The sequence below is a fragment of the Lepisosteus platostomus genome, chromosome 14 (genome assembly GCF_059453375.1).
Source record: "Lepisosteus platostomus isolate fLepPlt1 chromosome 14, fLepPlt1.hap1, whole genome shotgun sequence".
Taxonomy (NCBI): domain Eukaryota; kingdom Metazoa; phylum Chordata; class Actinopteri; order Semionotiformes; family Lepisosteidae; genus Lepisosteus; species Lepisosteus platostomus.
The window spans coordinates 40958172-41030260 of NC_142624.1; the positions used below are offsets into that span (position 1 = coordinate 40958172).

A 72089-nucleotide genomic window follows, 5' to 3' on the forward strand; every position below is an offset into this window, starting at 1 on the left:
CAATATAGCAGCTCAACAATATCACTTTGATTTACAATGTAGCTATGTGTTACAATGTAGCAGTTCTCTCATGATGATACACAATTCCTTGATTTGTCATGGATTGTGTGCCTTACCTAAACTAGAATGGTGAAATATTTTAACGTGGAATGACAAAAAAATACAAATAACTAGAATCTACTGATCAATATGAAAAAACAATGATATTCAATTACTTCCCAGTAAAACACCTTCCTTACCATCACAGTTGAAAATAGTCCATACAGAATTTTAAACACCTTTGGGAATATATCACCTTTGTTGCTCATTCATGCCCCAGAATATATATCTTTACAGTCCTGCTAAGATCATGCTAATATATCCATATTGTACAGATTGTGAGCTGTTTGCATACATTTAATGATTGTGCAGTTTGCACCATGAACATAAGAACCACTTTAAAATGTTTTATAAAAAATGACGGTTTAAATGGGAATTAGTGCCACCTTGTGGCTCGAATAATAAAGTTCTACAGTACAAAACTTTTATCTGAAGTACATAAACACCCAGGTATAGGTTGTCGTTTCACATAATAGCAACGGCTCAAATGTGTAATTATGGGAAACCTAAATAGAGTGATGTTTTAATATAATGTCCCAGAATTTCTATGGAATTCTCTTTCTATAGTTTAAAAAGCAAATATTTTATAAGAATTTTATAAATTGTGTATATGTTTAAAACATAAAACATATATCGGTTGAAAATAATATTAACACATTATGTAGTACTTATTGAAAGAAACTGCTTAGAGGCATGCATGACCTCAGAATATTCTATATACAGCTGATTCAGCCTGACAAATATACTGTATATACAAAAATTTAACATCTTCAAAATATGTGCTGTATTTTTGCCCAGAAGTCAGTACATTAGGAATAATATAGAAAACTGAGTTCTTGAATTAGCTGTGTTTTCAAATTTTCTGACCAAAATAGGAAGCTGTAGATCACTACACATGAATATTTCAATTTCTGAGGAAACGTTAAACGGTGTTTGATGTTACAGAAAATGTCTCAATTGGTGAAGGGGACAAAGACCTTGACTGAGCTGTGCTGACCTTTCAGAAGGCCAATGAGATGGTTAGTGATTAGTACAGTATGTGGTGGTGCTATCTGCCAGGGAAAAACCTTATAGACAATGCTAAAACTGCAGGGCACCAAATACATGTCACTGTTTTTTAACATTTGCCCCTTTTTAAAAAATTCCTAAGACTGCAAAATAGGCAGTATCTATGAGCAGTATATAGGGCAACAACTCTGTACAATATACAGTATATATTGTATAAGATGGCATATAAATATTTAAATATACAATAGCAGTATTAGTTTATGAAAATGATATGTAAAGTCACCTGTTATTAGGACTATTGTTTTTTTATTGTTTAATTAAGACAAGACAATTTGCACATTCAGTCTGCAGAATTTTCACTTTTGAAAAACAAATACAAATTTTCCCATTTGCAGGACTCTAAAACGTAGCTGTAATCTAAGTTTAAAGAAGTAACACTATATAAGTGTCATGTATATTCACAGATATTTTTATCAGCTCTAAAGATGGCACAGTCCTGGTAAGCAGCCGTTACCATGGGGACAGTTAGAGGACAAGTTGCACACCTGTACTGCTCACTCATCACGAGAGGAACCGGCTCGCTGTGGGAGGTGACAAGGCTCGAGGAATAAAAATCTCTGTAGAACTATTGCAACTATTGCATTTCTTTTGTTCCTGTAGCAGACTTTACATGACACGTATCATAGCGTTAACCTCAGTGACTTCATCATTCTAAATCAAAATATTAAGATTGCATTTGTGAACAGCTGAAATAGCAGTGAGAACATCTATCAAATCTCCAAAGTAATTAATCCCGAGAACCAAAGTTTCTCCCTCTTCACTTCCCTGCTGCTGTAACTATGTAACATTGAAGACAATGTCAGCAAAATGAAAGCAAAATGCCAGATTTAGGGTTCCTGAAGATATTGTTTGTATTTGTAATATTGCTGCACAGACAGAATGAGAAAAATAACTGTCTGAATAGGTCAGAGAATTTTGCTCTGTCATGCCATAGACTTTAATGGATTTTTTATTTATACTCTTTAAAAGTTTTGCTTTTGGATTTGAAAAATATTTTTACATCTTTTCCTCACTTTCATTCTCGATTTTCTTTTCTTCATGATGTACTGACCAGTAGAGGCCTGAACTCAAGTAAACTTTTGATCCTTCAAGCTGTTGCTTTCCAGTCGGAAGCTATAAGCATTCTATCTTCCAGGGGACTGCTCGCCGTCTTCCTGTGTCCCAGCCCAGTAGGCGTTTCCCTGCTCCCATGAGCCTAGTCCAGCACCTGCAGGAATAAGCCTGTCTACAAGTGCACTTGTAAACATCAGTCATTTTGACTAACAGAAATCGAAAGGGCACTTTTTTTCTTGTACCGTGAACCACATTAGTGCCGTTTAACCCATAGCAGACCATTTCATATGGAAATATTTATTTCATAGGTCATTGTAATTAAATCTGACAGAACATTCATGTTATAGGCTAGGTAATATTTCAGTGAATCTAGAGTATACACAAACCTTTATGACTTCAAAGATGTCAAACCAATGTGACGGTGATTTTAGTTTGAAAAAGATGAGGGAGATATATAGAAGCAATGTAAAATAAAGTAGGATTAGATTACCTTGGGAAAAAGCTCCAAAATGAGTAGTCAAAAAATATTTCACTGGAAAACTAAAATTATCCATATCAGACGCCTAATGGAAAGTAATTATACAGAACTAAAAGACTTAAGTGCTTTTTTCCACAAAAGATGGAAACTAAGGCTTAGTCTTTGAGATATCTGTTAAGATGCAAAGTAATATATAATTATTGCATTTACACAAAAAAATGCACTTATCTTATTTTAAGTAACACACAATATTGTTACTTTATTGATAAATGGGAGAGAAGCAAATATTTAACATTCAGCTTTAAAGAGCAGAAACATTCCTGTGTCATAATGGTCTTACACAAAAAAGATTATCTAACACCTCTAATGTGACTTTTTGGATTCAGGATTTGAGAGAAACAAGTTCTGAGACCAGCATCCCTAAAGAAAGAAGAACAAACTGCCACAGAGGGGAAGGGAAGAGGAGAAACTGCAGCTGGCAGAGCTGTAATTACCTGTCTTTCAGGCAGAGGGCAGAAGGTTTTGTATCTTTCACCCAGCTTCTGCAGAGACCATACTGCACTGAGATATATATAAACCTTGACTCCAAAGACTAGAACAGGTGCTCCACGGCTCCACCTGTCTTTCCTTTTTGAGAGACCACATGGCGGATCCTAAAAGGATCAGTCATTCAAAAAATGGAGCGCTGAACTGCCAAGAGATGGAGTGCACACTGGTCACCGGATCAGTGGCAGCTGGTCCCAGGTGCTATTTTCACTCCACATAAAGTGATGGGAACCCACTGCCTGCCATGGATCACACTCAGTCCCAGCCCAGCCCAGGTACGGAATGAAGTCCACAGGGAGCGAGAGGGCAGGACACCCCGACTGCGGGGCCTCGGACCTGGACGAGCTGGACAGCGGCAGCGAGAGCTCAGACAAGTCCACCAGCGGCTGCAGCCAGCACAACGGCAAGGGCGCCCGGAGGAGGCGGACGAGGCTGGCGGGCGTGAGCAAGCAGCGCCAGGCAGCCAACGCACGCGAGAGAGACAGAACCCACAGCGTTAACACCGCCTTTACAGCACTCCGGACTCTTATACCAACAGAGCCTGCCGACCGCAAGCTATCCAAGATAGAGACCCTGCGGTTGGCTTCAAGTTACATTTCTCATCTGGCAAATATCCTGCTCTTAGGAGAAGACTGCCTAGATGGACAGCCCTGTTTGAAATATCAAACTATCCTTCAAAGCAGCACTCGCTCCAGTAACCCAGCACCTAGGCCAATATGCACTTTCTGTCTCGGCAACCAAAGAAAAATGGTAAGCCTTAAAACCTGTCAGATTAATGCCGTTAATGCTGTGCTTATTAAATGCACAATTTAGCAAAGGCATTACATTGATCTATTCATTGTGTTTATGCACAGGAGCACTTAAGATGCACTAGCTTTAAACAACAGAAAGGGTTGATGTGTATCTCTTTAAATGACTGAGCAGTCAGCTGGGACTGTTTCTACGATTAATAAGAAGGTGGCTTGCAAGAAAAGCACCATGCATTCACCCACAGCATTTTTTAAATACCTGAAGTAGTGCACAGCCTGTGCATTGCCGTATGAAATGCACATGTAATGAACACTATAGTTTAAGACTTTTTAAGTTTCCTTTTGTGTGCTTCGTTAGACCCTAATGGCACTACATTATGACAGAGACCATCTGTTTTATTTGAAACTTTGCAGTATTTTTGTTTTTTTATGTAGAGTACAATGACCCTTGGTAAATGTTTTTTACATATGCATTCTATGTTCCACTTTCAAGCACTACTGATTGTAGATGTGTTGTATGTGTACAGAAAGCCTACATTACTAACAAACACTAACCTGAGCCATGTCCGTGTTGAAGACATACTGTATGGTCTGTAGTAACGTGCAATTTTCTATTCACAGCTCAGAGAAGGGGAAAAGCACTCATCTGTTTGACACAGAAACAGTCAAATGTGAGGGGGAAAGCAGACAGAACTGTACTGAGCATGGAGAAACTGTGTCTGAGATACTTTTGTGCACTGATGTTTACATTTAAGCAATATGTATTCTTGTACAAAAAGACAATGTTTATTTTTTTAATGACAGAGATATGAAACTGCACTTTCCGTTTACAATGTCAGTGTTTTAATGACTGTGTTTTGTAAATGAAACGTGACACTGAATGGGTAACGCAGTGCCTGGCACAGTAACTATTTTAGTACCAGAAATGCTAAACCTCAGCATCCCAGAGTCCTAAAAGAAAGTCCGGTCTCCCCTGCTTGTCACATGATGTAATCAGAGCTGAGGCTCCCAGTGGTTCCTGTCAATAGGATCTGTACAGGCTGCCCTCTCGCCTCGTTCTAAGCCTGTGCCAGCTAGAGACAGGAATCATGGCACCTTGTGGCTTCGAAGCAATATCTTCAGGCTTCCTTTCTGGGTTATATGTTCTCATACCAGGCAGATTCTGAACCAAAGTGAATCAGCAAGCATCAGGGGAAAAAAATCAAAGTGCATGGCTCTAGAAAAACAGGTCAGAATCAGCACCTCAATCTTCAGACATTCTCGCTGAAAAGAAGCCTTTACCATTTCAGATCAATACAAAATGAGGGTAGGGAGAGCACTTAGAACAAACCTAAAGATAAATTTCATATGAACCTTTCTTATTACAACATTTTCTAAATCCCTCACTACTGCGTATGGCAATGAAACAGCATTTTTGTCTTTCCACCTTCACACCCAGGAGTCTGTCACAGAAATACTTGAAAGTAAAAATGACCTGTTGGTTCCTCCTACCTTATAGACTAAAGTTACTCCAGCACTTTAAGAATCTCGACAGTCACTACTGTCACTGAGTGACTGGAAGAACAAAATGTAATGACTGTAAAATGCAGATTTAGATACTGTAAATTGTAGATGGGCAATTTTCTACATTTTTAAATTATGAATTATGAATCAGTAGCCTTCTACAAAACAAAACAAAAATGTATTTTACCAAGATAAAAAAAATGTTTCGGGGGGGTATTTTTAAAAGGGTTTTCTTTAGAGCAAAATGTTATCCCAGGCTTCTATAAGTAGCTTAATAATAAGTTTATTGCAAATATAGTGAGATGCTTTGGGTAAAGCAAAGAGAAACAAATGTGTTTTTATTGCATAATTTGTAATTTGAGTTTGCATTGGAGTAGAAAGCATTGAATGTTGTCCTTATTTAAAAAAAAAAGGAAGTTGCATCATTGGTTATGTGATATTTGTAACTGTGTCTGAGAAATCTTCAAAAACTTACTATCCCTAATAATATCATATAATATCACTTGCTCAAAATGAAAGCATCACTTGTAAATTTGCTTTCATTTTCTGATCAAACAGTTTGTGAAGGAAGTTATTGTTCAATGATAGATCTAAGAAGAAAATTATTTACACACAGAGTACAGGGTTCATTAATGTGGCCTGTACAATTAACTTCATATCGTTCTAAGTTTTGTTTGATTTCATTGTTTAGGAAAAATATTTTCTGATATTTTATGTGAATCAAGATAAACTTTTTTCTCCTTAGATGTACATGTACATGTCTGCATCATTATATACACTATAACTACAGGTACAGTACATGTTATACATTTTATTACTGTTTCATTGGTTGAATAACTCACAAATTTACCTCAGTAAAAAATTCTGAATACATTTAAAATATTCTATTAAAGCACTAATGCAATTTTTACCTCTAACCATTTTTAACTGTTTAGTTTTTGAAAGCATACTTGAATTTCTCCTTCACTCCATAATAGAATACTTTGCACTTAGTAAATAATTGTGCTGCTATAACATGATTATGTGTATTTTTGTACAAAATCTAAGAATTGTATAAGATAATTTTAGTAATAAATTTTGAAACAACAAAAATATGACTTGTTTTTTGTGTGAGACACCCTTATGGCTTCTACACCCAGAGTAACAAAGACACTTCCAAGACTAAATACTGAGGGAGTCTTTCTCTCCTGGTGACACAGCTAGCTCTGAGCAACATGGGTGGGATTAGCACTGTAGATGGCTTTGACGGTCCTGGTATGTGGAGCAAAATGTACTACGAGCAGAGAATAACATTTACAGTCCCTGTAAGCTCTGGGCGTGAGTTTCGTGGGACTCCATAGTAGGAATAGGCTAAAGATAGCCTACATGCCCTCAGAGGGATTCATGTCCAGTGTTTGGCCAGAGCTGGAGAGCTTCTCCACACAAAGCGCAAACAAGCAGCTCACTTGCGTGCAAAAAAAGGTTAAAATAGTGTTAAAGCTTACCGCTAAAACCCTATAATTGCCATTCTTCATAGAGCACTAAATGTTAAATCAACATTAGAAGATAAGTTTTGGGGCCACAAAAACAGGCCCTGGTGAATCCAAAGCTTGAGGTTGTCTGCAATTAATGGCTAAAAACATGGTGACTCCTGTGACCTGGGACATATTACTGCCTACGCAGGAAATCCACACATAAATATAACAATTTTCAGGATTATGTTACCTCATAAAACAAGGCATTTCATTTAATAGAAAATTGTCATTATCAAAGCCCTCATCATATAAATATAAAAAACTAGATAAATACCTTATTAATCCCATGCAGGAAATTGCAAAACTATCACTGATCTGCTAATCTAGTCGCTACCACAGTGGTTTGCAGGAGGAAACAGAGTCATCAGGGTTTTGCACCAGATGAGTTTTAATCACAGGCCATGTGATTTCTGTTTTCTATCTGGGGCATAATTTTCAATTTTAAAATTCCTTTAATCTCTTAGAAGGTAAAATGGGAGTGTAATTGTTATGAATCCTGTACCAGTGTCTGCGTTTCAGAAATGCCCTCATTTAGGTGTTTCCTGAAATGTAACATACTGGACCTCAGCAGGAGAAAAAAAAACTTCAATGGGAGTCTCCGATAAAGTGTCATTCCCAAATGTCTGCTCAGCATAGGTAAATTGATCAACTCTGAAGAGCAGTTTGGTGAGAAATAATGGCAAGCAATTTGAGGAGAGGCAGAGTAGTTTTGTGTTCTGAAGTTGTTTGGAATAGTACCGTTGAAGTCAGGTATTTGACAGGCGACTGAGAAAAGAAACAAGTTTTTAAAAAGATTCTACACAAGCAAGATGGCCCATTAAGTCATCAATTAGCTGTGGAGAGTCAGAGGTCCGAGGGAATGAAACCCAGCAGGGACAGTGAGCAGAACCACTGTGCTGTGGTTCTTCTGCTGGCCTCTAGAGGGGGTCCTGCACCACAACATAATAGAAACGTCAACAACAAGAAAGGAGAACACAGGGAACAAGTACTGTACAAAGGAAATCGTTTCATTAAAGTCTTATATAACTTCAAACTTCTTTAAACTCCACCATATGTACACTGAAACTTTCTAAAGACCAGAAAAAAATAAGAAAACACTGAAAAATAAGGAATAGTACTTTCACAAAATTCACACAAATCACAAAAATACATTTTATTTGTTACTGCAAACTCAAATCGCTCTGAGGTCGCGCGTATGTTGAGTAATATAAGCAATACTGTGGGGGAAAGCCTGAAACCAACAGCAAAACCTGAATTACGCAGGATTACGAACCGGAATTCAAGATTGAAGAAGTCTTCTGTCAGAGAGGTTAATGGATTGGGTCAGTGATCTCCACAGATAGCGCATCACACGAGAAGGCTCTGTCCCCAATTAAAACAATCTGGAGCTGAACCCCTTATAGATGAGCAGGAGACTGACAGTCCACTCTCAATCTCAGTAGGTGTCAGTGCAATTCACACAGGACGAGATTAATGTGTTTTTCATTAGTGCACGGTTCGCCGTGGATTAATATTGTAACCAATATGGAACTGTGGACAAACTGATGTTTATTTAGTACTTCAGAAGATAATCCATTAAGTAAGGTGTTACAATAGAGCAATCAAAATAATGAGGGCACTATTGTAAAATAAAAAAACTAATATAAAGTATTACACGCTTCTCTGACCTATTCTGACATTAGTTTTAGTTTAGTTAAATTTTAGTATTCGTTTATCGTCTTTACTATTGCATTCCAAAGTACCCTTTATGGTCACAAGAGGACGCCAATAAAACGTTCTGTAGTCTGTTTTTTTGTAGTCCTGGTAGAATTTTAATCGTTTATTTATATTCAGTTAAAAAATAATTTACAAAAAATAAGAACACCTTTAAAAAAGTCATGACATATGTTATTTTACATTTAAGAGAGTCAGCTTAAACATCAGATCTGCTTAAACGTCGGTCACAAAACTTTGTGCAGTTCACGAAATTAATCGCTTCGTATTATTAATTTTTAATTTTAATGGATCATATATATATACACTTAAAAGTAAGATTTTTAAAGTACTGAATTTCAAACGCACGTCTTTACACAATATTTGAATCGTTATATTTTATAAATGAATTATCTACAAAAGTATTAAATTATATTCAGTTCTATAATTTATTATTAAAATAAACACTGCCGAGGGTCCTGCAATTAAATTGCTTGTTTGGATTCAGTTGTTTACTCTTATCACTAACAGGAATGTCAGATCCTGAGGGAAATTGCCTGGTGGGAAAGATGTCACTGCTGGGATGTGTATTAAAGTTTTAACTGTTTATTTAGCTAATTATAGACTATACTTTCTAATTTAGAGTATTAAATACGCTTGGGTATAAACGTATTAATTGATCTATTAAGCTAATAATATAGTTTCATCATTTTAAATCTTAAAGGGGAACTGCAACGCTATGTTTATATTTCGAGGTTAGAATTAATCAGCATTGATGAGTGTATTTCAAAACACAATAAAAGTGAAATGTACACAGCAACTTGTTAAACCCCTAATTTACATCACAAAATATATTAAATTTCCAAGTATGTGCAGCACCATGTTCTGTGATTCAGAATAAGGCAACATAACTTCCGGTGACGTGAAGCGGTGTTATTGGATTGTAAACAAGCAGGTTTGTGAATACATCTCTTTTAATCCAATAGAAATAGTGCTCTCGACTTCGACTTTCGGTTTTGCAGAAAAATACTTGTTAACTCTGTATGTAGATCACTGCATGTTGGAAACTTTCTGTAGTTAAATATGTGCTCCAATACCGGTACTCATTCGCTCATAGATCACATTAGTCATTACAGTGACTAGTGAGCAGGAAGGGCCACTTCACGTCGCAATTTGCACGGACTCTCACTCTCAGTGGGTGAGGCCAGCGGTTTGCACCAGTGCTGTACTTTCACAAAATTCACGATTTTGTGCTTAATTCGAAATGTGTAAAATCTTGCAATACAGTCAATTGAGTTACCAAGATTTAATAACAGAGAAATTGGGACTGCAGTTCCTCTTTGAATTTATCACCTTACCCCCAGTTCTTCACAGCTTTAAGGAAAAACAAGTATTCATGGAATGAAATTTGTATAATTCTTTAAGTGATAAAGCTATTATTTATAAGGTCTCAGAATTAAAAAATAAATTACATGGAGAAAACTACAAGAAGACTTGACAAAGTATTCAAAATCCTCCAAGACACAAAATCAACCCTTAGGACTTGTGGGAGTCTTGAACATGGTAAGCAGCCATGTTGTGAATGCTGATACACTGGCATCTGTCAAGACATGACTGGGTGGGCTATTCAGATCTATTAATTGCTAACGACAGTACCAAATGTCCTGGATTGTCTGGTAGCCCTTGTGTTACGTTCTTGTTTCTTTCATGTAACTCTTTGAGCATACTGTTAGTTTTTTCAGTCTCATTTTCATGGGTCTGTTCTGTCCTGACCCTTCTCGGAGTATTATTTGCGCAAGAAAAAGAAAACTGTTTGCAACTGCTCTTTTGTGTCTCTGTGAATCTGGTGATTTCACTCTTTACCAGAGTTGAGGCTGATATAGTTTAGGAACTGCAGGTATACTTCAACTGGTACCTGTTGTACCCCACCAGTGAGCTCATTTCCGCCTGATGTTACCCCCTTTATGCGGGAGTCTGGAACACAATTCCCAACCATGTTTGACGTAGATACATTGCTTCATTCAAGAAATGGCTGGATGAGATACTTTGATGAAATTGGCTACCACCTACAAGACGGACCAAATGGCCTTATCTCGTTGGTAAACTTTCTTAAATTATGAATGCGTCTTGGCTTCTGATTACCTGTTTAGCCACTGATTCAGTTTGACGATTAAAACTGAAATTTGAGGATTGTTCCGTGAGATTTAGCAGGTTTGTGAAACTCCAAAGCAATCATACCGTATGCCCTGAAATTATAATATTTTTATAAATAAAATAATAATGATTATATTTGCATTCTGATTTTTCTTTTCCAATAACTGTCTTCCCGAATCTAAGGGGTTAAATCACAGGTTAAGTTGACGCGTTGTTAAAACCTGAAAATCACGGAACCCGGCATTTCATAGGCGCATAAATCTTTGGTCCAACTTGAAAAGGAGATCTAATTCGTTCTCTAAACTCGCATCAGAGTCCTGTATCAGTCTGCAAATGGCTCAACCAGTTCAGATGCAGGGGGTTTAATGCGCAGCCTTTCGTGGACACATTGCTGAACCAAGGGAAGACGAGGCGAGCTCCAGGCAAGCTTTCCACACTGACAGCTGGTTTTCAACTGAGAACATTTCTTACTACCGGCAAGACAATTTCACTTAAGACAAATTTGTCCGGTAATCTCTTTATACCGCAAGAGGGACAAGTCGCAAGCGCATAAGCATGCCAAGGGTTTTATAAGATTTGAAGCTGGACTTGAACTATCCTTGTGCCAAGAAAGCGATTAAATTTAATCTTAATCAGGGCAGATCTATCAAATTTAATCACAGAAACTTTTGTTTGGACTACGTGTTTTTCATATTCAGGTTAATTTCGCGGCGGGGAGTTCTGCGCCTGTATAAATTGTACATTTCGGAAGTCGGATCTGTTGCACTGAACAGTTCTAAGCCGCTGTCGCTCTCCCTAATGACTAAATGAAAGTGTACAGTGCTTGCATTACGCCTGTAATTTGAAGATATTCTTGCAACCACCAGAGCTACGAAAAAACATCGTTTGGATGATAGGGTAAGATGAAATTCTACTTTTAGGATGAGTTATGTCTTCATTTAACATAGCTGAAAAAAATGTCAACTTTGAATTATGAAAGAAATATTTAATACAAATGCCAATTTAGTAAACTGCCAAAGAAAAGTGAATCTACAGAAGGGATTTAAGAATAGCGCGCAGTTTCCAGAAACGGAATCTGAAGTCCCGCTGTCGGAGAGACGAGGTATGGGTTTGGTTATCACGTATGAGGTCTACTGCTGGATTCTGTGGTGTGAACTCATGTTTTCTTTTTTCACTCAGTTAATAACAGCGATGGTGCATCTCTTAACGCAAATCTACCCTTTACAAGTGGATATATTTACACCATTCAAGACAAAGAAGTGATATAACTGCCAGCTATCAAAAATGAAGTACCTGCAGTCACACTCTGTAATTCACCTGTTTTTCTTTCTTTACCTGGTGAGTTAACTTGTTTTAATTCTGTTTTATATTCATAATTGAATTTATACACCTGTAATTATTTACCTGTATGTCATTCATTATACCAAACCATGTTGGTATACTGCTTATATATTCGTTATCTCTAAATTGTAGCCGCAATCTGAACAGCGTTAATTGATTCTACATCTGTCGTACAGGAAAATTGTTATACCCAGCAACACTCAAATGTTTCTCAGCTGTGATTTTGCTACATTCAATGTACCATCCAGCTACAAAAATGTAATCAAGCAACAGTGATACCCGTATCTCTCTGAGATGTGACTTCAGAAGTAATGAAATAGTTAAGTGATCAGTTATTCAAGGTTAATGTAAAATGTCTAAAATTCCATCAAAGCAAAAACTGTACAGGGTATATCGATGCAAACTTTTCAGTTTTAGACTAAATGTATTTTCTTGAAATGTAGTGACTGGGGAATTAATTCCCAAATTCCAGCATATTGTAAAAGACAAATTCAGTAACGAAAAAAATATAACTTACACTGAAATAAGAGAATTTGATAGAACAAATTTAAAAGCCAATTTAAGGCGATACAGTTTTTTGAAACACTAAAGATTATACACTACCAGGCTTCAAGTAATTTTCATCAAATTAATATTTAGAGAAATATTTTGTCTATACAGTATTAATTAATTCAAAAACAACTGTATACTCTATAAAAGGATTTTTTTTCAAGACAGATGCTGATTAGTTTAACTGGATAAAAGATAATCAAACAAATGATGCTGTCGCACAGCAAAATGAAGGCAGTGTTTTTAATGAAACCACACTTTTTTTAGTATGTATGTACATTTGTCTGCCTTAACAGATTTTTTTAATGAAATGACTGTAGTACAGTCAGAGGCATAAGTTTCTCTCGATACTGGAGACACATTTCCTCAAAGTCCTTTCCTGGACAGTAGCCTATGCACTGCATGTGGACCAGCAGTGTACCAGGTCCTGACAGTTGCTGCTCACAGGATACATACTGGACTTCTCCAAACTGTGCAATAAAAATTAATTTCAGGGACTAGAATATCTTACCACATAGCGTAGAATGGACGGACGTGCTCTTTGTGAAAGTGATTAGACTAATGTTTTCAAGGAATCTTATTTAGTGGGCCATCAAATCGAAGTACATTATTACGTAAGTTACTGTATACTCCATTACAGCGTTGTGATTATTTTAACATCCTTACATCTCTCATGTGTAATGACCAACTCTTTAATAGGACAATTTTGTTCTATATTTCAATTAAAATACTGTACAGTATATATTTTACATATGCAGTATTAAGTGTTTCTTCATTCATTTGTCATTATTCTTATGTGTTCACTCCACACAAAGTTCTCCAGACAACAAGGCAATAGGAATAATGAAACAATACTTCATATCACTTCATGCTTGGAATAAAATCACATGCATTCTGAATAAAGAAAGTATTATAGACTATACACAGACCTGAGTGTTTTGTTTACACTGTAAATGTCCCGCACATTTTGTTAGCTGCGATTTAATCTTACGTTTGTAACTTCAGTTTAATGAGATTAAGAGTAATTCTATACATGCATTTAGAGAAAAGGTCCTGTATTGAAAAACATTTATAATCTACTATAATTGCTCAATCCTGTACTATTGATCTAAGGTTTTATAATGTCAGTTATTAATCACATCATGTAACTCATCAATATTGATGATCCACTAATGATCATCCACGTGGCTCCTGGTAAATTGATTTAAGAAAATTATTCTTAAATCTATTTAATATCCACTTTTATCAATCTCTTGTATCTTTTAAGGAATACTGAATTACTTAACTTCCAGGCAACTTATTACAAAAACACAAACTCTCGCTCTGTCTCTATAGATACAGTATGTATAGCATGTTGAACACACAGTATTCAGTTCTGTAAGAAGACGCATAATAACTGGAACTGCGTTTACAGTAGCTGAATTACACTTGTGATCCTGTAGCACCTCTATCTATGCCACAGAATGTGTGCTGAACACTTTGGTGAATATCTGGAACGCTCTGCTGTGAGGTTGTGAATATGCATGGACTCCTAATTTATCATGTTCTCACATTTCTTCCCAGATTGACACACTTCAGTACTTCTGGTGGCGGTAGAGTGTAACAATATCCCCTCTTATTCCGAAGAGCTTGTCTTAAAGATTTATCCTTTTAAAAATAGTGGCAACCAAAGATTACTGCAATACTAAACTACCTTTTAATTAAAATGATGTTGTTGAAGAAAACACAGAAATGACACTACAATGAGTGGACAGTGTCTTGTCAATGGACTCTTATCTTACCCAAGTTATGGTTCTAGTACTGTAACAATTCCTAGTGGCTATAAAATTATTGGTATATCTCTTACCTTCACATGTAGCAGACGGAAGTGACAAAATGATGGTGTGTGTATATAGAAGAGAGTATGTTTCCTACACCAAAGGAAACCGAGAAAGAACTAACTTTAACCACAGAACCAAGATTCTGTAATGAATGTAATTTTAGCAGGTGAGTTAGATGGTCTGAAAAGCTTCCTCTCGTTTGTAACCTGCCTTACGTTCTTAAGTGACATATAGTGTTCATGTTTCCGACAATTGGGATCTCTGCATCTCCGTCTTGTTTTCCACAGTAAAAATGACTGGAGCAAAATCGGCACTGTTTCACTGTTAACCCCCCACTCCGCTCTGTTCCATCAGGCCACGTCTGTCGGCCAACAGCTTCTGACACTGATCCTGTTTTGGGGCCACACCCATGGGCAGTGCAATTCTGAACATACACCTCCGAGCTCCAGTCTGACTGTCGGGCTGTAAAATACAACTTGAAATGATATTTTTTCTAATGTTGGTTTTGCAGAAAGCATACAGTGTGGCATAGAATTCTTTATGGACCCATCATTTTTTGTTATTTTTGTCATTTCAGTCAGAAAGTGGGGGCAACTGTTCTGAAGCTGTGGACATTATTATAATATTTTTCTTATTTAAGAAAAATCATTTTTGTTATGATGTTTCTGTTAATCAGTTATTAACTCTTAGTCACTGATTCTACACTCCTGTGCAATTTGTCATTAAACAAGAGATCTAAACAATATCGTATGTGATTCACAGGTAAAAGCCTATTGATATTTCTGCATTTGAGTGTAAAGTTAAACCAGACCCAGTATGATTTGGACGAAATGCCTCAACCAGCTAACAATATCAAAGCATCTTCCCTGCCATGTATCTTTACTGCCGTGACAACCTAACTTTTCTGTATAGACCAGTAAACTACCTCCTTTAACAGTTATGTTATACTTTATCTTTAGCATTGGGGAAGTAAGCTCTTCTACAGTGGTGTGATCTTTCTAATAAAAATCATAACAGAGCGTAAATACCTGTGATCTTGAAAGAGGCTTTTCTGAACTGGCAATGAAATTGCGAAGCTATATTTGTCGGTACTAAAATATCAGTTATTTAACAAATGCTTTAAGTATGTAACTGTTTCTTTAAAACATTTACTGTGATCAATGAAAAGTAGCAAGAATTATAAGCAAACCTTATATCAATGTAATGTATATATAATTATTTTTGGATGATCTGTCACATAGGTAATAGTAGCAAATTGTAAAATATAAATACAAAACCTTGCAGCCAAATATTATTTCAAAGTAAGCCAATACAACAATGCAAAAAGACATTTCACCCCCCTGAAGCAAGATACTGGTAATACATTGTATAATATGATGACGAGGTGTGCCTAAGTATTCTACTTTTTATTTATACTTTTACACAGAAGATTTAAATTGGAGAATGTTAAAAATGGAACCTATTTTGCCATTAAATAAAATAAAACTTCAGTGAAATATACTATTTTGTTTAAAAAGCACTGCAGATGTTATAAGGTGGGACACAATAATTTTTTCAGGCTTCCACCTGACAAATCTCTCTCCTATTCTGATTTCAGGAAAGTTTAATCTGTGTATTTAATCCTTTATCCATCAGTTCATTCAAAGCAATGTCTTCAAGAAAAAAGCAATAATTTAAGAAAAGCTTCAGTATCACAAATAGATTACTTCAGTTTTGAGATGACAGTTCTAAGTAAAAACTTAAATTAAGTTTAGGGCTAGTTAGGGTTAGTAAGGGCGACAGCGTGAGTCAGGGGACAATCCTCATAATAAAATGTACAGAAATTAGTTCTCTGGGGGCTTTTTCCAAGTTCAATTATGTTTGATTGCGTTATTTATTTAATATTTAAAGACACACTCGCTAGAGAAAGTGTCGTAAAACATGCCGGGGGATTAAGCACATCCCTTAATCTCAGGATTCCGATAATACAGCATGGACTGATTGATTAGTTTTTCAGGAAGCTTATGTCAAAAAAACTAATCCGTCTTTGGATTGTGCCAGCCTTGTAACGTTTTCCGCTCTGGCACTTTATCATCGCAACGAATTACAGAGCTGCTGGCCTGAGATAAGGCACTCGTTTCTTTCATAGGCCTGTCCCTCTGGACAATAAAATGCTGTTTATATTCTTCTGACTGCTACAGCAGAGTCTTCAGTTGAACTCCTCATAGGATTTGCCTTGTGAAAAAGAAACTTACATGGATCTCAAAAATTGCTGAGAAACCGAGAAAGAAATGTACTGTTAAGCTTGTAACCTACAAATTCTTTAGGGACTGATTAGAGTGGGATTTTAGATAGTTTGTCTATAAAAACGGGGCTGCTTTGCACTGCAGGAATCATTTTTGGACTTATTCCCAATAGATATACATCTCAATTCACATTGGGGTCACACTTTGTGCAAGAAGGCCAACAGTAATAATCTATCCTAAACAATGATGTCAGTGACATTTTGAGCATGTGCCACTAACCTGAGGTTTAAAACTCTCCTCAGTGATACTGGACCCTGTTATAAGTATCTGAAAAAGCCAGAAAAGCACACTGTAACGTTGATACAGTAAGTACAGGTAGAATACACCTAGTGCTGTTAAATTTTCTTTATATACAATGCTAAAACAAACTGGAAAAAAAGGTGATTATGCAATATTGCAATACTATTTATGGAAAATAACAATTTTAAAAAGCAAGCCTGTTTGGTTTTTAGGCATTGAACAGTATCACAACACACACAATCCAGCTGTATGTTATCAAATTATTTTAAAAGTTGAAGCATTTTTTTAATTCAGCAAAGTTGAGACAGCCCTGGTACACCATAATTTAGCTATACGAAAATGTGTCAGAGGTACATTAAAACCTAATTTTTAATGCCCAGGAGATGACAAAATCATTAACATACAGTATGTAAGAGGATACTTGCAACAGAGCTGAAAAAAAGAAGAAGCAAGAACATTTTGAGTTGTATTTTGTTTTAGGAAGAATCATACCTTGCATGTTTTATATTAACGCACATAAAATCTGTAACACATTATTCTAAAAATGAAGTTCTTTAGGTTTAAACAAAGAAAATACGTGTGCTGTAAGGAAAGTGAATCTGAGCTGAGGTAAATACTGTATTTAAAGCTAGAATCTTTAATCAGAGGTCAATTTTATCCTGTATGGGTGATTGGAAGTTGCACTGAAAAACTTGCATTGTTTTGTTTTCCAGTGTTATCCATACAATTTGTTTCCCAGCATCTGTACTATTTCCAGATGCACATTTCACTATTTCCACCATTTTCTAGTGCTGCACCCGGATCCATGACGTGACGGATTCCAGGTCCATGACACACTTATCCATGCCGATAGTGTTGAGAACTTGAATGGCTAAATGAGAAGATGCAACCCAATGAAGCCATGTGTATAAATTAATCTGAGCTTGTTATTACACTAAAAGCAGAGCTCAGCAAATTTACAGCAAATTACAGTCATTGTTCTACAGAACCTGGAAACCAGGAAGAGGTGTTTTGCTGAAGCTGGCCTGTACACCAAGGAGTCTCTCGCCAATACAGTGGTTATTATAAAAAAGTTAAATAAAAATATTAGATTTTAAAATTTTACTATACACTTTTCCTATTGAATTAATAGATCTACAATTAGGATAATTAATTATCTTTATTATAAAAATCTTTAGTTCTTTATTTCCATTAAACAATTTCCCTGAAAGTTAATTTTCAAAAAATATTTTCGAAACCTGGTTAATTTTGACTTTGTCACAGAGTTACTTTTACTGTCCGTGTTTAACAGAGCTTATACAATACTAAAAATCTGAGCTGATGTAGAATTTTAATTAGGGCACACGTTGTTCCTCTGAGGAATTAAGGTTTCTAATTAAGACAGGCAGTGCAGGCTAACCTGGGGCATGGCTCAATGGGAGATAACAGGGCACACAAATGTTGTACCACTGATGCTCATGTCAGATGCACAGTAGGAATCTAGGTTTAATCCTTTCTCATATGAACATAAAAACATTTATGGCAGAAAGGAGGTGATGTGTTGAAACATCAAAGAGGAACGTGTGTCATTAAACGACTGTACCCTCAGATGACAATTTTCACCAGTTTATGGATATAATTTATATTATCTAAGGATCAGCTTTTAGGCACTATCACTGAAATAAAAACCCTCAGCCAGCTACTTCATCAACAAATAATTCCACAGACCTCTTTAAAATCTGAAAACTGAAGATACTAGTATTTCTATCATGAGCGTGTCTAATCTCTCACCATTTCTTAAGGTACAGTAAAATATTAAGTAGCTGTACTACTATTAGCCTGTTTAAAAAATCTGACATTAAAATGCTTTGAAAAGGTAGAGAAACGTTGCTGTACCTGGTTGTAAATAACATGACTGCTGTGTCCCATCATTTTATATAAACTTCCCTGTGCAGCTACTATACTGACCAAGGCTCAACATCACTGATTCAGTCTGTCAAAGAAGCTCAGAAAAGAAGGAAAGGTAGCACCCAGTCTTTGAGAATGATTTACTGTAAGTAAGTTATCTCAGTGAGTTGTGCTAGATTAGAGCATTCGGGAAGCAGCCCCTCTCCTCAGTGTCACGGGTACGAGCACCTTGCTGCAGGAGTTTACATCCAAGGTGTGAGCAGGCAGTTTCATCAAGTACAGTCCGTCGAGAACTTCACGGAAAAAATGCACTTTTGTGAGTAAGGTGGTGAAAAGAACATATGCAGTGGTCTACTGAGTGGTGGAAAAAAGTCTGATGAGTCATCATTCACCTTGATCTCAAGGGGAAAAGTTCATGCATGGGGTATGCCAGAAGAAACCTACAGACCTGAGTACTTGTTTCCCCACAGGGAAGGGTTCTGGCAGCTATGTTGTGAGGTGGGGGGTATTTTCCTGGCATGGTTTACATCCACTCAACCCCTTAGAGGGCAAGGTCAATGTCAAGGAAAACAAAGACATTCTGAGTGATCAGGTTCATCCTGTAGTGAAGCACTTCTATCCTGATGGGAGTGGGATCTTACAGGATGAGAATGCCCCCATCCACAGGCCATGAGTGGTCCTTGAATGGTTTGATGCGCATGGCTGTCCCAGTCACCAGATCTCAACTCAGTTGAACACTCATGGAAGATTCTGGAGCAGTGGCTGAGGCAGCGTTTTCCACCACCATCAATAAAACCCAAAAGATGGAATTTCTCGTGCAAGAATGGTGTTACCTCCCTCCAACAGTGTTCCAGTTACTTGTAAAATCCATGCCAGGGCTTAATATTGCTTAAGACACTTTGTATTTTTTAAAAAAAGATTAATCTGTTATTTAACAAAATAAGTCAATTTAGAACATTTTCAGATATAGCCTTATATAGCCGGGTTTGTACTGAAGCAGTTTTGAGTGAAGATACATTAGAAAAGGGTGATTGTACTGCATGCTTTATATTGCACTAACAATCTCCCACATTAAGACTGCATTGCTGTCCTCCATAAGGAAGGCTTTGACAGGATAAGAATATGAATTCTTGATCTTCCCAGAGTATCCTTTCTCTTCATTTTCGGTCTCTTTCAGCTTGTCACTTTCAGTTTAAGAAAGAGCCATGAGCTACCCACATTGCTTGTGAAGTATCGCTTAAAAATGGCAGCATTGCCTCTTTCTTACTCACTCTTTCCTTTAAGAAGTAGCCATCCAAGGATTTCCAAAAAACTTAGTATCACTAAAAGCTGTTCAAAGAATGGAAGCATTTGTTCTGTCAAATTAGACAGAGCAGAGACTGGCGAGCTTGTGTGAAAAAAAACACAGCACTCCTGCTCATTATGAATCATACGATCTGCTTGCGTGAGGTTTTGCTTCATTGGAAAATTAAATTGAAAAATTAAATCACTGGAAAATGAATACAAGGAGAGAGAAAAAGAAATAGATACAATGATAGGTAGATTAAAAATATTGTTTTTGTCAAATGCCTGATTTTGTGAACTCCATAGTCATGCTGTAGATGGAAATGAAATCTGTTAAACATGGAGTTTAGAAAAAGTAAAGCGATTCCAAAGAGACAGTTGTAGAGAGATTAAATAGCAGTATCAGGGAAATATTCTGCAGAAATGAATGATTAATACAAATATTTTACTGTTCCATATCTGTTATTTATAATAAGTTTATTTTAGTTCAACTGAGTTTATTTTATTTAATTTCTATTGCACTATTCTGTATTATGTAATCTTTTTTAGTAACTTTAATTTTGTGATTTTTATCCCCCAAGTGAGCTAGCAGAAAATACATTTCATTACCAGCAACTACTGCTGCACACTGTATTGTTGTGCATTTGATCAACTTTGATAAGTGTCAGAAATAAAGACCATGACAGGCCAGCTAAGGTCAGGAGTGAAAGTGAAAGGATGCACTGGTTCAAGCCACTGGCTGTTTCACTGAGGGCTTTGAGCCACTGAAGTAGGTGTTAAACTGAAACAAATCATAAGAGGACATCACACTAGGATCTCTCCTGATTACTATATCAGAAAACACTCCCACTTCAGAGGTTATGCTACAGGATGCTATAATTACAAATTCCTCAGCACATGCACTTATTATATATCTTTATGTGGAAAATCCCCCCTCTTCCACATGAACCGTATCTTCCCCGGATAGCAGTGGCAATAACCTCTCTCGGTCGATTCCGGTTGGTCAGGTGTACTCATTAACCATCTTCTTATTTACCAGCGTCCCGACCCAGAAAACAACCAAGGCTACTACCAGTTTTATCTCATTATAAGCACTTAACAAAACCATTCTCTGAATTGTCTTTTTAAATACTCACTGTCTTACTAACCCTTGAGGGTTCCTGAAAAAACAACCTCTTTCTTCCCCCACGAACTGCTTTTATAGGGAGCTAGAGTCTCCAGGTGTTGCCAGTTCAGTGATTTCCCTGTGAGAATCCAAAGAATGTGGTTGTCCTGAATGAGATGACCTCACACCTGGGGAACTCATCTGTGTTTCCAGTGGCTGTTTTGCCACACTTCAGTTGTCTAGAACTGTTTTCATTCACCTAAGAACCTCACATTGGGCAGGAATTCACTTCTCTCAGACTGTAATCAAAACTATTAAACAGAAGAAAGGCCTAAAAATCTCTAAAACAATATAAAAATCAGTCCTGGATACAGTATGCATTTCACAGTTTTTTATTTTCTACTGCTCTGTGAGTTCAAATTGTTATATTTCATTGCAGAACCTTTGATAAATGGAAAAGCAGATTTTACACTTAGATTTAAAGATTGTATATATACTTAAAGTGCATTAAACTGTAGCAATATCAAACATAATTAATATGCAGTGTTGTTAATATTTAGCCTGTGCTTTAACACTTTATTTCCTCAATTTCAGCCTGGTTTGATGTCCCGTCAAACATTTTGTAATATCTCTGGAAGTTTATACAATAGAAGCCTGATTAATGGCTTAAATTAAAGCAAATTTGACTCTGAAATGATGTTTCATGCCTTTGATATATAAAAGACATTCTTGTTCAAATTACATCCAGCACACTCATAGCCATATAGTTATCATTCTGTGACCTGTCGACTCGTCCCTTTTGACACATGCAGTAACAGAACAATATTAGAACTTACTTATTGTGCTCATGTATATATTCATAGTTACATGCTTGCTTGGGTTGTATTTTTGCAGATGATGTTATGATTTATTAGACAGAGAATAAAGTTAGGTTATACGTGGTAAATGTGAATTTTGAAGTTACCGACAAGAAGGGGAATGGTGCTGTATGCTCAATATCCTATACCTCAAGAAACATTCACATATAACCCATAGAGTTACCAGCTGACAGGCAGGATTGTATGCATTTTCTTTGTTCACGGTTTCCTCTTGGTGTGTTATCTCGCAGTATTAGGTGTGATGGACCATTATGGGTTTATGATTTGGACGTGGACACCAATCCTAATCCATCCTTAAAAGTACCTGTTAGGGTACTAAGTGCTGTAGGGTGAAAAAGCAGTGCAGTGAATAATACGTGCTGCTCTTGTATTAGTTCCACCGAGGATAGATTTCAAGCATATCTCATTACCTTTCTTCATGAATCCCTATTTTAGTGTTTGTCACTGAAGAATAAAGTCTATGCAGATGTGTATACTGTATACACATATATACACAGTATATGTATATGCATACATATACTGTATGCATTTGAGTAATTGTTGTTTTGTGTAACATAAACATAAAATCAAACAGCACCTGTAATGTAAGGAGTTAGGTTCTAAGTGTGTAAAGTTAGAATAATAGAATAATAACCCATTTGTAAGATCATATAATCAAATTATTAGTCTTTAATCTTATTTATGTTAGGTTTAGGAAAAAAACAGTCACTTATTTCTATTTTGCTATATTACACACAAGACATCAGCTCACAACCACGTGCACTATATATTATGTGATTAGTACCACATCTGTGCGTGGACTTGCTGTCTCTTGTGTTGTCCTTACTCCAGTGATTAAGAGTGATAGCTTCTGTGATGAACTGTTCAAACCATCAGAACTGCAATCTATTCTTTAAAAAGGTGTGGGCTTCGAGCAAGCCTGAGGGGATGCTCCAAGCCAAGGCTGTGAAGACAGTCTCCAGAGGCTGGTTCTTTCGTGTGAATCATTAAAAATTTAATGCTCTGTAAAGTTCGATCTTAAGATGGTGAAAGAGGGCGGTTTAATCTGCTGAAGCAGCTTGTCATGTTAGATTTAAATACAGGAGACAGTGGGCAAGGCAGAATCAGTGAATCAATCCCATTATGTGTGCTCTAAACCAAGGTAACACTGGCTGTTTTCCATTAGTGTGGAGAACTTACAGCTCTATGGACTATTCGCTGTGCTGTACAGCAGTGAAATTGGAAAATAATTTGTAGCAAGATAACAGAAAATGCAGTATTTAAGAATGTATACTATATATAAAATATATATATAAATATATACACGTACAGTAGTTAAAGTGTAAAAAATACACTTACTACTTATGAGTGCAGCAGATTCACAAAGATTATCAGTTTTTGTAGCAGAGTAAAAAAGATATTATAAATGTATTATTCTAATTAACAGATGTCATCCATATGATTGATGAACAGGAAGTCTTGACCGTGAAAGTCAAAGGCTTGTATATTTCACAAAACAGAAATTTATCAATTGTTACACGAGCACCGTGAGAATATGTTGTCCTGCTGGAATGTCGTCATGTCATGATGAGTCTGCAGAAAGGACAGAAAGATTCCAGGACTCAGTCAGTGTAGTGCTGTGCAGTCCAGATGCCATCAATCACCAAAACTTGGAGTTCTGCAGTGCCTGGACACCCTGGTCCAGAACTTCAACCCTCGACCTTCCAGTAGACGTTGGACAGACATCAGGACTCATGGTCTCCAAGGGATTATGTGTAGTCTAACATTAACAGACGTGGCTATAATGTCTTGCCAGATTACAAATTGAGTGACAGTGTGCTTTACTTAGTCCAGCCTCCAACATACCAGGGTGCTGTTTTCTTGATAAGCAAGGTATTGGTACCTTTCTGTGTTTTTGTGTCTATATTTTTACAAAGATCACCATTCTACATTTGAAATCACCTCCTCACCTGGACTGTGGAGATTTATGTGGCGATTTAACAAACCTACTCCAGTGGGTGACTGTCAGTCAGTCATAAAGAGTCAATAAGTTAAATGACACCAAAAACATCCAATCAACATTTAAAATGTATACATTTAATTTTTGTAAAAATATACAAGCAAATATATATTGAAAGTATGTAAATTGAAAGTTTATAAGAGCTTGTTATGAGATGAAAACAGTGATTACACAACCAACTTTTATAATATCCATGCATATTGTGATTGTGATTGTGAGTGATTTGATGCTCAGTACCTTAAACTATTTTTCTGTTCGTTGCAGGATTATCTTCAGTTTAAGCTTTAAATGCTTATGCTATAAGTTCTGATATTACTTTTTTTTTCTCTGAATAACATTCACCCCTTTATGAATTATAGTTACAGTGTGTTAATATAAAGCCTGTGCTGGATAAGGGTGGGCTAGTAGTTAGAAAGAAATGGAAACTGCCAAGTCCCTTCAGCCTGGACATATTTAATCGTAGCTCACTAACAGGGGTCAGAGGCAGAGAACCTGACCTTCTCACAGGTTAATCCAGTCCATCTTCCCACAGTGGTTATACTGTACATCACAGGTCAGACAGAGCATGGCCTCATGACTATTATTAACCTTCTTGTTGTTTTTGTAATAGTTGACACACTTTTCTAAAGTGACTGACACCTGTACCAATTCATACATTTGATTATCCCAGTGACGCACCTTGCTTAGGGAACAGTTCACCACACTGCTGCTGTATTCATCCGAGGGAAGACCCAAAATGGCCTCTTCCTTTTCAGATCTTGTTTGTAGCTATTCCGTCAGCCAATTGTTTCCAAACAGCTGACTGTGTGTGCTTTTACCTCGGCAGGCGTAAACAATGCAACATTAGTAGATACACGGTGCTCTGGAGAGACTGAAAAGATGGAAGATGTAGAAGTGTAGCAGTATGTATCTGTGAAGAGCAGTCAGGCCTGGGACCATAACCAAAATAAATCAAGGGTCTCATAATCTGTAAGGGTCACTGTATGATAGATACAGTATCTATAGTAAGGGTCATATTTATAAAAAAATAAGATTGTAATCTAAAGATCACTAAATTCCTATGTTAATCATAAATATACATTTTATAATGAAATTAGGAAAATACCTGTATGCCTAAGGTGGACTCATGAGAAACCTGAATATTCTTCACTGACTGGAATAAAAACTAATAGAAATGTCAGCAGCAGAAAGAGAAATAGTAGAAATAGTGACTGCAACCTTACTCAGTTTGTTAGAGCACCTACAAGAGGAAATGCCTGTATCAATCTAGTTTTTTTCAAACAATTATTACAGATTGACGTAAACAGAAAACTGTGATCATCATGATCATCATGTTGTGTGCCTTAAATTATACTTTAAACTGAACAGGCAGCATCCAAAACAGAGGTTTGCAATTTCAGGAAAGCAGAATACGAAGAAATGAGACAGAGCTTAAGAGAAGCAGAATGGGACAGGATGACTATAGAATCAGCAGAGAGTGGATGAAAGCAGTTTAAAGACATTATGCTTGAATCAGATTTAGTCCAAGAGTAAGTAAATCAAAGGTCAGGAAAAAGTGACCCACGTGATTTGATAAATCAATATAGAAAATATAAGGAGAAAGTGCTTTATAAATTAGGTAAAAAACAGGATGCTTTTAAAGAAAAGGAATATGATAAAATAACCACAGGTAAGAAAGATATAAGAGAGGTGAAGAGAGATGCATTAGAAAGAAATAAGGCAAGGAAGACCAAAAAAGAACAAAGCATAAAAAAATTAGAAGAGTGAAGTAAAATATATCTGGATAAAAATGGCAAATCTTAGATCAGGATAGGGAAGTGTTTGAAGTGTCAGATAAACATTTCGCTCAGGTCTTTACAGAAAGAAAATCAAGAACATGCTTCAGGTTAAGGAAAGAACAGTTATATCACATAGTTTCAACACAGAAGAGGAAGAAGTGTTACAAGCACTAGAAGCGCTTAAGATAAATCTCTAAGGCCTGAATGCATTTCACAAATTGTACTTAAAGAAAAAGAAATGTTCTTCACAGGCCATTTACAAAACCCTTCCCACAGTCGTTCAAGCCTGATAACAGTGGTTGGAGAATTGCTTGTCCAGGCTGTATAAGAAGAATGGGACAGAATCCCGCAAGACAGAAAATGTGCAACCTGGCTCAAATCATGAGTCACAAATGTACAGCTTGTACTGATCTAATGGCGGCCACATACCAATACACTGTCATTCTCACAGCAGCCCCCTGTTGCTCCACTGTGTTGATGATAAATGTCAATCAGCATAATTAATTTATTTCTGTAATGTCTGATCTGCAAATGTTGGTGCACCAGCTTCAGAAAAATGTCATTTTTTGATAACTTTGTGAATTAGCCGCAGTTGTAAGGCATACATTGCTTTTGATGCTCAATATATGTTAACTTTTATACAATTGAATTTCCAACTTGATAATGGTAAGGTACGTGCAACATTAACTTGAATTTTGAACACTCTGGAAAACAATACAGTGCATCTTACAGACATTCCCTATGAAAAGTATAAGATAGTTCAAAATACAGTAAAGTACTTCAAATAACATATAATAAAATAGAGAGGTAAGGATTTAAAAACATTATTGCAAAATTACCAATTAACCTACAAGCACTTTACACTTGAGCATGCAGTATAATAAAGTACAACACATTGTAGAAACAGGTGAAGTGTTCACTAGGCATGAATTTTATCAGTATCTTCCCAGGTGATGCAAGGAACAGATGCCTCTGACTTCTTAATAACTTTCTACAGGCTAGCACTGGTCACCATGGTAATTACGTTTATGTCAAACTGTAAAAGATATGTCTACCCAAGGGGCATACAGCCAGTCAGCTCCAAAATACTCATTATAGACCTGTATGTCTGGGCTGATTCATCCATCTTGCTCTGTGAAACTGCCCGTCTTCACAGAAAAAGAAATACCAAATGTAACCAGTTTTGGACATTTGATTGTTATAGTGTCATATTAAATTACCATTTCAACATTCGGATTGTTAAATTGTTTATAAGTAAACACTGTTGTCCATGTTTTTGCTGGTTGTTCTAAAATGTACGCTGAATAAGAGGCATGCAATAAGTACATCCACCAAGCAGGATACCGAATGACAGAGGGAGTGAAACACGTCCAGTGAATGAAGATAATTGACTAGACATCCTGTACACAACACAAAAATACATGCAGACTCGAACAAGAGCTTTACACACATGATACCAGAGTCCTGCATTAGGGTAACGAGGAGTATCTCCAGGTACAAAGGGAGCACAAATTCTACTAAAACAAATATCAATTCTGTGCATGCCTGTAAATAAATCATTTAACACCGTGTGAATAGTTGCTTGTTGTGTGTATAGTACAGTAAATGTTACTGGCCAGTATGCTGTGTTGTCTGTATGACTGTTTTGTACCTGTTTTTTCTTTGATTCCTCCTCTGCATCAGTGTTACAGAAGCTCCTCCATTAAGGGCGTACTGTATATACTGTACATCTCTTCACCTCACTGTTGCATTTGACCATTTTAGTAAAAATTAGGCTTGCTTGTTTTCAGTTTTTGGTTAATGATGTATTAATAAAACATCACCTATTTTTAAATGTAATACCTGTACTCAAATTTTGGTTGAAGTAGTTCAGGTGGGGAGCTGCGTCAGCATGCGTAGGCTGCAGAGGAACAAGTAAAGGTTTATTCCTGCTGAAAACAGAAGAAAGGAAACACAACATTACAGCTGTGGAGCCTTCTTTGGGTCTCATTTGGTCTCATGGGCATTTGGCCCATAGGACACCTGCACGTAAAGTCCCAAAGAGATAAAAGTGGAAAACAACCGTCCCTTTCTTATGTCACAGCAGTTTGTCATTCTTAAGTTGAGGCACAAACGGATCTGATGACACCACAGTTTCGTTTGTAAAATCACAGGATGCTGTGAAAGTAAAGGTGCCAGGGTTTTGTTAACATGGGCCTAAAGCCTACCTGCTTTACAAAATGAATAAATATGTAGTGTTTAAAAACTTCAGACCAAACCAACCAGACAGTGTGTGAATTGGAAGCAGAAATGTGCTAGTTTATTTACAACTTTACATGAGCACTTCTGAAAAACAGAAAAACCAAACTTCAGATTTAGGGCTAATTGCTGTTATTTAATTGCTCCTGTTTTCCCCAGATATTTTTTTTCCGCTCATTCAAGGTCTACTGTGTGTAGACTCTCAGAGATTTCTTTGACCTTGAAAACTTGGGAAGTGAGAAAAGGGGGAGGCATTAAGACGCTGGCAATGAGTTCTGCACTGGTTCCACAAACCAGTGGCCTGTCACCCCATTAACCCCAGATACAAGTGATCCCCAAAAGTGGTCATTTATTTCTCTTGGAGCATTCCAAAGTTCTTTTCACTACAGCTGTACAGAGTGACCCGCCTTAGGATACGTTTCGTGACCTCGGACAAAGACATACGTGCTACCAAAAGGTGCCCATTAGGAAAGAGTAAGACAGTCAGACAACTGCATAATTGCAGCATCTTCCATTGCATGTACAGAGATGCAAAATGACCTGTCTTGAGGTACTGTTTTGGCCACTGGAAGATGGGGGTTGAATTTGTGCTTGCTGCATTCAGCAGAATCCTGTTTCCTTTTTCATCAACAGGACCGATACCAGTCAGAGAGAAACGGGATCAAGAGAGTCAGACCCTCCATCATTTTTGCACTCCCTTCCCCACTTTTTACTTTCCTTTGTTTTTGGGTTGGTAGGGTTATTAATATCATTGCCTAAGACAATTCCAGAGGCCACAACAGCACAAGCATTTCAAAGGAACTTCGCATTTGGAATCATAATGGTTTTGATATTATTTTCTTAAATGACCATTAAAATAAACAATGTCTCATAATCTGTGCAAAATGCACAGTTCTAATGGTTAAGATAACAAGTAATGAGAAATGTTTTTTTTTAATTCTGTAAACAGTATCATAATACCAAATGAATATAAATGTATATGTTTTTTATTTTATTTTCTCTAAGATTTTTCTTTGCTGTCATGATAACAGGGGTGGAAGTGCACAAAGCATTGTGGGATAAATAAAATAAACTGTTTATAACGTTTTGAGAATGTGGTTGTGTTTTAGATAGATACAAGATTTAAAAATTACAGTAAAAATTAAAATAATTCCTTCTAAGGATCCACAGTAAGAAAGCAATGTACAAGAACACATCCTTAATTTTCACATACCATATACAGTATATAACTTGGAAGGAGAGACAACATTTTTCCAAAGTAAAGCTAAAATAACATTTAATCAGATTTTTTCAAATTCAAGGAGAAAGATGTGGCTGTTTGTTGTCATGACTGCAAGGAAAGACAGAGTTCACAGCATTATGTGATAAATGTCACAAATTGCTCTCAGAGTAATGTTTCAGGATGCATGGAAAGACATTACTCAATGAGACGAGCTCCTGAGATAATAAAGTAAATTTAACAGTAATACAACTCAGCTTTCTTTTTATTAAACAAGAAAAAATGATAAACAGGCCGTCTGAAAAACCACAAGCTAAGTGACAGATTATACTTGCAAGGAGTAGTGCATCTTAAAATAATAACAGTTCTTTTATCTTTTTCTCCCTCAATCTTTCCTGTTTTTTAGAACTGCTATTAAAACTTGATTCATTATGAGCTAATTCATCTTTGTTTTTTTACGTGTTGAAGTGCTGGGTTTAACATTTTCACTATACAAAGTACAAACATCTACAGTACATGCATATGTAAGACCACACTGTAACACAGCTATTCAAGCTTATTTTTATATACAGTACCAGCTCCTGGCTTTTCTTTCACTTTTTTAGTGAAAGGTTTTTGACCTTTTTTAGTTTTCTATCAATCTTGCTATATTTTATCCGAACCATGTCAAGTATTTAACATCTTCACCCTTACCTCATTTCCTCTTCCTTTATTCTGAACACATTTCTCTTTTACTGTGGTGGCTCAGAAGCCCATTTAACCAGCAGTATTTAAGCCCATGATCCTCTGGTCTAGAGTCCAGAGTTTGTGATGATCATGTACTGTAACTCCTGTAAAGATGGGTGGTGGGGTGGAGGCATGGGTGGAGAGGGTAAAAAAAGAATAAATGTGTTTAATGTTAATTTGTTGATGCTGCCTTAATGATAAACTAAGTAGCATATTTTAGAAATTACATTTATTTCATTGGATTTATTATTTTAATAATACTAAGCTCTTATGTTTAATGCTTATACTAATTAGAAATTACCAACACACTTTTGTTTCATTATGAAATATCAAAATAAATAGTTGATTAATTCTGACAAAAATATTTCAGAAACTTCAGCTGAGTTTTATCCCTACTTTAACCAGAGAGGTCAGGCTGAGAACACATTTACATTTACAATGTCACGCTGGAGAGCCTCATTAATACAGCAAGGCTTTCAGGGGAGAAGATCACTGCGGGTCCTTACTGAGGGGCACAACAGCAGAATTTGAGCTCCAGGCTCTAAACTCTACTTTATGCTGCTGCTGTGTACGCACACATTTTAAAAGACAAAAGTGGTATTATATGCTTAAGAAAATGTTAGGACATATTAATTAGTACTAATGAAAAATCTAGCTTGTTATGTACATATGGTACAATTATGCTTTTACAGCCTAATTATAATTAGGAATAAAACATAGAAGTTACTTCCACAAGATTTCCAGCAGCCCTCCTTAAAGCTTCAACATCTGCTGCTACAAATTAGCCCCTCAGCTGAGCTCCAGGAGACAACCACATCTAATTACCAATAAAATACCTCCCAAGTTTATTGCCATGAATTATTAAGACTTGATCTGAAGTGGACCAGGAATCAGACTTGAACTAAAAGGGCTATGAGGTATTACACTCTTCCTTTCAGATGTGTGATCATTTAATAAAGTAAATTTAACAGGAATACAACTCAGCTTTCTTTTTATTAAACAAGAAAGTTTTACCATTGGTTTTACCATTAGTGAAGGGTTTATACTGTAGGTTTGACTCAGATGTAGAACTCTGCAATATCTAGCCTGTGAAATACTTTGGTCTTAATCCACTTAGTCAAATTAAAAAGCAAAAAATGATTTAGATAGTTCTTTATGGCATACATCGCAATCCATTAAATATTAAAAACAGAATATGTATTATATTGCAAGTATTTTACCATGACATGGACAACATCATCAAACAGGATGACTATATTGCATTATGTCCACCTTGCATTGTATTTCTAGAATAAAATAAATGATGAAAATGAAAATTGCTTTAAGGCTATTAAAAGTCTAATGAATACATTTCACAATCATTGCTACACCAGTACGAATTTGCACTGAATGTGAGAAAATTGGATTAGAGAATTATATTGCTTTATTTACTCATTTGTAATTTATAAACCATAAAAACTGAAACAGAACACTATATATATAAGTAGTAGGTATGTTTTTTTGTGTGAAACAAAATTTTATAAAAGTTCAATTTTGAATAGTCCAGTTTAAGTAAAATCTTATAAATTGTGATTATTTTTATTAAAAGATATTGAAAAATAGAAGAATAAATGCGTCGATTTAGTAATTCTGCCAACAGCAGAAGCATTATATGATCACATGACACATACACATACGGTCATCAAACCTCGCCACTGTTTGACACAAACTGCTCTTTTGCTCATCTGAAAAGTCCCAAAAAGTATTCAAATTAAATTAAAATTGAAAATGAAAAATTAATCTCTAAATGTCTAACTGGCTGTGTAAATGAATATTAATCGGTATCTAACAAATGTTTGAAAGATAAAAATGATTGTTGTCTATTAAAACAATTAACTTATTTTCTTTTATCTTTTCTTTCCAAGGTTACAAGCAAAAAGGTGCTCATTCCAACTACAGAGCTGATAGAATGGGGAGAAAGTGACAACGAAGAGAACTTGGCTCATGAAGCCGCCAGCCCACGGATTGTCAATCCTCTGCGCCTGTTTGCAAGAGGATCTCCAGGGCTCAAGCAGAACATCAGGGAAATAACATACCTGGAAAATGTCGAGGACTTCTGGGACTGGTTAGCTAACCAGACAGATGTCCAGGAGACTCATGCACGAACTAAACGCAGACCCATTGTGAAGACTGGAAAATTTAAAAAAATGTTTGGATGGGGTGACTTTCATTCAAACATTAAAACCGTCAAATTGAACCTGCTTATAACTGGCAAGATTGTGGATCACGGAAATGGCACATTCAGTGTTTATTTCAGGCACAACTCGACTGGCCTTGGGAATGTGTCCGTGAGTCTCGTGCCACCTTCCAAAGTGGTGGAGTTTGAAGTATCTCAGCAGTCAACACTGGAGACCAAGGATTCCAAGGCTTTCAACTGCCGTATAGAGTATGAGAAGACTGACAGAGCAAAGAAGACAGCGCTGTGCAACTTTGACCCTTCCAAGGTTTGCTACCAGGAGCACACGCAGAGCCATGTCTCTTGGCTATGTTCCAAGCCGTTTAAGGTCATATGCATCTACATTGCTTTCTACAGCGTTGATTACAAACTGGTGCAGAAGGTTTGCCCTGATTACAACTATCATAGTGACACTCCCTACTTCTCCTCAGGCTGATCATGCAGCAGCAGGTTGCCTAGATTGTCCATGAGTATAGACACCACTTATGCTCCTGACCTTGTCCCTCCGACCGCTTGGCAGTCACACCATGCATCTCACATGCCCTCACTTTCCCTGCGATGTTCCTGTAGGTCAGAAATAGACCTTTCCTATAATCTATCATCTGGAACCCAGCTAAAGACTTTACTGGGCTAAAATAAGCAACTAGAAACTCAGAACCTTTGGAAGTGTTCAATATAATAGTAGGTTCATTCACTCTCTCAGATGTATTCAAAGTACAGTACAATGAAAGTTTCCACTATTCTTCTGTTGTCAGTGTGTGTATTTGTATTGTACATCTCAAATACAGTATTCCTTAGAGACTGCCTACAACATCTTTTTGCTGTGTTTTCTGCCACGAGAACAAAATTCTGTTTCTTTTGGTGTGTGAGAAAGTCAATTTGTTTCCCCAACAGATAAGGCAAACAAACTCAATCAAACAAAATTGTGTCATACGGACATTACACATAATGTAGATGGACAAAGACCATGACTCTACTCTACTGTTAAAGATGTCAAAAGCATATACTAAGGACACAGAAACACTAGCACCAATTGAGCAGGTGCTTACGGAGCAAATACTAAGTTCAGAAGCTGTAAACTACTGTTTTGACACAAACTATGCATTTAGCAACTATTTTTTGGTGCTGTTGTTGCACATTTTGTTTTAAAAAAATAGTACAGTTGTAAGAAAAAGTTTGAACCTCTTAGAATTACTTGGATTTCTGCATTAATTACTCATAAAAATGTGGTCTGAACTAAGTCACAATAATAGATAAACATAGTCTGCTTAAACTAAAAACACACAAACAATTGTACTTCTTCTTGTCAATATTGAACACATCGTTTAAACTTTCACGGTCCAGGCTGGAAAATGTATGTGAACCCTTGTATTTAGTAACTGGTAGGACCTCCTTTAGCAGCAATAACCTCCACTAAAGGTTTCCTGTAGCTGCTGATGAGACTTGCACAACGGTTAGGAGGAATTTTAGACCATTCCTCCTTACAAAATTGTTTCAGTTCATTGATATTTCTGGGATTCCTTGCGTGAACAGCTCTCTTCAGGTCATGCCATATCATCTCAATTGGGTTGAGGTCTGGACCTGACCATTCGAGAACACTAATTTTCTTCTGTTTAAACCATTCTGTTGTTGATTTACTCCTGTGTTTTGGGTATTTGTCTCATTGCATCACCAAACTTCTATTAAACTTCAGGTGATGAACCACTACCCTGACATTCTCCTGTAAAACCTCTTGATACTATTTTGAATTCATTGTTCCCTCTATGATGGCAAGCTGTCTAGGCCCTGAGGCAGAAAAGCAGCCCCAAACCATGATGCTCCCTCCACGATGCTTCACAGTTGGGATGAGGTTTTGGTGTTGGTGTGCAGTGCTTTTTTTCCTCCAAACATTGCGTTGTGCATTTCTGCCAAAGAGTTCAACTTTTGTCTCATCCATCCACAGAACATTGTCCCAGAGGTATAGTGAAACATCTAGGTGGTGTTTTACAAATTTGAGACGGGCAGTAATGTTTTGTTTTTTTTAGCACTGGTTTCCTCTGTGGTGTCTTTTCATTAACACCATTCTGGTTCAGTGTTTTTCTGATAATGGACATATGAACAGAGACTTGGGCAAGTTCAAGAAATTTCTGCTGGTCCTTTACTGTTACTCTAGGGTTCTTTTTCACCTCCTTCAGCATTGCACGCTGCACTCTTGCCCTGATCTTTGCAGGACACCCACTCCTTGGGAGAGTAGCAACAGTACTGAATTTCCTCCATTTGTAGACAACTTGTCTTATTGTGGATTTATGAACACCAGGGCCTTTAGAAACGCTTTTGTAGCCTTTTCCAACTTTATGCGTCTCTACAATTCTTCTTCTAAGGTCCTCTGATATTTATTTTTGATCGGGCATGGTTCACATGAACAGCTCTTTCTTCAGAAGAGCAGACTCTGTCAGTAACCAACTTTGTGTGAGTTTTTTTTGGGGGGCAGGGACTGATGTTTAAACAATGTGTTCAGTACTGCCAAGAAGAAGTATAACTGTTTGTGTGTTATTAGCTTAAGCAGATTGTGTTTGTCTATTACTGTGACTTAAAAGATCTGACCACATATTTATGAGTAATTAATGCAGAAATTCAGGTAAATCCAGGTTCACAAACTTTTCTTACAACTGTATTACTTGTCTGTTTATTATAACAAAACAAAACAAAATCCTGTTTTCTGTTACCACATCCTTCCACACTATCATCCAGACAGATCTTTCATTTTCTCCAATCCACTGATCCTGGACATGATTTTTATAGCTACTGTATCTAGGAAGATTAAGTATCATACTGACTCCCGACTCAATACAAGTTCAATTTATTTAGCTACAGAGCACAGACACAATTATGTCGAAAGGCATTCTGCTGTTCTGGAATATTACCATTTATGTCCAAGATTTTTTCAACCTTTAAAAGTGTTTTGTCTTGTTTTGTTTTTTTAAAAGCTGTGTAACCTTTTTAATCACAATGGTGTTACGGGGAGGTACAGTACACAGTATTGAGAGTGCAGAGGTCTCTGGGTGGATATACTGTACAGGTTTGTAACTGAGTTGATGATACAAGAAGAACTTTGCAAATACAGCTATATCTTTTTTCCACAATATATTAGGAGGGACATTTATTGTATGGTAGCTATGCACATAAGCAGGTGCCAATACAGCTGCATTATAGAAATTTTAAGCATTTGGACTATAGGAATGTCATAATCTATAAATATGTACCAAGCTAGATCCTTTATCATACACATATAAATAGGTATGTATAGACATAGTAATAGAAGCAAAAATCAATTTCTATATAATTATAATAATAACAATCAACTTCCATAAACCAGTCAAACACATACATGCATTTATATATTTATATATGTATAAAAAACAAATCACATCTCTCTGTCCTGGTTTGTTTGTACAGCAGATCTTAAGTTGAGGTGCATATATTTTTAAGAGTCTGTACAGGGTGTTTTGTCATTTAAATTTAAATTGGTTATTGTAGTATAGTACATTTTACATGTATATTACAAACTGTTGCATAAGCTTTACTCTTTTCAACTTAGAATTATTAATTTATTAATATCTTATTTTGTCATGAGGCGTATTTTGAGAGACAATAACTTTGAAACTAACTAGGGCTGTCAGCTGGGATCTGAGCTTGGCAACATGTTTGACATTTAGACCTCCAGAGATTTGCGCATCAGGGAGATCTCTAACACTAGTGATCAGACGCATGATAAACTGCTGCATGCTGTTAGCACACACCCTGAGTCACTGCCTGTCCCTCAGGTGTGGCTGGAGTTCATGTGGTATTCTTACAGGACACGACCAAGGGGTCTGTGGGTCAGTGGCTCCAAAAAGAACTATATAACAAGAAATTGTTTATGTTGAAGGTGATGTTTGTCTATAAATATTGAAATATTACTTCACATATTGTATTGTTTATTGTCATAACCCAAATTGTATTATTAATAGCGAATTTTTGCATTTCAAGGAGAATTTCTATATTTCAAGTGAAAAATCAGTGCTGGAGTGTAAAAAAAAAAACCCAAAAAATTAAGCACCATACAAGTACAGGAAAATCTGCTGCATGTAAACTTAGCCAGCACCACAAAGACATTGCAGCAACAATGTTCCACATGACACTTCACAGGAGTCGTGTCAGCTTGGTGACATCACCGGAGCAGAGCATCATGTCAAAACTGAAACATGAGTCCTCTTGAACGCCTGCTAGAGACACACAGTGAACAGCTACTTTCAAATCATCTAGTAGTACATGTACATCGCCCCTGCACTGTTCTCCTGAGACAACAGAAACGCATTCCATTCAGTCCAGTCCTATATAACTAGCGATATGAAAATATTTACAGCAGACCATTCTACAACTCGGCTAAAACTTAACACACGGAGCAAAATACTTATTTATTGATTAAGAAATGCAACTTTAATCAATTAATAGAAGAAAATAGTGAATTGTAAATATAATGCAATTAAAAAAAGAAAAATGCTTCTCGTTCTTGTTTTTTTTAAAGTATGATAAAATGTGTGTTTAGTATGGTATGTCTTACATTTCTAAAATGTCCCTGTTTTTCAGTTGTAGAAATATTCAGGTTCAGTTGAAGACAGGCCATGATTTAATTCATGCATGTCTTCTTTAATAGAGGCACCTGTATGTGCTGTTTTCAAAGGTACTGACAACAGCCAGTTTTCATGGTTTATATTGCATCTGTATGAAATTACATGTTAGAGTATAATTCCAAATTATAATTTTCCATTTTCACATGTTGTGTAAGTTTATTTGGCTGTGAAGGTTATGTTTTAGGATATGTAAAATATTATTCATTTAAATGTTGACTTTTAAAGCATTTATTTTGTTAAAATTAAATTTTCTTTGTTAAAACATACATGTATATTGTGTCTTTTAATTAATAAACTAATGTTTGGTTAAGCGAAAATTGAGATCCAATGTAGGCAATCAAATTCTGACTCAGTGACACAATATACAGTACCAATGAGAACACTAACAAAGTTATAAGTGCAAGTTTTTCAATTCTACTGACTCATCACCCACAGAGCAATGAGATGGTATTAAGTACCTAGTGAACATGGAGTTTGAAATAATAATGGTTCAAAGGCAAAATATCACATACCACAGGACATGACCTGGAATACATCACAATGGGAAGTGTTAATTTAACTGGATGATATAAATCTCACATTTTATTAAAGTACTGGAAGGATATGTAGATTTTTTTCATTATGTTCACTGTGTTTTCAGTAGCAGCATAGACTATTCTAAACAACAATCCAGTGTAACATGTTTCCTTAATGTCCACTTTGCTCAGCTATTTCATCTGCAGTATTTCCATTATTTTTCAGGCTTATTATTACAAACAGGAAATACCAGAGAGAAAAGGATTTTAACCTGTCCTGGCTTGATAAATCCATAATGTTTTAACTGTTCAGATAAAAATGTAATATTAACGTATCTGTATATACTACTGTATATCTGGTTGGCATACAGTCAGTGAGGCAATTCCTCGTTTCCCTACCAGACCTGCTGTCCAGCGGAGCTGCTGGAGCAGAATGGCTGCTGTCTGCCAGCCTGTTGGGGCTGGAGTCCCCTTACATACTGCAGGTGCAGGGCTGCCGATCCTTCTGTGCTGAAAGTGCTGTGGACACGCAATAAGTTATGGTCATGAGTACAATCAATTTCACTCTTAACAGTACACGAAAATTCAATTTAATTAATATAAGGGAAGTAAGGAAGACTTGATTCACACGTTTGATAGGTCTGACCCTCATCTCAGAGATGTGTGAATGGAGGCTGATGGTATGTACTGTACACAAATTGAATAAGCTTTTCATCATATATACTTGTACATTCAAAAAACTATATCCAGTATATGTATATATGTATCTTCGCCACAATCAGGAATTGCAATGTCTAAATGTTATACATCAACAACTTACTCAAAGCCTCCTCTACTAATTTCCCCTATTATGACAACTGTGACTATTGTTAATGCAGACTAGTTTGGGTAAGAAGAAAACAAGTTTATCATTTAGCAATGCACCAATAAGAATCTACAAAAAACAGATCATAACAACAAGGTAAACTATACATGAGCCTTATGAAGTGTTGTAGTAATTAATCTGTCACATTTTTTAATAAAATCTAATTGACTCAGTGCCAGGCATTCCTGTCTCTTGGTATCATGTGTTCATCTCTAAGCATTTGTAAAGCTACATGGCTACCTTTTGTATTATGAAATACAACACAATCAGGATAAACGGTTCATTTCGTTCAGATAAACAATAAAAATGCAGTTTCTACACAAAGGAGGAAAAACATTTTGTTAAAAAAGCTATATAATAGATAATGTCTTAAATGTTAAACAGTTTTAACTCCAGAACTATTGGGACAGTTAAAAAAAACTTTTCACTACAAACTAATAAGAATTTCTTATGAAAAATCATTATAGATAATTAAAAAATATTTTATTTTTAGTCAATTTGGTTTTGCCTGTTTGAGTCAACTTGATAATGTTGAACCGAGTTATATTAATGGAGCAAAGTATTGGGACTGTTGGCCGACAGGTGTCTCTCATTGGTCAGGTGTTTGTTGTTGGATAATAAGATAAGATGAGAGAAGATTATGTACTTAGAGCTGTGAACACCTATCAGCCTGTCGCTCTTTGAATATTGTGCTCCACAGGAATAAAGAAAACAGTCATGTAACTACAGTACCAATCAGCCAAGACTGGGTTGGCCAAGAAAGAAATCTACAATTGATGACAGACAATTATCAGACTTGTCAAGGAAAACCCTGAAACAACGGTCTGAAATCTCTAACAACCTCCAGGGTGCAGGGGTGAAGTTATCAAAATCCACAGTTTACTAAAGATTAAGACTGCAGAATTACAAAGGCTGTATTACAGGTTTTAAACTGCCCATCAACACCAAGAACAGAAAGGTCAGGTTAGAATGGGCTCAGAAATACAAAGATGAACCCAAAGAGTTTTATGAACATATAAGATTAAGATAAACCATTCCCACACTGATGAAAAGGTAAATGTGTGGAGGAAATCTCCAGATTTAAATTTAAATGTATATGCTGAAGACAAACTGAAGTCAGAACACCCCAAGAATAGATGAGAACTCAAAGTGACACCTGCAGAGCGTCTCAAATTATTACACAGATAGTCTCCAGACTTAATACAGTTATTGCCTCAAAGGGATAATCAACCAAATATTGACATAAGCTATGAAATTGACTTAAATTGAACGTGTAAAGCATTGTACAGAGAAAAGCAATGTTTGTCATAAATACAATCTAAAAAAACATCCTACTGTACATACATAGATTCTATAAATGTTTTGTATTTCCATACAACTTCTGTTCAGTTCAAGCTTTATCATGCCCTATGGGAAATGTGTTTGTTGTAGAGTCCAACTCAACAATACAAAAAAAAAAACAACCATCACCAACAAAGAGATCGTGACAGATATTTCAGGAAATAAAATTATTGTTTTACATTATTTAAGAGTGAAAATGTAGATGGGAGTAGTGCATATTCAGTGTCTCTAGTATGTTGGCCTTCTTTAGATCTCTTTGCTTGTAGAGATCATTTAGGTTCTCCAAATCTGATTTGATTTACCCCAGTGATTTTGCAACTTACATTACAATAACTGTTTTACTCAACAGCACTGATTTTCCAAATCAACATATAACACAGAAATAAATTTTCAATTCATGTTTTGTAGTATTAAAAATAGCTCTGTCCATCTTAAACAAGCTAAGCTAGAAAAAATGTCTTGATTATCATTTTTTTTAAATAATGGTCTCACAACATTATCCCATCTTAACTTTTTATCTATGACCAGTCCCAGATAATAGTAATTAGCACCAATGTCTTCAAATTTGACAATTGTTTTCAAAACATTTAACTCTCATCACCCCATTCAATAAAATTGCTAAGAATGATCCCTTGTTGGTATTCTGGGCTCAATAAAATGCCTATCCTTGTGTTTGCATTCATATTTATTAGTGTATGAAATGTACATGTAAAGAGTTAAGATACAGCTCAGTGGTGATCCAACAGAAATTAATCTTACATCAGATAACCATTTACCACTTTAACCTGTTGAGACCAGTTCATCTTAAACCTAAAAAAAATCTAAAACCCATCTGATCAATGTCCCTTTTAAACTAAATTTCTTTAATAGTTTCTGTGCCAGTATAGGTGTTTCAATTGTGTTAAAAACAGAGGCAAAGTCCACAAATAAAATTCTTAAAAACTTTGGTCAGGCATGATGTTGATAACCCACGCTTAACAAGGTGAGTTTACTCCCCTCCTTTCCCTGTATACAAACCGCAGGGGGTAAATAAAGTTCAGTGCATCCTTCTCTATTCACTCCAGACTACTTTTAACCGGGAGGTGTGAGAGCAACTGGCCTCTAATTATTAAGATCACTTCTGGGATGAGGCATAGTGACAGATTTCTTCCACAGAGTGGGGATGATCTGTGAATTCAAATACATCTGTAAAATCAAAACTAAAAATATCACATAGTTGATCCACTCAAGACTGAAGAACTCAGCCACATGTTATCTAGGCCTGCACTCTTTCTTACATTGATTCTCTTAAACTGCCTTCACACCTCTGCTGTGTCAATCATTATAAACTCATCAGATTCAGAAAAGCGCTAGTAGTTGTGGTAGCTGTAGCTTTTAATTCAAAACAGATATAAAACATTTCGTTTTTGTTTTCCGTCTGTACATTTTAAAACTGGTATTTTGTTTTAAACAAAAGCATTGCAAAATCGTAACACACAAAAAATGTTCATTTTTGTTGGAACATTTTTGTTGTTGCATTCTCTGGCACATTTCTTCTTTTGAGTATTAGCCTACAGTACTCCTACAGTATTCTGCAGTCTTTACCATGTTCCAACACAGTCGAGCAATTTATGAATAACCCTGGATCACATTATCTACAATACTTTAATAACAAAAGGAATGTTTTGTTTATTATTTTGACAAATTACATTGACTAAAAATGCATTCCACTGTCATGATTGGGTCTACGTCTATACATGGAACTCAAAATGACAGGATACATACTGCACATCATTGGACTCTACTAATGGCAGCAGCTTACTGTTACTGGAGCATAACCCATGTTTTTCACTCCTCCATTACCTTTATCTGATTATTACAGCCGTTGTCTCTGAACCATGCAGTTACATTTTGCATTCCCACTGTGCAGACAAAACTATCAGATCCTCACTCTTCTGTAATAAAATATTCACACGAAAAAGAATAAATATGAACCTGCAAATGAGAAAATGTAGAACAATATTAACCTGCGCATCACCTGCTCATTTATGGATTATATAAAATAAACCTTGTTCGTCACATTTATTAACTTGGAGCTCAGAAATAAAGACAATCCAAATCCACAGATCTTGTCACATTATAGTATGACACCACATTTACTTATTGCCTCTAAAATATGCAAAAACAATACAGAGCATTCCTACAGCACTTGCATGGATATCACCCACAATATCTAAAAGGGAATATCTCTCATAATCTGGAAGAGCTTTTAAGTGTAAACTACTTTTCTTTAATGTAAACTGTGCTTACCTGAGTCATCTGTACATTATATCTTGTTATGTATTCATTGCATAAAAAAAACAGATTGCCTCTAACAATTATTTTTTGTCTTCAATAACAACAGAAAAATAATTCAAGTTGAAGCTGAAGTGATTATCTGGTTCTAATGATTCAAGATGAGATATTTTTGTAAGATTAATTATAAAATGTGTGAGTGGAGCGCTTTACAACCACCTATTAATCACATCAGTGATGCTGAATTTTACAAGGCTCCTAAGAAAACATATTCATACCATTACTTAACTGATGCTGCTTGCAAGGCAGTGCTCCTAGCATCTTTAACAACTGACAATTTAATAACAGTAAAACATCTGTGATCTTTAAATTATTAGGCTTTTCACTTACTGAATACAATAACATTGCTGTCCCAACCACAAAAATATCTTGGCTATACATGTAGCCATATTTCTTATAAAGTCAGAAAAAAGCATCAATCAAAATCCATTTTCTGTTATTCTTAGAAGAAATTTCACTGGAAGTCCAAAGTAAACCAAATGAGGAAAGTATACTTTTACACACATATCTGAAGACAAGCCTATGACTGAACCCACTAGAGAGTCATTATTTATGTCTATATTGAATTAATCCAAGCCTTCCCATACAGTATATACCACAAGAAACCACAGTACATTTTATAACATTACCACCCTTTACATCAGCCAAAGTGATGAAAATTCAATACAACCAAATAGGAACAGTCCCTCGATGACTAATTAAAGCTCTGGATGTTTTCAGACGACAAAAGGCTATTTTGATCTTCAGCCATTTTGTAGAAATGTACGTCGCCCCTTGATCTGGCATGTGCCTGAGTTTCAGAGTCCTTTAATATTTCTGTTTTTAAGGCACAAAAGCAGAATGGCATTAGGGGGTTAGGACAGCAAAGCTGTGGAGAATCATCCTGTACTTCATTAGGTCAAAGCTGAGCAGGGCTTTACTGGGAGCAATGCCACATGTCACCAGTGATGGCGTTATTTTTAATACGAGCTGCCACAGGTGTCGTCTTATTAAATTTAATAAGCAGAAATTTGCTGAGCTGGGATAGGTCTGAAGAGGCATTGTCTTTCTTAAGTATTTCAAGCACTTCACCAGGTGTCAGAAGTAGAGAGCTCCCTTGTTGTTAATATTTAAGAACTGATTCTGGGCTACAGGCATCCACAGAGAGGCTTCCATACACTTATTTTTTTATTTGATCCCTAATCCAGAAAAATAACCTGAGATTTTGAGTTTCTGTTATGATTAGTAGACAAAAACTGAATGAAGTGTGTACAGTTGTTGATATACGTCAGTGTTTGCACTCTTTCTGTAGTTAAAAGATAACACAATACGTCAGTGTTTGCACTATTTCTGTAGTTAAAAGATAACACAACTACTAGGGGGCAAAGCTGGATTAAACAAGTAACAAAACCACAGGATATACTCAAGAAGACTGAGATGAACATGTATATTTTAGTCATATGATGACACTTTTGCAATGTGTTTAACAAAACTTGCCTATATATCAAAACCAAGTTGAATCCAGAATTTGTAAACATTTTTGTTTACTTTTTCCTAAAATTTTAGGTACCACTTGTTGTTCCATGTGAATAGTTTCTTCTTTCGTTTTTAATGTGTAACCATTACTTGAATAGCTTGTATGGATGTATTCTCTTTATTCTGATGCATATACACGCTCATATTTTATTCAATACTTGAATGCTCATATTGAAGACTACAATAAGTTACAATAAATGTCAGCAAAAACTAGAGAAAAACTTAAATCTCTTGATTGCATAAGTATACTGACCCGAGATTTTAATATACTCTAGAAGCACTTTTTGCGATAATTACAGATTGACTTGACTTTATACACCAGCCTGGTGCAATTTTTGTACATTTTTCTTAGCAGATTTGCTCAAACTCATGATTATGGAAACCACTTTTACTGCACATAGACAAAGTTCATTCCTCTAATTGTGTGGTTTGTCAAGGTAAATTTGTGTACCTATTGTAGTTTAATTTAGGTTAAGGTTTGCCACAGCAAAAGGTTTGAATACTTATGCAATCATGACTTTTCAATCTGAAACCTGTACAATGGTTTAAGTACAGTATGTCTGCAAGGTACTGCAGAAATGTGACTCACTCAAACGACCTACTCACTCATAGCTACCACTTGCTAGGATGAAAAAGTGTTCAATATAGTCAGAAGAGATGTTATCAACTACGAAAGTTCAAACTATTATTTACATGCACAATTAACGATCTGCATTGTAGAATATGGAGCCTTCTAATACTTGTCTGCAACTGTCAGTATACATATTTTTCATGGAGTCACAACTTTGCTATTTCTGTCTTCAGTTTCACAGTACACATCTACTGTCTCCTTCTCACACACCCCTAACACAACACATTGGCTTCTCAGACAGAATTAATTATAACAGGATCACCGGTGCTTACTTTTAAACAAAACTAAAATATTGTAGCTTATTAAGACTGTACTAAAACTATAGTTGAAAATGAGAGCCAATAACATATCAGAAGCAATTCTGGATAAAAGAATAAAAGAGAAAAATATTCAATCTTAATACTAGAGGAACATGCATGTATTATCATATTATGTATTATTAAAATAGTGGGAAACGGTATTAATTTTGGTAATGAAATGCAGCAGCTAGTCTTTCATGAAGATCTCATTATGTTTCAGGTCTAAAAGACTACATGAATACAGACCAACCTTGGGGCTCACAGAGCTTTTTGTCAGAACTGAAGCACCAGTTAAGTTTTAAGCACCAGCTCTACTTTTCGTAAGAATGGTTACAAACATGGGGAGGCCATTCGTTTCATTTTAGAATCATGGAGCAAATATCTGCCATTGTGCTTTTAATTAGGTCTGAATTTATTCTTGGGCTTTTTACATTTTCAGTTTGTATAAAATTAGTTGTTTTTTTTTATATTGCTGCTGTTCTCTGCTAGTTGTGTCTGTGCAGAGAACACATATGACAGGCTTGTGCCTAACGAGTCATTGGCTATGAACGGACTATGAATGCAGTGATTTTCTGTTTAGTTGTTAAACTTAAGTATGGCCAGGTTATATAAAACCGACACCCAAAGAAAGCTCCACAGCCGAAACGTTGTATTTTTCTTTTCTCTTCAGCATGGAATAAACCTTTACTTGTTCCTTTGCAGGTTACATAACGTTAAGGCTTAGTGAGACGCTCTCTTGTAACCCTAGGGTTAGATCAATACTCTAATAAGATACTATTCAGTTAATCCCATTCTCACCACATTAGGTCAGTAGGCCACTATGTCAATAGGAAGGCATTCATTTTTTTGTTGGGCTGGTCAGTATCTTCTTATTAACCTGATAATACTTTTTATGTTTATGTTTTTTAATTATTTGCTGCTTCTTTTTTTCTGTCAGACTTTTTACATTTGTTTTCACTGATTAGATCACTTAAATGGCTGTACTTTGTACAGCACCATTGCCTGATTACTGGAATTCAAGATCGTAGTTCAAAATCAAAATATTATTTAAAAGCACACAATGAAGAGACAGGTTTGTTTTTTGGGGAAAATACTTGAATCAGCTGTTAACTACCATGTTGGCCTGATTTTGACACATTCATGCCAAAAACTGATCATCACTGTGGATCAGAAGAAAACTTCAGTCCGGTATTTGGAAGAAATCCTAACAGTTGGTGATGGAAAACAGTACAGCAATTCAAATTGTTTCATCAGACCAGCAACAGAAATCTCCACAGCTTGTAACTCGTTCGTTTTCAATGACTCAGTAGTTAAAGTTCCCAGATAAAAACTCTTATCTCAATATTTTCTGGAGTTAGAGGGACACAACCATTATTTTCTTTTAAAATTTACTTTAACCCTTACAGGTTAAAATTGTTTAAATAAATCCTCAATTGTGTGTACTTAATATTAATTTAGAATTTAATATAACATTTAATATTGAGATACCTGGTGTATTGTATATAGAGTTTTACAGAACCACTGTAAGTAGACAAACATCCTGCCTTTCAGACCTGTAACCACAAAGGCCCAAGGTCACCATTACCAAAAAGCCACAGCTGGATGCAATCTCTACTTTTCCCTGCTCATCACCATGCTTTGAATTTGTGTGATAAAAGCTAAGTAGCTTGAGAAGTTTTGGAAACTCAAAATATGTCAGGTCCTGTTCAGTTATTTCAGGACTACTTACAATATTTTAGATTATCTTCAGGTTCAACCAGCATTCAGAAAAATCCCAGAAACACTGCTCTTCTCTTAATGGTGTAGATCCCTCTGACTGGTTATGCTGTCTAGGGTTATGCTAAGAGGAGACCAGCTCCCTGCCTTGAATGCCACAGGTCCATCTGTTTTTTGTTCACTTACATCATTAGACCAACAATTTGATCATTTATAACATTCGGGCCTTTTTCCTTGGGGTGAGAGGGTGTTTGATTGACAGAACCCTGAACATTGCAGTAGGGAGTGTCTCTATGTGCTGCTAGAGATGGATTCATCTGCCCTGCTGGAGCTTGGGTCTTTCTTTCTTCTGTTACAGGCAAGGCAAAAACCAGCAAAGTCTGGCTCTGAGGGTAAAGCTGAGCAGTTGCATAAAGAAAGAGGGATGTAGTCAATTTGTTTTCTCTTCAATTAGCACACAGGACATTTTCCAACTTGCCTTTCAACCCAATAGCATGTATGAGTATAAGTATATTTTGTGTATGAAATCTTAAAGACCACCCATAGCAAAGAGACTGTATTGCACTGTAAAAAAAAAAAGCACTTTAATTTTCATTTAGGAATACGTTTCCCAGGTGGTTGGAGTCTTATTTTTATAGTCCATTAAAGCTGTCATTGTCAAAATATCTTATTAATTATAATATTGGCTCCTACTCTGAAAACGAGAAAGTTAAAATGTTCAGCAATAGTACTTCAGTGGGAGAGGCTGTATGCTGTAACACACAGAACTGATGATTCTGCAATAAGTGCAATCAAAGCAATATGGACACTTTGATGCCTTATATTAAATATATTTAATATTTAAATGCTTAAAAAACATTAGGTGATACAATTGTGATATTTTCACAAATTATTTGAAGCACTGAAAAATATAAAACCTCTGATAGAAATGCCAGTAATCTGTTGAAAATACACAAGCCAAGTGGATTTAAAGGTGATTTTTATGTACATCTATTACGTCCCTAAATAACCAGTTCTAACCTGCTGGATACAGACTTTTTTAGAATAGTGACAAATGGTGAATTAGGGCATATATATATATATTTACATGTATCCACGTAGGCATTTCTATCAAATACTCCACACACAGGAAAATGAATGAAAACAAACATTTCTTAAACCAAAAATACATTTCCTAAGTGTCATGTGATGTAACCAACAGCAAAGTGCCCTAATCTGCAGACCACTCCCCAGATTCCCACCCCTGTCTGAAGATTTCTACAGACCTGACTTCAATTTGAACTTCAATTTCACCAAATCACTGTTGAACCAATAATCAATTAAATAGGACCAACACATAGAGAGGCATTTAAATTGATTCAGATCACAACAGTATGATACCAGCTAGCCATTCTTTTTCCTTGCCTTTCACACTTTATAAGGTAGTAGTTCAGTTTCTCCTCTGTACATTCTTTCTGAGGAACACAATAAGGTTAGATTATCCTTTTAAACATACAAAAAAAAACTATTTATTTTAAAGATACTGCAAAAGCTCCTGCAAACATATCTGTTTGGCTGGCAGAACCTATCCTCCCCCTGACCTGGATCTGCGCTGTGGGATGAATGAGCTGACGGACAGTTCGATAGCAGCAAGCTGTTGGTGAATGACTGTACACACAAAAACAAACTGTCCACCCCCTTAAAAGCTGTGCTTGGATGGGTGCCTGTGAGAATGCCAGGACAGTCACAGCTCCCTGAGTTCAGTGATGAGGTGGAACTTGCTGGATCCTCTACAAGCCTTGGAAAGATGCTGAACCACAAAACGTACAGCAGGTATGGACTGATTTGAAAGACCATTAAGTAGCTTAACAGCACAAAAGGGATGCTTTGCACTGTAGAATATACTTCTTGTCTCCTCATATGTATCTAATAAGGTAGGGTGAACAACTTCCTTCTTCACTGAGAGCAAACAGTTCTATACCCCACAAATCCTAGGTACCAGCTGGTCCTCAACACTGTGACAATACTACATGTGACCATATCACACTGCAACTCACAGCTGGCAGCCCACTGAAGCTCAGCAGGTGTGAGCCTGGTCAGTACCTGGATGGCCTCCTGGGAAATACTAAGGTTGCTGCTAGAAGTGGTGCTAGTGGGGCCAGTAGGGGGAGCTCACCCTGCAGTCTATGTGGGTCCTAATGCCCCAGTATAGTGACGGGGACACAATACTGTAAAAAGGCTCCATCCTTAAGATGAAACATAAAACTGAGGCTCTGACATTAAAAATTCCAGGGTGTTTCTTGAAAAGAGTAGGGGTGTAACCCTGGCCAAATTTCCCACTGCCCCTTACCAATCATGGCCTCCTAATAATCCCCATCTATGAATTGGCTTCATCACTCTGTTCTCCTCCCTATTGAAAGCTGATGTGTGGTGAGCATTCTGGCGCACTATGGCTGCCGTCGCATCGTCCAGACTGCACATTGGTGGTGGTGGAGGAGAGTCCCCATTACCTGTAAAAGCGCTTTGAGTGGAGTGTCCAGAAAAGCTCTATGTGAAAGTAAGCAATTATTATATCACAGCCCTGGGTTCAAACAGATCCCACCCCATTCTGAGGAATGGTCACACATTTCTTGAATTACCAGGAAGGGTTGTGCTACTAACATGAGAATAACAGAAGCCAACATGGGCTTCCTATTCTATTTTGATTTTGATTTTGGGTACTATGGTGCAAGGTTCTGGGGCTGTGCTACATAAGAGATCCCACTCATAATAGACTCTCTAGCAGTGCTTTAAACACCAACCAATGTACAGCACAGGAATATATTACTACCATTGCTCATGAAGATTATATCAATATTGTACTATGTGTTTATTAACAATAAAAGAGTGCAATTCTGCAGCATGTTTGAAAGTTGGAAACACCTAGCTGTCTGAGCAGTAGACTTCAGGAAAGGATACAGCAGGTGATATGTTGAACCAAAGCCACATTTAAGAGACAAGACCATACTGTAAGTCAATCATTACAGGCAAATGAAAAACAATGATGAACTGACTGCAATGAAGTCTATTATAAGCATTATTTCCAGGGGCTATGGCTGAATGATATACAGTACATGAAAGGTAAAATGTTTATCAGGTAAAAATAGAACTATTACAAATTTTAAAAGTTGAAACCATGCAGTTTAGAATACACCCTACAACAATGGAAACCAAACCTAACAGTAACTACAATAAACAAGATAGTTACAATATTGAAAATAGCAATACAATGCCACAAAACTTTTAAATGTCTAGTGTATCCTGCTGTCCACTGGTAAAGCAATCGTATCTTGGCAATGCACTTAGATATTTCTAGTTAAAACATTTTTAATCAATTCAGTTATGCTTTTTAGTGGAGTACCCTTACTCAACCGCTGCTGTTGTCATTAGGACGGCTTTTAAAATTATACCTTGTAATAATACTGAGGAACAAAAATGGATGTTTTTTCTATATTGTTAATGCTTTAATGTTTTTAGAAAATAATATGGATTTGAGATCTTGATTTTGGCATCAGTTTGACTGATCATTCATGGCTGACATTGATATACTTAAGTGACTGTTTAACAAGCACCAAACCTCCTTATTGAGCCAACTGGGCACAGGTGATGAGGTTATTTAAAACAAATATCAAGAGAAAAAAAAGAACTGATACACTTTGCCCCACTCACGAAAAGAACAACTGCTTTGTACAGTTGCCAACAGCTCACGTAGGCTTGCCAGGTGTGGAGCCGAGTCTTCTTGAACGATGACGCTTTCTGTTGATCTCCCCGATGGAAGTTAGCAAGTGTGGTAAAGACGTGCAGAACTATCTTATTGTTGTGTACATCAGACCAATCGATAGAAAGGTCCTTGTATAAGAGCAAGAGGGCAAGAGTGTCTAGTTGCAAGAGAGCTCCACTGGTAATGACTGATGGCAGCATGAATGCTTGTAACTGCACTGAAAAAGTCACTTACATCCCTGCTTGTAGGCTCAGCAAGATACGACAACCTTCCAGCAGGTCAACGCACGTCCTTGCACTGCTTGCATTACAAGGGCTTTCTTGCTAGATGAGGATGTGAAAATTATGCCATGGATGTCTTGCTCAACAGATTTGAGACCTAGTGAACAACTGTGGGATAAGCTGGAACTACAGTGCCTTGCGAAAGTATTCGGCCCCCTTGAACTTTTCAACCTTTTGCCACATTTCAGGCTTCAAACATAAAGATATAAATTTTTTATTTTATGTGAAGAATCACCAACAAGTGGGACACAATTGTGAAGTGGAACGAAATCTATTGGATTTTTGAAACTTTTTTAACTAATAAAAAAATGAAAAGTGGGGCGTGCAAAATTATTTGGCCCCTTTACTTTCAGTGCAGCAAACTCACTCCAGAAGTTCAGCGAGGATCTCTGAATGATCCAATGTTGTCCTAAATGACTGATGGTGATAAATAGAATCCACCTGTGTGTAATCAAGTCTCTGTATAAATGCACCTGCTCTGTGATAGTCTCAAGGTTCTGTTGAAAGCGCAGAGAGCATCATGAAGACCAAGGAACACACCAGGCAGGTCCGTAATACTGTTGTGGAGAAGTTTAAAGCCAGATTTGGATACAAAAAGATTTCCCAAGCTTCAAACATCCCAAGGAGCACTGTGCAAGCGATCATCTTGAAATGGAAGGAGTATCAGACCACTGCAAATCTACCAAGACCTGGCCGTCCCTCTAAACTTTCAGCTCAGACAAGGAGAAGACTGATCAGAGATGCAGCCAAGAGGCCCATGCTCACTCTGGATGAACTGCAGAGAACTACAGCTGAGGTGGGAGAGTCTGTCCATAGGACAACAATCAGTCTTACACTGCACAAATCTGGCCTTTATGGAAGAGTGGCAAGAAGAAAGCCATTTCTCAAAGATATCCATAAAAAGTCTCGTCTAAAGTTTGCCACAAGCCACCTGGGAGACACCCCAAACATGTGGAAGAAGGTGCTCTGGTCAGATGAAACCAAAATCGAACTTTTTGGCCACAATGCAAAACGATATGTTTGGCGTAAAAGCAACACAGCTCATCACCCTCAACACACCATCCCCACTGTCAAACATGGTGGTGGCAGCATCATGGTTTGGGCCTGCTTTTCTTCAGCAGGGACAGGGAAGATGGTTAAAATTGAGGGGAAGATGGATGCAGCCAAATACAGGACCATTCTGGATGAAAACCTGTTGGAGTCTGCAAAAGACCTGAAACTGGGACGGAGATTTATCTTCCAACAAGACAATGATCCCAAACATACAGCAAAATCTACAAAGGAATGGTTCACAAATAAACGTATCCAGGTGTTTGAATGGCCAAGTCAAAGTCCAGACCTGAATCCAATCGAGAATCTGTGGAAAGAGCTGAAAACTGCTGTTCACAAACGCTCTCCATCCAACCTCACTGAGCTCGAGCTGTTTTGCAAGGAAGAATGGGCAAGAATTTCAGTCTCTCGATGTGCAAAACTGATAGAGACATACCCCAAGCGACTTGCAGCTGTAATCGCAGCAAAAGGTGGCTCTACAAAGTATTAACGCAAGGGGGCCGAATAATTTTGCACGCCCCACTTTTCATTTTTTTTATTAGTTAAAAAAGTTTCAAAAATCCAATAGATTTCGTTCCACTTCACAATTGTGTCCCACTTGTTGGTGATTCTTCACATAAAATAAAAAATTTATATCTTTATGTTTGAAGCCTGAAATGTGGCAAAAGGTTGAAAAGTTCAAGGGGGCCGAATACTTTCGCAAGGCACTGTATGTGTGACATTTAGGGCTCAAAGACCACTGAACAGGCACACGTGTGTCCAGGCTCTATGAGGAGAATGGGGCTGCACCTGCGAAGCATGCATCAGAGTTATACAGCCAGTACACACTACTAGCCTGTGACTTTCAAAGAAGACCCTCTGGTGGTCAATACTATTGATGACAAATGTTAATCAGCATTTGGCAATACTTGTCTTGTCTGTTCTTTGAAATTAGTTCAAGTTAGTGACTCTGCTACAAAACAATATACAATTTTAACTGATAACCGATTCTGGTGTTATAAGATGAATATCCTTTGATGCTCAATATAAAAAAAAAACAGCAACAAAAGTTATATATCTATGCAATGGTGAACTTCCAATTTGAAGGATATTCCTAAATTAACATAATTTGGAAAACCATTTTTGAATCTTAACTCAAAACAAAAAACGTAGTGTTTTTTTTATAATGCATACCGAACCTGTAGATTCCTCAATTAAAAAATCCACTTAAGGCTACGCATTTGTTGGTATAACGCAAACTCTAGCTTCACTGATTAAAATCTCAGAATAAGACACATACAACAATTCATTATAAAATGAGAAATAAGTCTATAAAAATACACTTAATATACAAAGACACTATATTCAAATACATATACATGATTACAATTCATGCTTACCAGTATCCTTGCCTCCTTATGTGAAAAGCTCAACAGGGACAGGATTCTTCATATCCTTGAATTTAGCAATAGAGCTGCAAATATCAGTCTGATCATATAAAATGATCTCTTAAAAAGACATTATTCTTCTATAAGAAAGTAAAATTCAATTTCAATCAAGCCTCAAGATTATCAGAATAAATTGGATAATTCTAGATACAATATAGGAACATCAAACTTACTTTAAAACGTCATTTTAAAATAAACATTTTAATTTCAAAATTTAAAAAACTTTACATAATGTATATGTTCTCTGATATAACTAATACTTTTTAACTAATTTTTTGTAGGGAGATGGCTTCAGAAGAAGAATCAAATGTAACATTTTCAACTTAAAGGCAAAGGGTAATTTGAATTATATTAGTCGTATTAGTTCTGGTTAGAAATCTGAAAATGTTACCAGCAACTTCTAAACTAATGATTTACATCAATTCCAAATACGAGGCCACAAAAGGTATTTAAATAAAGGCTAATACACATCCTTGCATTTGATTAAGAATAAATTTTTAAAGAACTGTTTAAACAGCTAACATGACTTACAAAATATCATTGATACATAATAAATAAACTTGTCAACATAAGCAAATCAATTGATGAGAACAGCTTAGAAAAGCAGTACAGTACCACTGTTTCAAAAAACAACCATCTCTACATTTTGTACAACGTCACCATAGCACAGTGTCTCAGACAATTTTTGGTATATTTACTGTGTGCGCTATTTCTTTTCAACAATATCTATTGGTGGGTTTAAATGACCTTATGGAGTAATTTCATGTTCAAAAGTAATGTAATGAATATGAATATTTCATACAACTTTGAGATCACTTTCCATTTATATTCACCCTTATTTAAAGGAAGTCATTTGATTTTCCACACATTAAGTGGAAATTGTTTTCCTACACACTGTGTTGCGACCTGAAATTCCACATTAAACAGCAAAGCTTCCCTGCATTCCTGAAACTGCAGACGGCATAATTCAGTTGCATTTTGGTGGATTCCTGGTGGACTGAAGGTTCCTGGTGTTGTCATCAACAATTTGGAAAATCAAATGGACAAAAACACAAAAAGAAGAGAAATGAGTCTGGCATGAGCCCCACACACACAGACTCTCTAAGAAAACAATGGCTTTTTATAATGCCCAGAACACAGTTTTAAAGAAGATTATGTTCGTATCATAATCAGAAAGATGCAGAAAAAATGCCCTTTTTTAGACTGTTTGTAATATGAAACGCCACACAAAATTAAATTTCTGAAGAACAGCATTTCAGTTGATGCTTGACACTCCACATTTACTTTAATAACTGTGACGACAGGCCAAGACACAGCAGCAGCTCTTTTGTTGCAGGTCCTCCTGTTTTGGCACAGGCCAACAAAAGATTACTTCATTGTGTAAAGAAAAAATAAGTACAAATACAAAAAACACCAAAGACTGACCTAACAGGGTTCACCTGAAACTTCTATTTTAGATAGTAATTCCAGACTGTGCTTTTAAATACAGGGGATAAAGTAATATCTCTTGCACGTAAACATAGCTAAACAGCTACCTTATTTTGAGCAGCATCCTTGTATGAAGTTTTTCAATTGAGGCATGTTAAGATGACACAGCACTGCCTTTAGCACTGTTGTGGGGGAAACATTCTTCTGGGATATCTAATCTCTCATCAATCTAATGTAACCAATTTTGCAGAAATTGAATTACTTGACAGCATTTCAGATGTCATCTTAAATTTGTAAAGTACTTGAGACTAAACAAAGCAATTCTAGTGTTGAACTTTCTTTTTCACACAACTAAACATGCCACCAAAATAAAGATGCTCTGCATCCTATAGGTCTTCAGTTGCTCTGGTAGAAATGTGGCCAGAAGGAATGCTGCACGTGAATAAATCCAGTTCAACCAAATAAATCTTTTATACACACAGCTGGGGACATGCCTTTTACAATATGAGACCAAGAACCATAGATTTCAATATACAATTATTTCACTGCAGTTTTCACAATACAGGCCCATATATTAATATTTTGATTTTTTTTTCCTAAAAGTTCCCAAGCTTTTATGATTAAATATGCAACTGCTAGAACTTCACTCTGTCACTTGGTAGAATGCAGGTTAAATCAGGTCATAAAGTAATGAAGGAATATTTTCTTAATAACAAGGTAGAAATCATAAAAGTAATTGTATGCTTTTAGCTGTAAACAAAAATAACGTTGGACAACAAATATACTTCACGTTTAAACCAAGGGTTTAGGCATTGCTTTATACAAACCTATCCTAAATCTTTTGCTAATCACCAATATTTTGTCAATCAGAAATTTTCACAATGCATATCAAGGTTAGCAAAAATTCTTCCAATGCGTGTTCTTTTTAATGTTCGAACCTCCTTTAAGATATTGAAAAGTACAACTCACAATAGTCTTTATTATGGGCCACACTTTTTAAAGACCAAATAAAGACTTTGCATTTAAATACGGTTTCACACTTTTTATGTTGTCACAAAGGGGCTAAACATTAAATTTGTACAGCATTCCCATTAATCCAACATATTAATGACACGTCCCAGAGAACAACCACTGCATTATGGGAACTAGTGCAATCTGGAAAGGCCGAGTCTTTGTGACAAGGCAGGCACACAGTTAAATACAGAGATACATAAACTCCTGGAGCAATGGCAGATATTTTAAGGCCATTTTAAATGACAGAAAACATTGCAAGTAAAGCTGAAGACCAAAACTGAAATTATCCATCAGTTTGAAGAATTGAAGTGTAGACTGTTCTCCAAGTACAAAGACTACTGCATTTGATCAGAAAAGTGTCCCACTCTTTTCTGTCTGCTTTTGTGAAGTCAGAAATACCACCAGACTCTTTAAAAGTTCTGTCAAGCGGTTATGACTGTTTTAGCCGCTTGCGTGGAATGCCAAAAGGAGGACACTGTGCAGACGCCAGAGCTCGGAAGGCCTCTGCGACTAAGTGAGGGTGGGAGTGGATCATCGATTTCCAGCCTGCAGTTTCCATTATGTCTGTTGCATGACTGCAAACACAAAGAAAATTCCAATCAGACTGCAATTGAAACTTCAGAAAAAAAGAGGATGAACTGAGAAGAGAAGATTAAAAAAACGACAAGACACTTGGTGGGGGGGGTCATAAATTTGTAAACATAGAGAAAAAAATGAGAACAAGAAAATTATAAAACTAACATGTCTTAAATATGACTGACTAAGAGTTCAAAAATGCCCAAATGCTAAATTGTTGAATGATTTCATTTACGTTTCTAAAGACTTAATTTAACAATGTGACCTTGACAAGTATAGAAACACGTTGTTTTTCTACTCATCCCTGGTGATCACAGAAATGTGTGAAAAAGCATTAAAAGATTAAAAAACACTTGGGAACTAAAAAGCAGGTGATAATATTTGGGTTCTATTCAACTAGTCAGGTTCACCTTTAATAGGTGCAGTGCTACTTCTAACACGAAAAACATGCACCAATTAGACAGATTTCAATGCATCTCGTCTCGGCTGATAGGAGTCTAGTACAAATCACGCGTTACACGTCTGCTAATAACATACTTGCTGTTCCAAGTCTTTCCATCTTTGCAGCCCAGTTGTCTTAGGACACTGCATCTGTGGCGAGAAACAATAAAAGCAGAACAGTTGTAAACTGGAGACTAGAAAATAAGGTATTTGCCCAAAGAAAACATAAGTGACACTTGCCTGTTGATGAAGTCTATTGCTTGTGCTTTCAACTGCTCGGCGCTGTGCAAATCTGCCAGAATAAGAATATCCGCAACATTTTCTACAGAGAGGCTGCTACACAAAGCTTCTTCGCACATGACCTTTAGGCGCTCCAAAGCATACTGAGAAAACAAACAGGAGGCATTAAATGAACAGCAATACCCTAAGAAGTCCTAAAGTCAAGGGAATAAGGTTGCAAAAGCTAGGAACAAAACATTTTTAAAGCAGTTCTTCAACAATGGTATGCTATTATTAGGAAGAGGAAAGAAACAGAGGTAGATACAGAGGAGGGGAACCTAAGACTACCAAGATTCAAGGGTTTTCTGAATACAATTGCAAAGACACTGGTGTAGAAATTAAATAATGATGTGCTGCTTTTTTTGCTTGCTTATTGTTTAACAACCTGCAGATGACAAAACACTGAAATGGGCAAATTTAATTCATGGGAGTCTAATCCATTTCCCTGTGCTTAATATTGTGAAACGAAACAGTGCAAGTAAAAAAATAACTGAGTGTTCTGATAAATACAATTAATGGAAACACACAGAATAGTGCAGACATTATATTAAAGTGTCTCAGCAGACAGATTTCAGGCTACTAACAGCACCATCACTTTTTTTACTTACTTTATCTGCTGCTGCTAACAAGTTGTCAGCCATCTTCTCAAGATTTGGTGCTTTTCCTGTGTAAATGAACCTCATCATCTCCTTAAACACATCAGGGTCAACATCATTTATATCTACTCGATTCTGCAGAGACAGAAGTGTGCAATTTTGCGTTATCACAGAGTCACTTAATTTGTCAGCGTTCACATTTTAAAATAATTTATTATAAAGTTCCGTCATACTAAGTAACAACAGCAAAGCATATCACATTTTTCTTGGTATAAACAGGTGTAAATATAATAAGTAGGGAGAACAATCAGTAATATTGAGATTCATGGACAGCATTTCACTAACTAGTATAACAAAAGGCTCTATCCAGGCTTATCTGTTCAGTACATGTTATAACACTAAATCAGTTACTATGCAATCTTCTAATAGATTATTAGATATAATTAAGTTTTTTTAAAGACAGGTTCATCACATCTGTGGTCAGAAAATTAAGTACACTGGTGTAACAGGAGTTAAAGTAAAACTAAGTAAGAAAAGTGAATATTTTACTCAACCTTAAAGCTGACAGTATGCTGGTATCACCATTGTCTGAAGAAAAATCTAATAGAAATACTGCAAGCTTCTCGCAACTTTCATCAAATACAAAGTCTCCGATTCATGGGTCTTATATGAATATCTTCTGCTAGAACACTATAGAGACATGTCCCTAGTGCAACAGAGGTTTTTTATTAAGACCTGGACAGCTTTGTTCCTCTTTTCACATCTTTATTTCTAACCTATGTGAAGAGGAAGATTAAGACTTGATCAGTACCAAATTAGGAAGCAAAAAACTTGCCTTTTTACTTTCCTCCATTTCATGTTCAAACATGGCATTAAAAACAGGTGATCGTGCTGTAAAACAGGAAAACAAAATCTGAAATGGATACACAAAAATTTTATTTTAGAGGTATGTGTAAGGTTTCCTCATAACTGTTGTGACAACCCAAAACCGAACCCAGGCTACACCTTGGATAGGCTCTCAGTCCTTCATTAGGTACACACAAGCAGGGACAACTTAGAGGAAAAAACTGTTGCAAAATTATTAATGAACCTGTTTACCTTTGCACAAACACAAAAACTCAGGATGTCATAAAAAATTAAGGCAAATTTTCAAGGGAACACTTTGGATTTTATAAAGTATTTTCACCTGTTCAACACGGCTGTCATTGTGCATTTTTGTAACTGATTTTCAGACAAAACCCATTATTATATTTTTATATTATGACATATTTGGCTACCCGGAAACCATGCAAAATTTGCAAGTGGCCCTCATTTCAGAAGATATGTTTGATACACTCCTCTGAGAGACAGAGTTAAGCAGCAGTTTCTGCACTGAAGATTACTTAATTATACAGTACTGCTCACACAGAGATAGATGGTGAAAGCCAGATGCCCCTGCTTCTTCTGTCAGGCAAGATGCCGGGTGAGAAGAAAAACTGGATTAAACCCTCTGTGAGACCTCACCTGCTAATATGGATTTGTGAGCTTTGAACTCCTGTCCTCCTACGTGGAGGCTGCAGTCTGTGAATCGCGAGCACTCCCAAAGATTTCCTAAGTCATCTGACAAGCGGCATTCAGGAACCTTCAACATGTTCATATTGGACTGACCGGAAATATTCACTGAATCTTGGACCACGCTTACCTGAAATGTTAAAATTAAAATATTCATCTTACTTAAATAAAAACATATGAATGTTTTGAAGCAACTTTGGAAATCAAATTCATATCTGTGAGGAAGAAAATACGCATCTGCTTGTAAACTGTGACTGTGACTTGGTACTGCAGAAATTATTACAGCACTCATAACCTCTATCCAAAAAAGTTCCCTAGCAGAGCACTAACCTGACAGAGCAAACACACCATAAAATGGATACATTCAAATACTTCTATATTTTCACAATGCCAGGCAATATGCGAAACCACAGAGACAGAAAATAGGACTGGTTTTAATTCTAAAATATTTTAAAGAACTTAACAAAAAGCAAAAAAATCACGTTTCGACTTTAAGGTCTAGCATGAAACTGACAGATTGACATGGGGCAAAACACTACAGCTGGGAGAAGAATTAAATATTCACTCTTGTCGCCGTCTCATCCTGCGAACACTGAATTTGGTGACCAGCCTGTGCCAGGCCCGTTTGGCCCACTGCTCATCACACATTCAGAACCTTTAGCTCTCCATCACATATAGAAAGTATTTTATTCTGAGAGGTTTAATTTGAAGTGATTTTCTCCAGTCTTATTCCTGCCAGAGGCAATAACACAATTTTCCCGTTGTCAAAGAAGAGCTTTGTAAGAGAAAGATAAACCACAAATGCAAGGCTAACCTGCTAGCTCAATCATAAAGCATCGCCAAGCACAGTCCACATTCATTAGTGTCTTCCCAGAGATGTCTTTAATTAATGTAGAAAGATATTCCATCTTCAATTTACAACTAATCTGCTTTAAGAAATTGCCAATTTCCCTTATAAACCTGGCAAATACTTGTTACAATCTTTTTTTTTATTTCAATAATTGTATTCATAGCAAATTCATTGGACAGCTTATTTAACTTGTCTTCCCTAAGTGAAAATATGATGCACTACTTTCACACCACATGCTCCCTAGGGACACATTTCAATTATTTTTGCGACTCCAAATAATGACATATAATTACATTGTAATCTTGCCAAGAGAATTTCACACATTTTCCAGTAAATACTTTGATCAAAGCAACATTAGGAACAGTTAAACATCCATCATTTTCCCCAGTCACTAATCAGTCTGCTCTGGCAGAAAGAACCCAGCAGCACGTGTGCAATACATATGGCACTGCGGTCAGAGCCCTCTTCCCTGGTTTTATTTAAAATTCATAGCCCTGCTGCACTGCCTTCTACTATGGCAATTAGATGGAAGTGGCAAAGTTAATAGGATTTACATTCTTCTATTTCCCCTTACATTAAGTTGACAGTATCGATAAAAATAAATCACTATAAAGTCAGCCACAGCACTATTAAACCATTTCGTTACTGGCACAATCTAGACTGTGTGGTTCAGCCTCTTTTCTGACCAGGAACAAACAGAAAAGCTTTTAAAGCACAAATACTAACAATTCTGCAAATGGGGCCATCAGTAATGGTACACTTCTTTTAAACTGTGTCACTGAATTAGATTCATTATAAATTTAGATTAAGCCACATAGGACACATTCATCAAGACAAAAACATGAATTCACCGTTCATGTTATGAGAAACTGCTGAATAAAACCATCACTATGCAAAAGATGAGCATTTCCAGACACCTAACCAACGGTGTGATAAAAGTCACCTGATATTATTCCCAATAGAAAAGTCATTAATGATACCGTAATGCACAATTTTCTTAGGTATAAAGCAACTGATATAAGATCACCAACTTAACACAGCGGATGCTCACAGCAAACACAGAAATTAATTCCATAGCCCAATAATGTTGAGTCTCTGCTAACAAAATGTTTTTCTAGTGGCCATGAACATTTAATGTTTCTGTTAAACTTGTTTCATAAACTAAAAAATTACCTCACAGAACAATGTAAGCTTGTCATCTGGTAAAAGTCCATTTGCTTCATCAAGCAGAAAATCTCTCCTAATAAATTTTTTGAAACCCCAGTCCTTCCCTTGGACAAATCGATACGCTCTTTGGCTTTCTAAATGGAGAAAGAATCAAAAGAGGGAGGGAAAAAAAAAACAAATTTCACTTACATCTTCCTAAAGCCATTTGTACTGAAACAGTTAAGCAGGCTTCTCAGTAGCAAAACAGAATTTTAATTACTAGGTGACAAACAGTTATGAAACATCAACTCACAATGGGCAACAGTCCGATATTTGTGGTTGTAAAATGCTTTTGTACATGACATTATGAGTTGGCTGGCAAATTATGTTTAGCTCATTTTTTGTTGCTAAGTGCCTTGAGATCCCTTGGCATGATAAGATGCTATATAATTTGACATTCCCGTTGTTAACAAAATGCTAACAGGCAGCATCAGTGCCTTCTGTGGTGACAAAATTAATGGTAACATTTTTAGCGCTTACCCATAGCTTTAGTTTCTTCTCTCTTCGCATTCAACAAAGAGAACTTGAACTTTGCTCTTACTTCACTTTTGGGACAACTAACTAGCAGTAAATACAATGACAAATAGTCTTTGCTTTCATCATCCAGTCCCTTTGGGTTTACTCTCAGGCACCTATAAAACAAAAAGTATTTATGAAATGTTCAAACAAACTGAACTTTAGTCGAGAGACGAGTGATCAATGAAGGAAAACAATTTGGAGAACAAAATCAATGGAACAGAAAATGGCCAAGGGATATGAACCTGGCTGAAACTCTGCTGCAGACCATGAGTTAAACTGACGACAATGATCAAATGAAAACTGAAGAACTGTATTAAAGAAATAATAATAAAAACAGCACCAAACATTAACCCCACTCTTAATGTTATAGTGCTACGTATGGCACCAGCAGGAAAGACCACAAAAAACTGACATCTGCCAAAAGAAAAACAGGAAGCAGCAAGATAATGAGGAGACACTTGCTTTTCCGCAGGTTTCGCTACACTATCCATCTGCCTTCTAACCACTGCTTCTAATGCAGGGTCACAGAGGAGCCAGCGAGCACCAAGGCAGGGGACAGCTTGGACAGGATGCCAGTCCATCACGAGGCAAACACTCACAACAGGGCCAATTTTCCCAGAAGCCAATTAACCTACCAGTACGTGTTTGGAGAGGAAACAGGTGCACCTGGTGGAAACCCATATGAACACAGGGAGAGCAGACAACTCCACATAGAGAGCAGCCAAAGCCAGGAACCGAACTCGGGGCCCCAGAATTGTGGGGCAGCAATGCAAACCATCACACCACTGTGTCGCTTCACTACACTCACAGGAATTATGTGCGGATGTACTACAAATAAAACTTTTTGGCTCACTTAGAGGTTGTAATAATGGAGTCTTACCATTTCATTTTATCATTAGGTCCAGAGGAAAAAGTGGAACTCTTCAGAACTTCCCCCATCTCCTCTCGACAAAAACTAAAGTTGTTTATGGTCCACATGTAGGAAAACTTCACTACTTTAACCTAGAAAACAGCAGACGTCTTTAAATTTAAGATAATAACAAATCAGAGAAAAGAGTATACAAATGGCTTCTGGCAGCATCTTCCAAATTCTCATTGGGCAGAATTAAAAGAGAAACAACAAAGGAAGTTGAAGCAAGTTTCTTGAGGTTTCTGCTGTCTTCATGTTTCTTCATGAAGAATGCAAAGCTACAAAATCATTTTGACACATTTCAAATGTGATGCTCTGGTATTTCATTGGACAATGCTTCATATAATGTTTGTTCATATAATGTGAATGAAGTCCACTTGCTCACAACAGGATAATGTTGAACCACAACAAAACAGTGGAAAGATTTGAAAGCACTGCAAGAAACTAACAAAAGGAAGTCTATACAGCAACCATGATGAGAGCTTTAAAAGCCAAAAGCCTTACTCCTGCTGAGCTGTTTTTCTCGAGGAGTGAAATCACACCAGGCAAGGCCTTTACAGCTTGCTGCAGTGCAGAGAGCCATGGGAGAACCTCAATTACTCTACCTGTGTGTAACACCAGCTTTCTGCCACAGGTCCACTGGACATCTCTCCAGGGGGAGGGGGGGTGGGGACCCCTGACATCGCCACTTTGACCAGCTGGCAGGGTGCGCCGGGGTGGCTCCGAGTTTCAGCAAGTAACCTTGAAAATAAGGAAAGCAAGCGTGGAAGTGAAAAAGAAAATGATCTTGCCTCCATAAATGGTGTTGCATCAATTCTTAATGAGCTGCACTCAATAATATACAACATACCTGATTCCAGATCATTTCATTGTTAAAATTCATGGCAGTTTAATAAAGAGCAGAAGGGCCCTACCATAAATTGTTTTACACTGAGTGCTTTTACATATCACAGTAGTTTCAATACCAGCAAACAAATGTAATATTAATTGCTATGCACACAGATATAAGTAGTTTCCTACCACCATTTTAAGCATTTGCTTCACATTATATTCTTTTCAAAAGATGAATGTAATCTTTTGAACAACATGCAGAAAAAAATCTACTCCTCTCTTTGTACTGCAGTTACAAGAAAGACACACTGGTGATGTTTATGCTTCACAGCTCTACTGCTTGGAAGAAGTTACACATTGCATTTAAAAACATTCTTGTGATATGAGCTTTATTAGTTTTAAATTTTTAGAATGCAAACTAACAGTAGCTTCTCAATCAATAAGCAGTGCATCTGATGGGGAAAAAAGGCAGAATGGGCCAAGAAAACTGCCTTTGGCTTGGTCTCTCAACTGTCCAGGAAGTGCACACAGCAAGCAAACCAATATGTTGTCTGAAACCAAATCAAGCCCAGAATTCTGATAATCTGAAATTCCCACAAAAACCTGCCTGCTGGTCTGAAAACGTTTTTTTTTAAAAGGTCAAGTCAAATGCACATGATGTACAAGTCAGCACTCATCATTTTTTTGCTTGGTTTTTAGATTACATTACTTTTAATTTAACTTAATTAATTTACCAAGGTAAAGGTAATCGAAGACTGACGTTTTTGGGCACACGCAAGCATAGCTCTTAATTTGTATTTAAAAAAATTCGTACACATTTGTCATTTGTCAGTTTCAATCTCGGTTAGATCTGAAGCAGTCTCTCCAAGCCTCCTCCTTACAGCAGGTTTCAAATGATGAATGAAAACAGTTTGCTCAGTTTCTCGCTTCGTTCCCCCTAGTTCCTGCTAGCATAAACAAATTCCTCATTTACTGTCGCTGGTTCCGGTTAAGTGTCTCAACAGGCCCAGTGCAGGTCTCCACATGTCCCGCAGCTACACAGAGTTGTGGGTGTGACCATAAACAACAATGGGATGCAGCCCTAATGCAACTGTAGTTTCAAACCTGGATAATGCTACGATGTTACATTTTCATTGTAATTTTACATCATCACATATATTGCACAAATAAATTAAATTAAATTGGCAGTTGGGCTTACTACAGACATCCACACATTAAGTGTGCCTAGCTGTGCTTTAAGAGCTAAAACAAAAATTACTTACTTGTGTTGTTCTTTGGATGCATGTTAAGACTTGTATATGAATTTGCAACTAGTACATCTGCTGAAAGCACCCTGCACAAATAAGTTATCTAGACCACATACAGAGCTTGGACAAATTTGTCCCTATCGAAATATTCAAAACTGAAGTTCAAAAACATGATTTGACAGAGATTTTTCAAACGCTATTATAAAAACTAACAGTCTCAATTGTTTTTTTTTCCCCAGATCAATAAGGCTTTGTTTTTTTACAATTTTACAAAACATATTTACAATTTCTCTTTAAAGAGAAAAGAGACCTGTTCTACGAGGTCATCATATGTTTCAAACTAACAAATTAAGTGTAACACAAAAACATAACTTTCATTTCCAAGTGCTGACAATTTGGCAGGGTGCTGAATATCAGACATCAGCTTAACCATACAGTATTTTAACTTTCATGTTCATTGAAAATAACACGTATGCAATGCTGAGTGTCTTTCTTGCACTAATAGAAACTACTGTTAATATGCCTTTGGAACTTATTTTGGTAGTTTGCCTTTCAATTTTGTCTAATATAAAACTGAAACCTAACACACTGCTGCGGGCTGGAGAATAACTCATACAAGAAGCAGTATAATTAACAGGGCTAATATTACCTAATAACAAGTGTAAGCACATTTAAAATATGGCATTAAACAAAGCACTGCATTAATCACCAGAAGCAGAAGTTAAGAATTTCCTGCGTCCCTCCAAACATATACTCTATTGGAGGAATTTATCTATCGTCATTTCAGATTTAATCCTCAAATACAAGCACCCTGTAAGTTAAATACTCTGCCACACCGAACATAACGCTGCCAAATGTCAACAAGATCCTAGACCACATTTTAGTCATACAAGTATGAGATGCTAATTTGGATATTTGCACAGGTACCATGGTACAGAGAGAAAAAACTGGGGTGAGAAGATATTCTGCATCAGAGAATGTGACACCTACCTAGCTATATGAATGTAACGGACCCTTTTGTAACAATTTCTTAATATTTTAGGTTAAAAGTAAAGAACGTGCCATTAAGATAAATTACAGACACTAACTGAAATATCTTTAAATATACAATTTAAGATAGCCTACATCTTAATAACCTTAAAAAGGAAAATAATATGGAAAAAAAAACTTTCTTAGTTCTTTAGCAATTAAGCAGACCATACAACAGCTCACATTCTGAGGTGTTTAGGTCAATAATATGGAAGCTAAAGATTCAAAAAGTAATAGTAATAACCAGGAGAACTTTCTGATCTATCAAAAGAACAAAAAAACACCTCTGCCCATTCTGGGTTTTATTGCGATTTAACAAAGCAGGTGGGAGTTTACTGAACTGTCTGTACTTACCAAGTCTTTTGGCGAAGGCAGAAATGTCATGCTATTACTGAAGTGGTGAGCACACCATGAACACAGGACAGAACGTGGGTGAACGGCTGTTATGGGACAGCACTGAGAATATGAAGGCAGAGGCTATTTGACTAAGTAATCACCGCATCCTTGGTGACCATCACTGTACAACCCATTCTAAAAAAAAAGAGAGAAAATAATTCATTTAATGGCACAGAAGATGTCCATCTGAGAAGAAGTATTAAACTAATAAACTACCAAGTTTTGGGGTGGTTTTAAACTGACAAGAAAGCACAGTACGATGAGCAGCTTTAACCTGCTAAAAAACTTTTTTCAGAGGACCTCTGACAAAAGTACTGAGGGGGTATTATAAAAAGGGACATCTGTACTTCTGACATGACATAACAGTGAAAAGGAACTGAACTAAAAAGAATGTCATTCTCTGAAACCACAGCTCCCAGATTCAGGGGTAAATCATTCAGTAGGATCACGAAGAGTACACACAATGCCTTCTCAAACCCACTGCAGCCTTTCCTATCCAGTCTGAGTGTGGCATGAATTCCAAAAAAGACATTCTAAGAACATGCTGTTACTCAAAGAAAGTGTTGCACCCACTGATCTGCTTCTGAGAAAAGAGATAAAGGTATAGGGCTTATAATCATTAAATGCCTCACTACTTTCCCACTGTCAAAACAAGGTTTAGGCTACAGTGGCTTTTTAACAAGAGATTCAGAGCTGTATAATTTCTAAAACAGTATGCTGAATACAGAAACAGACCTGCAGACAAGCACTGACAGCTTGCATCAGAAATTAATTGGAACATATCCACCACCTGCTATAATTCTTTCAACAACCTTAGAAGAGGCATTATTAAGAAATGTTAACAATATTGAGAAAATAAATTAATAACATTTAAAAAGCAGAATGAAATATATAATATTGTGTCAAATAAATTCAGAATCCCAAATTAAATGCATAAATATCATCATAAATTATTGTTGACTTGGACTTCAAAACACTATGCTCACTAAGCCTTTTCTTTCTGAATATTTTCTGTGGGTAGAGAAAACAAATTAACAAAATGTTAGCATATGTAGGCAGAAGCACAATGTAAAATAAAGAATCTTAAAATTTCACAATGAATTAATACGACCTCACACTTAGGATAGTGTGCACAACAGCACAAACAGATCTTTCTAACTGGCCCGACTGTCACTAAGTAGTTGTTAGTGGGGGCAGAAGCTCCTTAGGCAGAAACTTGGTGGGACGTACCACTGAGGGGTTCATGTGGGTGAAGAATGGGTGCTATTTGAGGGGAGCGGTGGCTCTGTGGCTAAGGATCCTACTCCGTTGGGCACCTGAGCAAGGCTCTTAACCTCCCTGCTCCAGGGGTGCCATATACATGGCTGAACCTGTGCTCTGACCCCAAGCTTCTCTCTCCCTGTCTGTGTCTCATGGAGACCGAGCTGGGGTCTGTGAAAAGAAATTCCTAACGCAAGAAATTGTATATTGCCAATAAAGTGATCTTATCTATTTTAATGTTAATATTATATTTTATTTTGTTGGGGAAATAAAAAATATACATTTGTTTACAAAATAAAATCTTGTGCACCTATACAACCACTGCTCTGGTCCTGGTTCCCAGGCCATTAGGTCTGTCCTACAATGACAGACTAAAAGAACGAGATTTTGTTCAGTCTTAAACGGAAAAGGCTACAAGGAGAAACACAGCTGAGGGGTTAAAGAACCTTCTCTTGATTTGTGACCTTTCTCAGGCCTCACTCCTCCTACACAACCCTTTTGTTTGCCCTCTTTACAGGCGGCCGACTTAAGATCCTGGTCTTCGCCTTCCAGTCCCGTCATCACTCAGCTCACTCCTCTCTGCCCTTACACCCCTCTAACGCTTCCCGATTCCTTCTGCTCTGGCTCAGCTGTTCCTCCTCTTCGCTGTCCTGCCTCTTGTGCTGCTCACACCCCTGTGTTGGAGCTAAAAATCTAGAAAGATGAAGTCTCCACTTTCGCAAACCCCTTCTGAAAGCACTACCTGTTCCAACTACATTGCTCTAATTTCCATAACTTGTATTGTTTCACCTATTCAACAAGTTCAGTAACAATGTAAGTTACACTGGATAAAGGGATCAGCTTAGTAATAATATTATTAAAACATGAAGCAAGATTATCTCAATAAAAAAGTCCTGTCCAGTAAGGATATCCTTTAAAATATTCTCCAAGACTAAGGATGATCTAAACCTCAGCCAGCTGGTTATACAGCCAGCGCTAGATGAGGGATAAGCACAGATCTGTAGCACTTCTGTCAACAGCACGCTCGTGTACAGAGATGGCCCTGAATATAACTGCTCAGCATTAACTTCTAAAGAAAAAATAAGTAGCCTGTCTTGGAAGAACAGGCCCGTGGACATGTTCTTCCATGACATGTAGTAATTGAAAATAATAATAACATTACTTTATTAACCCTTTACAATTTCTTGCATTAGGAATTATCTTTTCGCATATCCCAGCTTGCTCTCCAAGAGACACACAGACACACAAACAGGGAGAGAGCCTGGGGTCAGAGCGCAGGGTCAGCCATTGTACGGCGCCCCTGGAGCAGTTGGGGTTAAGGGCCTTGCTCAGAAGCCCAACGGAGTAGGATTCCTCTGCTAGCTGCGGGATTTGAACCAGCAACCTTCTAGCCACAGGCACAGATCCTGAGCCACAGAGCCACCGCAGGAGGCATCCCAAGCAGCTCCACCTGTAAGGAGGTTCACCTGAGCGTAGCTTGAACTCAGTGATTGTAGGTTCGACTGTGGGTCGGGTCACTAGCCAATCAAACCCAGAACTTCCCAAGTGGCAGAACACAATGGGCGATTAGGAGGAGGTTGGGTTTAGTTAAACAGGACTCTTTCAAATCGTATCGACACAGCAATCCCATCAACTTCTCAGGCCCTTTCAGGCACACAATGTCAGTGAGCGACACCACTAAACCAGTACTGAATCTCAAGGAAGGGGCTGTGGTGAGCGTGACATGTCAACAAGACAACTGACTCACAGATATGAAGGTAAGAGTAATCTGAGATGTGAAAAATAAATGGCTGTTCCAGGTGGGTATAAAAAAATAACTGGCAGTAGTAAAATGACAAAAAATACAAAATCTATGCAAGAACTACTGAGCATTCGTTCCTCTCAAAAAATGTACGAAGACATAAGGACCAAATTGAAAAGCTTTCTAATGCAGTCATGGACAACTCCAGCACTTCGGGAGTAACAACAAAAGGTCACTTGTCAGATGCTTTTTGACTAAAATGACCTACAGAAACAATGATCATCAACAGTGTTATTTTTCTTACAAGGGAGAGCAACACAAGCTGTTCCAGGGACTTACATCACTATGATTGCAATAAGATGTGTGGCAAGTTATTTTCTCCAGGTCTTAATCAGTTGCTCCAATAAATTTAGCTCTTAACCCAGCAGGATTCTGCCTCTGAGGTCTCTTGGTTACCCTCCCTTCTCCTCAGCAATGAGCTGTACAGCAGCCCAGTTTCCCCAGCAAATACAGCACAGCAGGGAAACGCCACTGTAGTTGCTCCTCAATGCTGCTGAGTCTTCTAGCTTCCTGGCAACCTAACACTAAACCTCATCTTGGGATCCTTAAATCATTATACCTGTTACATCAGAAGAAGGCTCTACAGCAGAAATGTTTCCTTTTCAGTGCGAAATCAACCTCTGCTTCTTCCAATTTCCAATTTTCAGTTTAATGCAGCTTCCCAAGCTAATTATTTTCCAACTCAGACCTCTGGAAACAGTTCAAACTCTTAAAATTTGATAATTTGAAGAGGCACAGAGTATCATGGAGAATATCCACTCACATCCTCTGGTACACATCAACCACACATAATTCAGTGATAAATACAACTATAACCTGTTCATTACTGATATATAGCAGTTGTTTTTCTAAATGGCCATATTTCAGCTAACAGTTAACACTCTTAACGAATCCTGATGACTTTAGATTACTTCTCTTACTCTGTGCTGACTCTTGAAAGAGTCTAATCGGACTACACCAGTGGCACAAGGCGATTCCTTCTTGAGATTAAATTGTCATTGCAGCTACTTGTGAACAAGACTTGCTTTCTTCAACAGTGAAACAGAACTGTATTCAGGAAAAGAAGCAAATATACAAATTAAAAGGCAGCAGTTAAGCATTATTGGACTAGCAGGACATTTACATATAAACACCTATTTCATAAAGAAAAAGAGGGGCATTTAAGTGAACAAACCCTTTCCTGAACAGCAAGTATCAATCTGTTCAGACAGTTAGTAATGGAGCTTCTGTTGTAGGCAGTAAAGTTCACCTGCCCTGCCTCAGTCACATATCCATCCACTGAGTCACTGACAGTCCAGGATAATTAATTGTTTGCTGTTAAAAAGACAGAAATGTAAGTCTCCATAAAAGTGTTACTTTCCTCTTATCCCCGTTTCCTGCAATCCTGTTTCTACAGTTCTGGTGAATTAAAGACCAGTACAAAGTATTGAGACTTTTAAACCTTCTGTTTAGGCAAGTTTATGTTGAACAACCTGCGATGAGCGACGTAGACAAACTATTCCAGATAAACTACGTGTGAGAAAACTGCAACCAGGGCGTCAGGACGGATGTAATCTAACCGACACTAAAGTATTAGAAATGTTTGCGTGTATGAATCGCTGCCTCCTGATGATCAGATGCTTAACTCCAGTGTTTACTTTAAATGAAACGGCATTTCGAAACAGGAATTCTGCCATTTGTCATCGCCGGAGTTAAGACCCGATATACACCCGAGAGAGAAGTCCTCAGGCTCGACCCGAGAGCTAAAAAACTTTTTTTTAATCCTAAACGGATTCCCAGGGGACATCTGTGCACCACCCACCACCGAAAAGGGAGTCTACGCTGTGCCCTAAGTGAAACTATATTCCTCCTCCTCGGCGCCGCACAAAGAGCCGCATCTCAAGTCAAACTCGCTGCGAAGTTTCCAAGTTACAGTCCGGCTGCGCTCCGACACAAATGTATCGAGTTCCGGCTCCGCCAGGATCGCGGTCCCTGCAGGGTAACCTCTCCCCAGCACCGTCACACCGGACAACAGCAGCAGCCTACTTCCTCCGCACATCCTCCACATCCACAACTGCCCACACGGCGGACAGAGCAGCCCGCCGGGACCCCGGTCAGCCCACGGCTGGGCTCCGGTGCGGGGAGTGGGGGTGTGGGGAGTGGGGGAGCGGGGGGACCCCTCTGCCTGGCCTAAATCACCCTCCCCGGCCCGACACCGGCACCAGCCCCCAACAAAGGCCCACTGCCCACTGCAGCCTCGCAGGGCTTCATACCGACTTTATTCACCCAGCGCAACCGCACCTGGAAGCCCCTCGGTCCGGCAGAGGGGCCTGAACCAGCAACAACGCTCCCCTTTGTGTAGGAAAAACCCCAAACAACACCGTGGGAAGGAAAAAAAAAGACAAAATAAAAATGTGTACGAACCTTTCCTTCACTCCTCCACCAGGGACAGACCCCACACATTTGCTCTTTGCAGCTCCCCTCGCTTTTGTGTTAATGTAACACTTTTAAATACAACTTTTAATCCTTTCCAAAAAGGGAATTATTGGTGTATTTTGCTCTCAAAACAGCTCAGTGCCCATAGCGGCGGCGGCAGCCCTGCTCTGCTCCTCAGCAGCTCACGCATGCGCGATGCGCCCTGCTCTTGCAGAAACTTCCTGCTTGCAGCGCCGGCTGCCTGCGCCCTGCCTGAGCCCTGCCCTGAGCCCGCTGCAGCCCGCGGGCTGGCACCCTCTGTCCCGCAGAAACTGCAACCCCCCCGGCCCGGTGCTGGGCTCACAGCACGGCCGAGTTGCGGGATCCTTGCGGACAGTGGCGGCGCCTGCCCTGCAGTTGTGCTGGCTGTGGTTTCAGTAAATTACTAGGCCTTGGTATTCTGCTTGTTCTGTGAAGGTGCAGTACCAACAGAGGGCTAATGAGGGAGAAGGACAGCGCTGTAGTTGGTTCAGAGTGGCTGGCAAGACCGATTGATTTATAAGAGGACAATTCCTGTAAACAAATCTTTAAAGTGGGTTAATTCAACCAATAAGACACTGTTGTATTTTGCTAGATTTTCAGGCATTCATTGAAGACATTACTGTCCGTGTTTTTTCTGTGCACAGATATAAAAGTGACTCTTAGTCACTAGATGCTCTGAAGTTTTCCTGGTCATCTTTAGAACCTTCTGATTCCCCGCTGTGAATAACGACACTTTCATGCATCACAGGAATACTGTAGCTTTGCTTTAAGCGGAAATGTGCTTTCTGTCAAAATAGGTTGTTGTTAACTTATTTTTCATTGACAGGAATTAAATCAGTGACCTTGTCATACAGTTGTACTGTATCTCATTTGTCATTTATTCATTTTGGTATGTCTGGTTGTACATTACCATTTATTTCTGACAGAAACAAAA

At 37.2% G+C, this 72089-nt stretch overlaps 3 protein-coding genes across 4 annotated transcripts; 2 read left to right on the top strand and 1 right to left on the bottom strand.

Moving 5' to 3' along the window:
• The first annotated feature begins 3355 nt into the window (after window positions 1-3355).
• LOC148649507 (transcription factor 15) lies at window positions 3356-6588 on the top strand. Its single transcript, XM_088606299.1, has 2 exons — window positions 3356-3994; window positions 4615-6588. The coding sequence occupies exons 1-2, from the start codon at window positions 3527-3529 to the stop codon at window positions 4645-4647; spliced, it is 501 nt and encodes a 166-aa protein (XP_088462425.1). The 5' UTR covers window positions 3356-3526; the 3' UTR covers window positions 4648-6588.
• Window positions 6589-11109: 4521 nt separating this feature from the next.
• nxph2a (neurexophilin 2a) lies at window positions 11110-37338 on the top strand. Its single transcript, XM_088606301.1, has 3 exons — window positions 11110-11753; window positions 12036-12194; window positions 32110-37338. The coding sequence occupies exons 2-3, from the start codon at window positions 12141-12143 to the stop codon at window positions 32854-32856; spliced, it is 801 nt and encodes a 266-aa protein (XP_088462427.1). The 5' UTR covers window positions 11110-11753; window positions 12036-12140; the 3' UTR covers window positions 32857-37338.
• A 15925-nt stretch (window positions 37339-53263) lies between these two features.
• spopla (speckle type BTB/POZ protein like a) lies at window positions 53264-71395 on the bottom strand. 2 transcript variants are annotated; one of them, XM_088606303.1, is made up of 13 exons: window positions 71123-71395; window positions 69894-70033; window positions 65617-65793; window positions 62761-62896; window positions 62126-62247; window positions 61207-61358; window positions 60694-60821; window positions 58623-58800; window positions 57955-58010; window positions 57132-57254; window positions 56485-56627; window positions 56341-56394; window positions 53264-55802 (listed from the first exon to the last, which is right to left on the bottom strand). In XM_088606303.1, exons 4-13 carry the CDS (start codon window positions 62836-62838, stop codon window positions 55658-55660), a joined length of 1179 nt encoding a protein of 392 aa, XP_088462429.1. In that variant the 5' UTR covers window positions 62839-62896; window positions 65617-65793; window positions 69894-70033; window positions 71123-71395; the 3' UTR covers window positions 53264-55657. The 2 variants fall into 2 exon arrangements, with proteins under 2 accessions (XP_088462429.1, XP_088462428.1); XM_088606302.1 differs by lacking the exon at window positions 69894-70033.
• Window positions 71396-72089: the final 694 nt, after the last annotated feature.

Coding starts and splice junctions, on each gene's coding strand:
- LOC148649507 (XM_088606299.1), top strand. CDS start 3,527: ATGAAGTCCACAGGGAGCGAGAGGGCAGGACACCCCGACTGCGGGGCC. Junction 3,995..4,614: donor TCGGCAACCAAAGAAAAATG/GTAAGCCTTAAA, acceptor TTCTATTCACAG/CTCAGAGAAGGGGAAAAGCA.
- nxph2a (XM_088606301.1), top strand. CDS start 12,141: ATGAAGTACCTGCAGTCACACTCTGTAATTCACCTGTTTTTCTTTCTT. Junction 12,195..32,109: donor TGTTTTTCTTTCTTTACCTG/GTGAGTTAACTT, acceptor TTTCTTTCCAAG/GTTACAAGCAAAAAGGTGCT.
- spopla (XM_088606302.1), bottom strand. CDS start 62,838: ATGTCAGGGGTCCCCACCCCCCCTCCCCCTGGAGAGATGTCCAGTGGA. Junction 62,248..62,760: donor AAAGCTGGTGTTACACACAG/GTAGAGTAATTG, acceptor GCTGTTTTCTAG/GTTAAAGTAGTGAAGTTTTC. Junction 58,801..60,693: donor AGCTTACATTGTTCTGTGAG/GTAATTTTTTAG, acceptor TTAACATTTCAG/GTAAGCGTGGTCCAAGATTC.